Below are 70,645 nucleotides of genomic sequence, written 5' to 3'. Positions count from 1 at the left end.
GGCCGGCTGCCTGCTGAAATTCCGCATGGATCAGGATGCCTCCCAGATGAAAAATGCCCCCACAGGTAACTGTGGCAGGTTTGACAGTGCCAAGTGCCTCCTGCAAACTGACATCAGGAACCTAGCCTGGTGACTTTTATTTCTCTGGGTAAAGGCCCTCATTCGTGTCCAGTGCCCCGCGGCCTGGAGTGGCCGGCTGCCTGCTGAAATTCCTCACGGTTGAGGATACCTCCCAGATGAAAGGTGCCCCCACTGGTAACTGTGGCTGGTTTGACACTGCCAAGTGCCTCCTGCAAACTGACATCAGGAACCTGGCCTGGTGACTTTTGTTTCTCTGGGGAAAGGCCATGGTTCATGTCCATGGCCTGGGGGCCCGGAGTGGCCGGCTGCCTGCTGAAATTCTGCATGGATCCGGATGCCGCTGAGATGGAAGGTGCCACCACAGGCAACTGTGGCTAGTTTGACACTGCCAAGTGCCTCCTGCAAACTGACATCAGGAACCTGGCCTGGTGACTTTTGTTTCTCAGGGGAAAGGCCATGGTTCATGTCCAGGGCCTGGTAGCCCGGAGTGGCCGGCTGCCTGCTGAAATTCCACATGGATCTGGATGCCTCCCAGATGAAAAATGCCCCCAGAGGAAACTGAGTCAGGTTTGACAGTACCAAGTGCCTCCTGCAAACTGACATCAGGGACCTGACCTGGTGACTTTTGTTTCTCTGGGGAAAGGCCATGGTTCATGTCCAGGGCCTGGGGGCTCGGAGTGGCCGGCTGCCTGCTGAAATTCCGCATGGATCAGGATGCCTCCCACATGAAAAATGCCCCCACAGGCACCTGTGGCTGGTTTGACAGTGCCAAGTGCCTCCTGCCAACTGACATCTGGAACCTGGCCTGGTGACTTTTGTTTCTCTGGGGAAAGGCCATGGTTCATATCCTGAGCCTGGTGTCCTGGAGTGGCCGGCTGCCTGCTGAAATTCTGCACGGACCAGGATGCCGCCCAGATGAAAGGCACCACCAGAGGCAACTGCGGCTGGTTTGACAGTGCCAAGTGCCTCCTGCAAACTGACATCAGGAACCTGGCCTGGTGACTTTTGTTTCTCTGGGGAAAGGCCATGATTCTTTTCCGGGGTACGGTGGCCCTGAGTGGCCGGCTGCCTGCTGAAATTCCAAAAGGATCAGGATGCCTCCCAGACCGAAAGTACCACCCAAGGCAACTGTGGCTGGTTTGACAGTGCCAAGTGCCTCCTGCAAACAGACATCAGCGACCTGGCCTGCTGAGTTCTGTTTCTCTGGGGAAAGGCCATCGTTCCTCTCCAGGGCCCGGTGGCTCGAGTGGCAGGCTGCCTGCTGAAATTCCACATGGATCAGGAGGCCTCCCAGATGAAAGGTGCCCCCACAGGCAACTGTGGCTGGTTTGACAGTGCCAAGTGCCTCCTGCAAACTGACATCAGGAACCTGGCCTGGTGACTTTTATTTCTCTGGGTAAAGGCCATCATTCGTGTCCAGTGCCCCGCGGCCTGGAGTGGCCGGCTGCCCGCTGAAATTCCTCACGGTTGAGGATACCTCCCAGATGAAAGGTGCCCCCACAGGTAACTGTGGCTGGTTTGACACTGCCAAGTGCCTCCTGCAAACTGACATCAGGAACCTGGCCTGGTGACTTTTGTTTCTCTGGGGAAAGGCCATGGTTCATGTCCAGGGCCTTGTGGCCAGGAGTGGCAGGCTGCCTGCTGAAATTCCACATGGATCAGGAGGCCTCCCAGATGAAAGGTGCCCCCACAGGCAACTGTGGCTGGTTTGACAGTGCCAAGTGCCTCCTGCAAACTGACATCAGGAACCTGGCCTGGTGACTTTTGTTTCTCTGGGGAAAGGCCATCATTCATGTCCAGGGCCTTGTGGCCCGGAGTGGCCAGCTGCCTGCTGAAATTCCGCACGGATCAGGATGCCTCCCAGATGAAAAATGCCCCCAGAGGAAACTGCGTCAGGTTTGACAGTGCCAAGTGCCTCCTGCAAACTGACATCAGGAACCTGGCCTGGTGACTTTTGTTTCTCTGGGGAAAGGCCATGGTTCATGTCCAGGGCCTGGGGGCTCGGAGTGGCCGGCTGCCTGCTGAAATTCCGCATGGATCAGGATGCCTCCCAGATGAAAAATGCCCCCACAGGTAACTGTGGCAGGTTTGACAGTGCCAAGTGCCTCCTGCAAACTGACATCAGGAACCTAGCCTGGTGACTTTTATTTCTCTGGGTAAAGGCCCTCATTCGTGTCCAGTGCCCCGCGGCCTGGAGTGGCCGGCTGCCTGCTGAAATTCCTCACGGTTGAGGATACCTCCCAGATGAAAGGTGCCCCCACTGGTAACTGTGGCTGGTTTGACACTGCCAAGTGCCTCCTGCAAACTGACATCAGGAACCTGGCCTGGTGACTTTTGTTTCTCTGGGGAAAGGCCATGGTTCATGTCCATGGCCTGGGGGCCCGGAGTGGCCGGCTGCCTGCTGAAATTCTGCATGGATCCGGATGCCGCTGAGATGGAAGGTGCCACCACAGGCAACTGTGGCTAGTTTGACACTGCCAAGTGCCTCCTGCAAACTGACATCAGGAACCTGGCCTGGTGACTTTTGTTTCTCAGGGGAAAGGCCATGGTTCATGTCCAGGGCCTGGTAGCCCGGAGTGGCCGGCTGCCTGCTGAAATTCCACATGGATCTGGATGCCTCCCAGATGAAAAATGCCCCCAGAGGAAACTGAGTCAGGTTTGACAGTACCAAGTGCCTCCTGCAAACTGACATCAGGAACCTGACCTGGTGACTTTTGTTTCTCTGGGGAAAGGCCATGGTTCATGTCCAGGGCCTGGGGGCTCGGAGTGGCCGGCTGCCTGCTGAAATTCCACATGGATCAGGATGCCTCCCACATGAAAAATGCCCCCACAGGCACCTGTGGCTGGTTTGACAGTGCCAAGTGCCTCCTGCCAACTGACATCTGGAACCTGGCCTGGTGACTTTTGTTTCTCTGGGGAAAGGCCATGGTTCATATCCTGAGCCTGGTGTCCTGGAGTGGCCGGCTGCCTGCTGAAATTCTGCACGGACCAGGATGCCGCCCAGATGAAAGGCACCACCAGAGGCAACTGCGGCTGGTTTGACAGTGCCAAGTGCCTCCTGCAAACTGACATCAGGAACCTGGCCTGGTGACTTTTGTTTCTCTGGGGAAAGGCCATGATTCTTTTCCGGGGTACGGTGGCCCTGAGTGGCCGGCTGCCTGCTGAAATTCCAAAAGGATCAGGATGCCTCCCATACCGAAAGTACCACCCAAGGCAACTGTGGCTGGTTTGACAGTGCCAAGTGCCTCCTGCAAACAGACATCAGCGACCTGGCCTGCTGAGTTCTGTTTCTCTGGGGAAAGGCCATCGTTCCTCTCCAGGGCCCGGTGGCTCGAGTGGCAGGCTGCCTGCTGAAATTCCACATGGATCAGGAGGCCTCCCAGATGCAAGGTGCCCCCACAGGCAACTGTGGCTGGTTTGACAGTGCCAAGTGCCTCCTGCAAACTGACATCAGGAACCTGGCCTGGTGACTTTTATTTCTCTGGGTAAAGGCCATCATTCGTGTCCAGTGCCCCGCGGCCTGGAGTGGCCGGCTGCCTGCTGAAATTCCTCACGGTTGAGGATACCTCCCAGATGAAAGGTGCCCCCACAGGTAACTGTGGCTGGTTTGACACTGCCAAGTGCCTCCTGAAAACTGACATCAGGAACCTGGCCTGGTGACTTTTGTTTCTCTGGGGAAAGGCCATGGTTCATGTCCAGGGCCTTGTGGCCAGGAGTGGCAGGCTGCCTGCTGAAATTCCACATGGATCAGGAGGCCTCCCAGATGAAAGGTGCCCCCACAGGCAACTGTGGCTGGTTTGACAGTGCCAAGTGCCTCCTGCAAACTGACATCAGGAACCTGGCCTGGTGACTTTTGTTTCTCTGGGGAAAGGCCATCATTCATGTCCAGGGCCTTGTGGCCCGGAGTGGCCAGCTGCCTGCTGAAATTCCGCACGGATGAGGATACCTCCCAGTTGCAAGGTGCCCCCACAGGCAACTGCGTCTGGTTTGACAGTGCCAAGTGCCACCTGCAAACTGACATCAGGAACCTGGCCTGGTGACTTTTCTTTGTCTGGGGAAAGGCCATTATTCTTGTCCGGGTCCCGGTGGCCTGGAGTGGCAGGCTGCCTGCTGAAATTCCTCACGGATCAGGATACCTCCCAGATGCAAGGTGCCCCCACAGGCAACTGCGGCTGGTTTGACAGTGCCAAGTGCCTCCTGCAAACTGACATCAGGAACCTGGCCTGGTGACTTTTGTTTCTCTGGGGAAAGGCCATGGTTCATGTCCAGGGCCTTGTGGCCAGGAGTGGCCGGCTGCCTGCTAAAATTCCGCACGGATGAGGATACAACCCAGTTGCAAGGTGCCCCCACAGGCAACTGCGTCTGGTTTGACAGTGCCAAGTGCCACCTGCAAACTGACATCAGGAACCTGGCCTGGTGACTTTTGTTTCTCTGGGGAAAGGCCAACATTCTTTTCAGGGTACCGGTGGACGGAGTGGCCGACTGCCTGCTGAAATTCCGCACGGATCAGGATGCCTCCCAGGCCGAAAGTACCACCCAAGGCAACTGTGGCTGGTTTGACAGTGCCAAGTGCCTCCTGCAAACAGACATCAGCGACCTGGCCTGCTGAGTTCTGTTTCTCTGGGGAAAGGCCATCGTTCCTCTCCAGGGCCCGGTGGCTCGAGTGGCAGGCTGCCTGCTGAAATTCCACATGGATCAGGATGCCTCCCAGATGAAAGGTGCCCCCACAGGCAACTGTGGCTGGTTTGACAGTGCCAAGTGCCTCCTGCCAACTGATATCAGGAACCTGGCCTGGTGACTTTTATTTCTCTGGGTAAAGGCCATCATTCGTGTCCAGTGCCCCGCGGCCTGGAGTGGCCGGCTGCCTGCTGAAATTCCTCACGGTTGAGGATACCTCCCAGATGAAAGGTGCCCCCACAGGTAACTGTGGCTGGTTTGACAGTGCCAAGTGCCTCCTGCAAACTGACATCAGGAATCTGGCCTGGTGACTTTTGTTTCTCTGGGGAAAGGCCATGGTTCATGTCCAGGGCCTTGTGGCCAGGAGTGGCAGGCTGCCTGCTGAAATTCCACATGGATCAGGAGGCCTCCCAGATGAAAGGTGCCCCCACAGGCAACTGTGGCTGGTTTGACAGTGCCAAGTGCCTCCTGCAAACTGACATCAGGAACCTGGCCTGGTGACTTTTGTTTCTCTGGGGAAAGGCCATCATTCATGTCCAGGGCCTTGTGGCCCGGAGTGGCCAGCTGCCTGCTGAAATTCCGCACGGATGAGGATACATCCCAGTTGCAAGGTGCCCCCACAGGCAACTGCGTCTGGTTTGACAGTGCCAAGTGCCACCTGCAAACTGACATCAGGAACCTGGCCTGGTGACTTTTGTTTCTCTGGGGAAAGGCCATTATTCTTGTCCGGGTCCCGGTGGCCTGGAGTGGCAGGCTGCCTGCTGAAATTCCTCACGGATCAGGATACCTCCCAGATGCAAGGTGCCCCCACAGGCAACTGCGGCTGGTTTGACAGTGCCATGTGCCTCCTGTAAACTGACATCAGGAACCTGGCCTGGTGACTTTTGTTTCTCTGGGGAAAGGCCATGGTTCATGTCCAGGGCCTTGTGGCCAGGAGTGGCCGGCTGCCTGCTGAAATTCCGCACGGATGAGGATACATCCCAGTTGCAAGGTGCCCCTCAGGCAACTGCATCTGGTTTGACAGTGCCAAGTGCCACCTGCAAACTGACATCAGGAACCTGGCCTGGTGACTTTTGTTTCTCTGGGGAAAGGCCATGGTTCATGTCCAGGGCCTTGTGGCCAGGAGTGTCCGGCTGCCTGCTGAAATTCCGCACGGATGAGGATACATCCCAGTTGCAAGGTGCCCCCACAGGCAACTGCGTCTGGTTTGACAGTGCCAAGTGCCACCTGCAAACTGACATCAGGAACCTGGCCTGGTGACTTTTGTTTCTCTGGGGAAAGGCCAACATTCTTTTCCGGGTACCGGTGGACGGAGTGGCCGACTGCCTGCTGAAATTCTGCACGGATCAGGATGCCTCCCAGACCGAAAGTACCACCCAAGGCAACTGCGGCTGGTTTGACAGTGCCAAGTGCCTCCTGCAAACTGACATCAGGAACCTGGCCTGGTGACTTTTGTTTCTCTGGGTAAAGGCCATGGTTCAGGTCCAGGGCCTTGTGGCCAGGAGTGGCCGGCTGCCTGCTGAAATTCCGCACGGATGAGGATACATGCCAGTTGCAAGGTGCCCCCACAGGCAACTGTGGCTGGTTTGACAGTGCCAAGTGCCTCCTGCAAACTGACATCAGGAACCTGGCCTGGTGACTTTTGTTTCTCTGGGGAAAGGCCATGGTTCATGTCCAGGGCCTTGTGGCCAGGAGTGGCCGGCTGCCTGCTGAAATTCCGCACGGATGAGGATACATCCCAGTTGCAAGGTGCCCCCACAGGCAACTGCGTCTGGTTTGACAGTGCCAAGTGCCTCCTGCAAACTGACATCAGGAACCTGGCCTGGTGTTTTTTGCTTCTCTGGGGAAAGGCCATGGTTCATGTCCAGGGCCTTGTGGCCAGGAGTGGCCGGCTGCCTGCTGAAATTCCGCACGGATGAGGATACATCCCAGTTGCAAGGTGCCCCCACAGGCAACTGCGTCTGGTTTGACAGTGCCAAGTGCCACCTGCAAACTGACATCAGGAACCTGGCCTGGTGACTTTTGTTTCTCTGGGGAAAGGCCAACATTCTTTTCCGGGTACCGGTGGACGGAGTGGCCGGCTGCCTGCTGAAATTCCGCACGGATCAGGATGCCTCCCAGACCGAAAGTACCACCCAAGGCAACTGTGGCTGGTTTGACAGTGCCAAGTGCCTCCTGCAAACAGACATCAGCGACCTGGCCTGCTATGTTCTGTTTCTCTGGGGAAAGGCCATCGTTCCTCTCCAGGGCCCGGTGGCTCGAGTGGCAGGCTGCCTGCTGAAATTCCACACGGATCAGGAGGCCTCCCAGATGAAAAATGCCCCCACAGGCAACTGCGTCTGGTTTGACAGTGCCAAGTGCCTCCTGCAAACTGACATCAGGAACCTGGCCTGGTGACTTTTATTTCTCTGGGGAAAGGCCATGGTTCATGTCCAGTGCCCCGCGGCCTGGAGTGGCCGGCTGCCTGCTGAAATTCCTCACGGTTGAGGATACCTCCCAGTTGCAATGTGCCCCCACAGGTAACTGTGGCTGGTTTGACACTGCCAAGTGCCTCCTGCAAACTGACATCAGGAACCTGGCCTGGTGACTTTTGTTTCTCTGGGGAAAGGCCAACATTCTTTTCCGGGTACCGGTGGACGGAGTGGCCGACTGCCTGCTGAAATTCTGCACGGATCAGGATGCCTCCCAGACCGAAAGTACCACCCAAGGCAACTGCGGCTGGTTTGACAGTGCCAAGTGCCTCCTGCAAACTGACATCAGGAACCTGGCCTGGTGACTTTTGTTTCTCTGGGTAAAGGCCATGGTTCAGGTCCAGGGCCTTGTGGCCAGGAGTGGCCGGCTGCCTGCTGAAATTCCGCACGGATGAGGATACATGCCAGTTGCAAGGTGCCCCCACAGGCAACTGTGGCTGGTTTGACAGTGCCAAGTGCCTCCTGCAAACTGACATCAGGAACCTGGCCTGGTGACTTTTGTTTCTCTGGGGAAAGGCCATGGTTCATGTCCAGGGCCTTGTGGCCAGGAGTGGCCGGCTGCCTGCTGAAATTCCGCACGGATGAGGATACATCCCAGTTGCAAGGTGCCCCCACAGGCAACTGCGTCTGGTTTGACAGTGCCAAGTGCCTCCTGCAAACTGACATCAGGAACCTGGCCTGGTGTTTTTTGTTTCTCTGGGGAAAGGCCATGGTTCATGTCCAGGGCCTTGTGGCCAGGAGTGGCCGGCTGCCTGCTGAAATTCCGCACGGATGAGGATACATCCCAGTTGCAAGGTGCCCCCACAGGCAACTGCGTCTGGTTTGACAGTGCCAAGTGCCACCTGCAAACTGACATCAGGAACCTGGCCTGGTGACTTTTGTTTCTCTGGGGAAAGGCCAACATTCTTTTCCGGGTACCGGTGGACGGAGTGGCCGGCTGCCTGCTGAAATTCCAAAAGGATCAGGATGCCTCCCAGACCGAAAGTACCACCCAAGGCAACTGTGGCTGGTTTGACAGTGCCAAGTGCCTCCTGCAAACAGACATCAGCGACCTGGCCTGCTATGTTCTGTTTCTCTGGGGAAAGGCCATCGTTCCTCTCCAGGGCCCGGTGGCTCGAGTGGCAGGCTGCCTGCTGAAATTCCACATGGATCAGGAGGCCTCCCAGATGAAAGGTGCCCCCACAGGCAACTGTGGCTGGTTTGACAGTGCCAAGTGCCTCCTGCAAACTGACATCAGGAACCTGGCCTGGTGACTTTTATTTCTCTGGGTAAAGGCCATCATTCGTGTCCAGTGCCCCGCGGCCTGGAGTGGCCGGCTGCCTGCTGAAATTCCTCACGGTTGAGGATACCTCCCAGATGAAAGGTGCCCCCACAGGTAACTGTGGCTGGTTTGACAGTGCCAAGTGCCTCCTGCAAACTGACATCAGGAACCTGGCCTGGTGACTTTTGTTTCTCTGGGGAAAGTCCATGGTTCATGTCCATGGCCTGGGGGCCCGGAGTGGCCGGCTGCCTGCTGAAATTCTGCATGGATCAGGATGCCGCCGAGATGGAAGGTGCCACCACAGGCAACTGTGGCTGGTTTGACACTGCCAAGTGCCTCCTGCAAACTGACATCAGGAACCTGGCCTGGTGACTTTTGTTTCTCAGGGGAAAGGCCATCGTTCCTCTCCAGGGCCCGCTGGCCCGGAGTGGCCGGCTGCCTGCTGAAATTCCACACGGATCAGGATGCCTCCCAGATGAAAAATGCCCCCAGAGGAAACTGCGTCAGGTTTGACAGTGCCAAGTGCCTCCTGCAAACTGACATCAGGAACCTGGCCTGGTGACTTTTGTTTCTCTGGGTAAAGGCCATGGTTCAGGTCCAGGGCCTTGTGGCCCGGAGTGGCCGGCTGCCTGCTGAAATTCCGCACGGATGAGGATACATGCCAGTTGCAAGGTGCCCCCACAGGCAACTGTGGCTGGTTTGACAGTGCCAAGTGCCTCCTGCAAACTGACATCAGGAACCTGGCCTGGTGACTTTTGTTTCTCTGGGGAAAGGCCATGGTTCATGTCCAGGGCCTTGTGGCCAGGAGTGGCCGGCTGCCTGCTGAAATTCCGCACGGATGAGGATACATCCCAGTTGCAAGGTGCCCCCACAGGCAACTGCGTCTGGTTTGACAGTGCCAAGTGCCTCCTGCAAACTGACATCAGGAACCTGGCCTGGTGTTTTTTGTTTCTCTGGGGAAAGGCCATGGTTCATGTCCAGGGCCTTGTGGCCAGGAGTGGCCGGCTGCCTGCTGAAATTCCGCACGGATGAGGATACATCCCAGTTGCAAGGTGCCCCCACAGGCAACTGCGTCTGGTTTGACAGTGCCAAGTGCCACCTGCAAACTGACATCAGGAACCTGGCCTGGTGACTTTTGTTTCTCTGGGGAAAGGCCAACATTCTTTTCCGGGTACCGGTGGACGGAGTGGCCGGCTGCCTGCTGAAATTCCAAAAGGATCAGGATGCCTCCCAGACCGAAAGTACCACCCAAGGCAACTGTGGCTGGTTTGACAGTGCCAAGTGCCTCCTGCAAACAGACATCAGCGACCTGGCCTGCTATGTTCTGTTTCTCTGGGGAAAGGCCATCGTTCCTCTCCAGGGCCCGGTGGCTCGAGTGGCAGGCTGCCTGCTGAAATTCCACATGGATCAGGAGGCCTCCCAGATGAAAGGTGCCCCCACAGGCAACTGTGGCTGGTTTGACAGTGCCAAGTGCCTCCTGCAAACTGACATCAGGAATCTGGCCTGGTGACTTTTGTTTCTCTGGGGAAAGGCCATGGTTCATGTCCAGGGCCTTGTGGCCAGGAGTGGCAGGCTGCCTGCTGAAATTCCACATGGATCAGGAGGCCTCCCAGATGAAAGGTGCCCCCACAGGCAACTGTGGCTGGTTTGACAGTGCCAAGTGCCTCCTGCAAACTGACATCAGGAACCTGGCCTGGTGACTTTTGTTTCTCTGGGGAAAGGCCATCATTCATGTCCAGGGCCTTGTGGCCCGGAGTGGCCAGCTGCCTGCTGAAATTCCGCACGGATGAGGATACATCCCAGTTGCAAGGTGCCCCCACAGGCAACTGCGTCTGGTTTGACAGTGCCAAGTGCCACCTGCAAACTGACATCAGGAACCTGGCCTGGTGACTTTTGTTTCTCTGGGGAAAGGCCATTATTCTTGTCCGGGTCCCGGTGGCCTGGAGTGGCAGGCTGCCTGCTGAAATTCCTCACGGATCAGGATACCTCCCAGATGCAAGGTGCCCCCACAGGCAACTGCGGCTGGTTTGACAGTGCCATGTGCCTCCTGTAAACTGACATCAGGAACCTGGCCTGGTGACTTTTGTTTCTCTGGGGAAAGGCCATGGTTCATGTCCAGGGCCTTGTGGCCAGGAGTGGCCGGCTGCCTGCTGAAATTCCGCACGGATGAGGATACATCCCAGTTGCAAGGTGCCCCTCAGGCAACTGCGTCTGGTTTGACAGTGCCAAGTGCCACCTGCAAACTGACATCAGGAACCTGGCCTGGTGACTTTTGTTTCTCTGGGGAAAGGCCATGGTTCATGTCCAGGGCCTTGTGGCCAGGAGTGGCCGGCTGCCTGCTGAAATTCCGCACGGATGAGGATACATCCCAGTTGCAAGGTGCCCCCACAGGCAACTGCGTCTGGTTTGACAGTGCCAAGTGCCACCTGCAAACTGACATCAGGAACCTGGCCTGGTGACTTTTGTTTCTCTGGGGAAAGGCCAACATTCTTTTCCGGGTACCGGTGGACGGAGTGGCAGGCTGCCTGCTGAAATTCTGCACGGATCAGGATGCCTCCCAGACCGAAAGTACCACCCAAGGCAACTGCGGCTGGTTTGACAGTGCCAAGTGCCTCCTGCAAACTGACATCAGGAACCTGGCCTGGTGACTTTTGTTTCTCTGGGTAAAGGCCATGGTTCAGGTCCAGGGCCTTGTGGCCAGGAGTGGCCGGCTGCCTGCTGAAATTCCGCACGGATGAGGATACATGCCAGTTGCAAGGTGCCCCCACAGGCAACTGTGGCTGGTTTGACAGTGCCAAGTGCCTCCTGCAAACTGACATCAGGAACCTGGCCTGGTGACTTTTGTTTCTCTGGGGAAAGGCCATGGTTCATGTCCAGGGCCTTGTGGCCAGGAGTGGCCGGCTGCCTGCTGAAATTCCGCACGGATGAGGATACATCCCAGTTGCAAGGTGCCCCCACAGGCAACTGCGTCTGGTTTGACAGTGCCAAGTGCCTCCTGCAAACTGACATCAGGAACCTGGCCTGGTGTTTTTTGCTTCTCTGGGGAAAGGCCATGGTTCATGTCCAGGGCCTTGTGGCCAGGAGTGGCCGGCTGCCTGCTGAAATTCCGCACGGATGAGGATACATCCCAGTTGCAAGGTGCCCCCACAGGCAACTGCGTCTGGTTTGACAGTGCCAAGTGCCACCTGCAAACTGACATCAGGAACCTGGCCTGGTGACTTTTGTTTCTCTGGGGAAAGGCCAACATTCTTTTCCGGGTACCGGTGGACGGAGTGGCCGGCTGCCTGCTGAAATTCCGCACGGATCAGGATGCCTCCCAGACCGAAAGTACCACCCAAGGCAACTGTGGCTGGTTTGACAGTGCCAAGTGCCTCCTGCAAACAGACATCAGCGACCTGGCCTGCTATGTTCTGTTTCTCTGGGGAAAGGCCATCGTTCCTCTCCAGGGCCCGGTGGCCCGAGTGGCAGGCTGCCTGCTGAAATTCCACACGGATCAGGAGGCCTCCCAGATGAAAAATGCCCCCACAGGCAACTGCGTCTGGTTTGACAGTGCCAAGTGCCTCCTGCAAACTGACATCAGGAACCTGGCCTGGTGACTTTTATTTCTCTGGGGAAAGGCCATGGTTCATGTCCAGTGCCCCGCGGCCTGGAGTGGCCGGCTGCCTGCTGAAATTCCTCACGGTTGAGGATACCTCCCAGTTGCAATGTGCCCCCACAGGTAACTGTGGCTGGTTTGACACTGCCAAGTGCCTCCTGCAAACTGACATCAGGAACCTGGCCTGGTGACTTTTGTTTCTCTGGGGAAAGGCCAACATTCTTTTCCGGGTACCGGTGGACGGAGTGGCCGACTGCCTGCTGAAATTCTGCACGGATCAGGATGCCTCCCAGACCGAAAGTACCACCCAAGGCAACTGCGGCTGGTTTGACAGTGCCAAGTGCCTCCTGCAAACTGACATCAGGAACCTGGCCTGGTGACTTTTGTTTCTCTGGGGAAAGGCCATGGTTCAGGTCCAGGGCCTTGTGGCCAGGAGTGGCCGGCTGCCTGCTGAAATTCCGCACGGATGAGGATACATGCCAGTTGCAAGGTGCCCCCACAGGCAACTGTGGCTGGTTTGACAGTGCCAAGTGCCTCCTGCAAACTGACATCAGGAACCTGGCCTGGTGACTTTTGTTTCTCTGGGGAAAGGCCATGGTTCATGTCCAGGGCCTTGTGGCCAGGAGTGGCCGGCTGCCTGCTGAAATTCCGCACGGATGAGGATACATGCCAGTTGCAAGGTGCCCCCACAGGCAACTGCGTCTGGTTTGACAGTGCCAAGTGCCTCCTGCAAACTGACATCAGGAACCTGGCCTGGTGTTTTTTGTTTCTCTGGGGAAAGGCCATGGTTCATGTCCAGGGCCTTGTGGCCAGGAGTGGCCGGCTGCCTGCTGAAATTCCGCACGGATGAGGATACATCCCAGTTGCAAGGTGCCCCCACAGGCAACTGCGTCTGGTTTGACAGTGCCAAGTGCCACCTGCAAACTGACATCAGGAACCTGGCCTGGTGACTTTTGTTTCTCTGGGGAAAGGCCAACATTCTTTTCCGGGTACCGGTGGACGGAGTGGCCGGCTGCCTGCTGAAATTCCAAAAGGATCAGGATGCCTCCCAGACCGAAAGTACCACCCAAGGCAACTGTGGCTGGTTTGACAGTGCCAAGTGCCTCCTGCAAACAGACATCAGCGACCTGGCCTGCTATGTTCTGTTTCTCTGGGGAAAGGCCATCGTTCCTCTCCAGGGCCCGGTGGCTCGAGTGGCAGGCTGCCTGCTGAAATTCCACATGGATCAGGAGGCCTCCCAGATGAAAGGTGCCCCCACAGGCAACTGTGGCTGGTTTGACAGTGCCAAGTGCCTCCTGCAAACTGACATCAGGAACCTGGCCTGGTGACTTTTATTTCTCTGGGTAAAGGCCATCATTCGTGTCCAGTGCCCCGCGGCCTGGAGTGGCCGGCTGCCTGCTGAAATTCCTCACGGTTGAGGATACCTCCCAGATGAAAGGTGCCCCCACAGGTAACTGTGGCTGGTTTGACAGTGCCAAGTGCCTCCTGCAAACTGACATCAGGAACCTGGCCTGGTGACTTTTGTTTCTCTGGGGAAAGTCCATGGTTCATGTCCATGGCCTGGGGGCCCGGAGTGGCCGGCTGCCTGCTGAAATTCTGCATGGATCAGGATGCCGCCGAGATGGAAGGTGCCACCACAGGCAACTGTGGCTGGTTTGACACTGCCAAGTGCCTCCTGCAAACTGACATCAGGAACCTGGCCTGGTGACTTTTGTTTCTCAGGGGAAAGGCCATCGTTCCTCTCCAGGGCCCGCTGGCCCGGAGTGGCCGGCTGCCTGCTGAAATTCCACACGGATCAGGATGCCTCCCAGATGAAAAATGCCCCCAGAGGAAACTGCGTCAGGTTTGACAGTGCCAAGTGCCTCCTGCAAACTGACATCAGGAACCTGGCCTGGTGACTTTTGTTTCTCTGGGTAAAGGCCATGGTTCAGGTCCAGGGCCTTGTGGCCAGGAGTGGCCGGCTGCCTGCTGAAATTCCGCACGGATGAGGATACATGCCAGTTGCAAGGTGCCCCCACAGGCAACTGTGGCTGGTTTGACAGTGCCAAGTGCCTCCTGCAAACTGACATCAGGAACCTGGCCTGGTGACTTTTGTTTCTCTGGGGAAAGGCCATGGTTCATGTCCAGGGCCTTGTGGCCAGGAGTGGCCGGCTGCCTGCTGAAATTCCGCACGGATGAGGATACATCCCAGTTGCAAGGTGCCCCCACAGGCAACTGCGTCTGGTTTGACAGTGCCAAGTGCCTCCTGCAAACTGACATCAGGAACCTGGCCTGGTGTTTTTTGTTTCTCTGGGGAAAGGCCATGGTTCATGTCCAGGGCCTTGTGGCCAGGAGTGGCCGGCTGCCTGCTGAAATTCCGCACGGATGAGGATACATCCCAGTTGCAAGGTGCCCCCACAGGCAACTGCGTCTGGTTTGACAGTGCCAAGTGCCACCTGCAAACTGACATCAGGAACCTGGCCTGGTGACTTTTGTTTCTCTGGGGAAAGGCCAACATTCTTTTCCGGGTACCGGTGGACGGAGTGGCCGGCTGCCTGCTGAAATTCCAAAAGGATCAGGATGCCTCCCAGACCGAAAGTACCACCCAAGGCAACTGTGGCTGGTTTGACAGTGCCAAGTGCCTCCTGCAAACAGACATCAGCGACCTGGCCTGCTATGTTCTGTTTCTCTGGGGAAAGGCCATCGTTCCTCTCCAGGGCCCGGTGGCTCGAGTGGCAGGCTGCCTGCTGAAATTCCACATGGATCAGGAGGCCTCCCAGATGAAAGGTGCCCCCACAGGCAACTGTGGCTGGTTTGACAGTGCCAAGTGCCTCCTGCAAACTGACATCAGGAACCTGGCCTGGTGACTTTTGTTTCTCTGGGGAAAGGCCATGGTTCATGTCCAGGGCCTGGTAGCCCGGAGTGGCCGGCTGCCTGCTGAAATTCCACATGGATCAGGATGCCTCCCAGATGAAAAATGCCGCCAGAGGAAACTGAGTCAGGTTTCACAGTGCCAAGTGCCTCCTGCAAACTGACATCAGGAACCTGACCTGGTGACTTTTGTTTCTCTGGGGAAAGGCCATGATTCATGTCCAGGGCCTGGTGGCTCGGAGTGGCCGGCTGCCTGCTGAAATTCCGCATGGATCAGGATGCCTCCCAAATGAAAAATGCCCCCACAGGCACCTGTGGCTGGTTTGACAGTGCCAAGTGCCTCCTGCCAACTGACGTCTAGAACCTGGCCTGGTGACTTTTGTTTCTCTGGGGAAAGGCCATGGTTTATATCCTGAGCCTGGTGTCCTGGAGTGGCCGGCAGCCTGCTGAAATTCTGGACGGACCAGGATGCCGCCCAGATGAAAGGTACCACCAGAGGCAACTGCGTCTGGTTTGACAGTGCCAAGTGCCTCCTGCAAACTGACATCAGGAACCTGGCCTGGTGACTTTTGTTTCTCTGGGGAAAGGCCATGATTCTTTTCCGGGGTACGGTGGCCCGGAGTGGCCGGCTGCCTGCTGAAATTCCAAAAGGATCAGGATGCCTCCCAGACCGAAAGTACCACCCAAGGCAACTGTGGCTGGTTTGACAGTGCCAAGTGCCTCCTGCAAACAGACATCAGCGACCTGGCCTGCTGAGTTCTGTTTCTCTGGGGAAAGGCTATGGTTCCTCTCCAGGGCCCGGTGGCTCGAGTGGCAGGCTGCCTGCTGAAATTCCACATGGATCAGGATGCCTCCCAGATGAAAGGTGCCCCCACAGGCAACTGCGGCTGGTTTGACAGTGCCAAGTGCCTCCTGCAAACTGACATCAGGAACCTGGCCTGGTGACTTTTATTTCTCTGGGTAAAGGCCATCATTCGTGTCCAGTGCCCGCGGCCTGGAGTGGCCGGCTGCCTGCTGAAATTCCTCACGGTTGAGGATACCTCCCAGATGAAAGGTGCCCCCACAGGTAACTGTGGCTGGTTTGACAGTGCCAAGTGCCTCCTGCAAACTGACATCAGGAACCTGGCCTGGTGACTTTTGTTTCTCTGGGGAAAGTCCATGGTTCATGTCCATGGCCTGGGGGCCCGGAGTGGCCGGCTGCCTGCTGAAATTCTGCATGGATCAGGATGCCGCCGACATGGAAGGTGCCACCACAGGCAACTGTGGTTGGTTTGACACTGCCAAGTGCCTCCTGCAAACTGACATCAGGAACCTGGCCTGCTGACTTTTGTTTCTCTGGGGAAAGGCCATGGTTCATGTCCAGGGCCTGGTAGCCCGGAGTGGCCGGCTGCCTGCTGAAATTCCACACGGATCAGGACGCCTCCCAGATGAAAAATGCCCCCAGAGGAAACTGCGTCAGGTTTGACAGTGCCAAGTGCCTCCTGCAAACTGACATCAGGAACCTGGCCTGGTGACTTTTGTTTCTCTGGGGAAAGGCCATGGTTCATGTCCAGGGCCTGGGGGCTCGGAGTGGCCGGCTGCCTGCTGAAATTCCGCATGGATCAGGATGCCTCCCAGATGAAAAATGCCCCCACAGGCAACTGCGGCTGGTTTGACAGTGCCAAGTGACTCCTGCAAACTGACATCAGGAACCTGGCCTGGTGACTTTTGTTTCTCTGGGGAAAGGCCATGATTCTTTTCCGGGGTACGGTGGCCCGGAGTGGCGGGCTGCCTGCTGAAATTCCGCACGGATCAGGATGCCTCCCAGACCGAAAGTACCACCCAAGGCAAATGTGGCTGGTTTGACAGTGCCAAGTGCCTCCTGCAAACAGACATCAGCGACCTGGCCTGCTGAGTTCTGTTTCTCTGGGGAAAGGCCATCGTTCCTCTCCAGGGCCTGGGGGCTCGGAGTGGCCGGCTGCCTGCTGAAATTCCGCATGGATCAGGATGCCTCCCACATGAAAAATGCCCCCACAGGCACCTGTGGCTGGTTTGACAGTGCCAAGTGCCTCCTGCCAACTGACATCTGGAACCTGGCCTGGTGACTTTTGTTTCTCTGGGGAAAGGCCATGGTTCATATCCTGAGCCTGGTGTCCTGGAGTGGCCAACTGCCTGCTGAAATTCCGAACGGACCAGGATGCCGCCCAGATGAAAGGTACCACCCGAGGCAACTGCGTCAGGTTTGACAGTGCCAAGTGCCTCCTGCAAACTGACATCAGGAACCTGGCCTGGTGACTTTTGTTTCTCTGGGGAAAGGCCATGATTCTTTTCCGGAGTACGGTGGCCCGGAGTGGCCGGCTGCCTGCTGAAATTCCAAAAGGATCAGGATGCCTCCCAGACCGAAAGTACCACCCAAGGCAACTGTGGCTGGTTTGACAGTGCCAAGTGCCTCCTGCAAACAGACATCAGCGACCTGGCCTGCTGAGTTCTGTTTCTCTGGGGAAAGGCCATGGTTCATGTCCAGGGCCCGCTGGCTCGAGTGAGAGGCTGCCTGCTGAAATTCCAAACGGATCAGGATGCCTCCCAGATCGAAAGTACCACCACAGGCAACTGTGGCTGGTTTGACAGTGCCAAGTGCCTCCTGCAAACTGACATCAGGAACCTGGCCTGGTGACTTTTGTTTCTCTGGGGAAAAGCCATGGTTCATGTCCAGGGCCTGGTGGCCCGGAGTGGCCGGCTGCCTGCTGAAATTCTGCATGGATCAGGATGCCGCCGAGATGGAAGGTGCCACCACAGGCAACTGTGGCTGGTTTGACACTGCCAAGTGCCTCCTGCAAACTGACATCAGGAACCTGGCCTGGTGACTTTTGTTTCTCAGGGGAAAGGCCATCGTTCCTCTCCAGGGCCCGCTGGCCCGGAGTGGCCGGCTGCCTGCTGAAATTCCACACGGATCAGGATGCCTCCCAGATGAAAAATGCCCCCAGAGGAAACTGCGTCAGGTTTGACAGTGCCAAGTGCCTCCTGCAAACTGACATCAGGAACCTGGCCTGGTGACTTTTGTTTCTCTGGGGAAAGGCCATGGTTCATGTCCAGGGCCTGGGGGCTCGGAGTGGCCGGCTGCCTGCTGAAATTCCGCATGGATCAGGATGCCTCCCAGATGAAAAATGTCCCACAGGCAACTGCGTCTGGTTTGACAGTGCCAAGTGACTCCTGCAAACTGACATCAGGAACCTGGCCTGGTGACTTTTGTTTCTCTGGGGAAAGGCCATCATTCTTTTCCAGGGTACGGTGGCCCGGAGTGGCCGGCTGCCTGCTGAAATTCCGCACGGATCAGGATGCCTCCCAGACCGAAAGTACCACCCAAGGCAAATGTGGCTGGTTTGACAGTGCCAAGTGCCTCCTGCAAACAGACATCAGCGACCTGGCCTGCTGAGTTCTGTTTCTCTGGGGAAAGGCCATCATTCCTCTCCAGGGCCCGCTGGCTCGAGTGGCAGGCTGCCTGCTGAAATTCCACATGGATCAGGATGCCTCCCATATGAAAGGTGCCACCACAGGCAACTGTGGCTGGTTTGACAGTGCCAAGTGCCTCCTGCAAACTGACATCAGGAACCTGGACTGGTGACTTTTATTTCTCTGGGTAAAGGCCCTCATTCGTGTCCAGTGCCCCGCGGCCTGGAGTGGCCGGCTGCCTGCTGAAATTCCTCACGGTTGAGGATACCTCCCAGATGAAAGGTGCCCCCACAGGTAACTGTGGCTGGTTTGACAGTGCCAAGTGCCTCCTGCAAACTGACATCAGGAACCTGGCCTGCTGACTTTTGTTTCTCTGGGGAAAGGCCATGGTTCATGTCCAGGGCCTGGGGGCTCGGAGTGGCCGGCTGCCTGCTGAAATTCTGCATGGATCCGGATGCCGCCGAGATGGAAGGTGCCACCACAGGCAACTGTGGCTGGTTTGACACTGCCAAGTGCCTCCTGCAAACTGACATCAGGAACCTGGCCTGGTGACTTTTGTTTCTCTGGGGAAAGGCCATGGTTCTTGTCCAGGGCCTGGTAGCCCGGAGTGGCCGGCTGCCTGCTGAAATTCCACATGGATCAGGAGGCCTCCCAGATGAAAGGTGCCCCCACAGGCAACTGTGGCTGGTTTGACAGTGCCAAGTGCCTCCTGCAAACTGACATCAGGAACCTGGCCTGGTGACTTTTATTTCTCTGGGGAAAGGCCATCATTCGTGTCCAGTGCCCCGCAGCCTGGAGTGGCCGGCTGCCTGCTGAAATTCCTCACGGTTGAGGATGCCTCCCACATGAAAAATGCCCCCACAGGCACCTGTGGCTGGTTTGACAGTGCCAAGTGCCTCCTGCCAACTGACATCTAGAACCTGGCCTGGTGACTTTTGTTTCTCTGGGGAAAGGCCATGGTTTATATCCTGAGCCTGGTGTCCTGGAGTGGCCGGCAGCCTGCTGAAATTCTGGACGGACCAGGATGCCGCCCAGATGAAAGGTACCACCAGAGGCAACTGCGTCTGGTTTGACAGTGCCAAGTGCCTCCTGCAAACTGACATCAGGAACCTGGCCTGGTGACTTTTGTTTCTCTGGGGAAAGGCCATGATTCTTTTCCGGGGTACGGTGGCCCGGAGTGGCCGGCTGCCTGCTGAAATTCCAAAAGGATCAGGATGCCTCCCAGACCGAAAGTACCACCCAAGGCAACTGTGGCTGGTTTGACAGTGCCAAGTGCCTCCTGCAAACAGACATCAGCGACCTGGCCTGCTGAGTTCTGTTTCTCTGGGGAAAGGCCATCGTTCCTCTCCAGGGCCCGGTGGCTCGAGTGGCAGGCTGCCTGCTGAAATTCCACATGGATCAGGAGGCCTCCCAGATGAAAGGTGCCCCCACAGGCAACTGCGGCTGGTTTGACAGTGCCAAGTGCCTCCTGCAAACTGACATCAGGAACCTGGCCTGGTGACTTTTATTTCTCTGGGTAAAGGCCATCATTCGTGTCCAGTGCCCCGCGGCCTGGAGTGGCCGGCTGCCTGCTGAAATTCCTCACGGTTGAGGATACTTCCCAGATGAAAGGTGCCCCCACAGGTAACTGTGGCTGGTTTGACACTGCCAAGTGCCTCCTGCAAACTGACATCAGGAACCTGGCCTGGTGACTTTTGTTTCTCTGGGGAAAGTCCATGGTTCATGTCCATGGCCTGGGGGCCCCAGAGTGGCCGGCTGCCTGCTGAAATTCTGCATGGATCAGGATGCCGCCGACATGGAAGGTGCCACCACAGGCAACTGTGGTTGGTTTGACACTGCCAAGTGCCTCCTGCAAACTGACATCAGGAACCTGGCCTGCTGACTTTTGTTTCTCTGGGGAAAGGCCATGGTTCATGTCCAGGGCCTGGTAGCCCGGAGTGGCCGGCTGCCTGCTGAAATTCCACACGGATCAGGACGCCTCCCAGATGAAAAATGCCCCCAGAGGAAACTGCGTCAGGTTTGACAGTGCCAAGTGCCTCCTGCAAACTGACATCAGGAACCTGGCCTGGTGACTTTTGTTTCTCTGGGGAAAGGCCATGGTTCATGTCCAGGGCCTGGGGGCTCGGAGTGGCCGGCTGCCTGCTGAAATTCCGCATGGATCAGGATGCCTCCCAGATGAAAAATGCCCCCACAGGCAACTGCGTCTGGTTTGACAGTGCCAAGTGACTCCTGCAAACTGACATCAGGAACCTGGCCTGGTGACTTTTGTTTCTCTGGGGAAAGGCCATCATTCTTTTCCAGGGTACGGTGGCCCGGAGTGGCCGGCTGCCTGCTGAAATTCCGCACGGATCAGGATGCCTCCCAGACCGAAAGTACCACCCAAGGCAAATGTGGCTGGTTTGACAGTGCCAAGTGCCTCCTGCAAACAGACATCAGCGACCTGGCCTGCTGAGTTCTGTTTCTCTGGGGAAAGGCCATCATTCCTCTCCAGGGCCCGCTGGCTCGAGTGGCAGGCTGCCTGCTGATATTCCACATGGATCAGGATGCCTCCCAGATGAAAGGTGCCACCACAGGCAACTGTGGCTGGTTTGACAGTGCCAAGTGCCTCCTGCAAACTGACATCAGGAACCTGGACTGGTGACTTTTATTTCTCTGGGTAAAGGCCCTCATTCGTGTCCAGTGCCCCGCGGCCTGGAGTGGCCGGCTGCCTGCTGAAATTCCTCACGGTTGAGGATACCTCCCAGATGAAAGGTGCCCCCACAGGTAACTGTGGCTGGTTTGACAGTGCCAAGTGCCTCCTGCAAACTGACATCAGGAACCTGGCCTGCTGACTTTTGTTTCTCTGGGGAAAGGCCATGGTTCATGTCCAGGGCCTGGGGGCTCGGAGTGGCCGGCTGCCTGCTGAAATTCTGCATGGATCCGGATGCCGCCGAGATGGAAGGTGCCACCACAGGCAACTGTGGCTGGTTTGACACTGCCAAGTGCCTCCTGCAAACTGACATCAGGAACCTGGCCTGGTGACTTTTGTTTCTCTGGGGAAAGGCCATGGTTCTTGTCCAGGGCCTGGTAGCCCGGAGTGGCCGGCTGCCTGCTGAAATTCCACATGGATCAGGAGGCCTCCCAGATGAAAGGTGCCCCCACAGGCAACTGTGGCTGGTTTGACAGTGCCAAGTGCCTCCTGCAAACTGACATCAGGAACCTGGCCTGGTGACTTTTATTTCTCTGGGGAAAGGCCATCATTCGTGTCCAGTGCCCCGCAGCCTGGAGTGGCCGGCTGCCTGCTGAAATTCCTCACGGTTGAGGATGCCTCCCACATGAAAAATGCCCCCACAGGCACCTGTGGCTGGTTTGACAGTGCCAAGTGCCTCCTGCCAACTGACATCTAGAACCTGGCCTGGTGACTTTTGTTTCTCTGGGGAAAGGCCATGGTTTATATCCTGAGCCTGGTGTCCTGGAGTGGCCGGCAGCCTGCTGAAATTCTGGACGGACCAGGATGCCGCCCAGATGAAAGGTACCACCAGAGGCAACTGCGTCTGGTTTGACAGTGCCAAGTGCCTCCTGCAAACTGACATCAGGAACCTGGCCTGGTGACTTTTGTTTCTCTGGGGAAAGGCCATGATTCTTTTCCGGGGTACGGTGGCCCGGAGTGGCCGGCTGCCTGCTGAAATTCCACACGGATCAGGATGCCTCCCAGACCGAAAGTACCACCCAAGGCAACTGTGGCTGGTTTGACAGTGCCAAGTGCCTCCTGCAAACAGACATCAGCGACCTGGCCTGCTGAGTTCTGTTTCTCTGGGGAAAGGCCATCGTTCCTCTCCAGGGCCCGGTGGCTCGAGTGGCAGGCTGCCTGCTGAAATTCCACATGGATCAGGAGGCCTCCCAGATGAAAGGTGCCCCCACAGGCAACTGCGGCTGGTTTGACAGTGCCAAGTGCCTCCTGCAAACTGACATCAGGAACCTGGCCTGGTGACTTTTATTTCTCTGGGTAAAGGCCATCATTCGTGTCCAGTGCCCCGCGGCCTGGAGTGGCCGGCTGCCTGCTGAAATTCCTCACGGTTGAGGATACTTCCCAGATGAAAGGTGCCCCCACAGGTAACTGTGGCTGGTTTGACAGTGCCAAGTGCCTCCTGCAAACTGACATCAGGAACCTGGCCTGGTGACTTTTGTTTCTCTGGGGAAAGTCCATGGTTCATGTCCATGGCCTGGGGGCCCCAGAGTGGCCGGCTGCCTGCTGAAATTCTGCATGGATCAGGATGCCGCCGACATGGAAGGTGCCACCACAGGCAACTGTGGTTGGTTTGACACTGCCAAGTGCCTCCTGCAAACTGACATCAGGAACCTGGCCTGCTGACTTTTGTTTCTCTGGGGAAAGGCCATGGTTCATGTCCAGGGCCTGGTAGCCCGGAGTGGCCGGCTGCCTGCTGAAATTCCACACGGATCAGGACGCCTCCCAGATGAAAAATGCCCCCAGAGGAAACTGCGTCAGGTTTGACAGTGCCAAGTGCCTCCTGCAAACTGACATCAGGAACCTGGCCTGGTGACTTTTGTTTCTCTGGGGAAAGGCCATGGTTCATGTCCAGGGCCTGGGGGCTCGGAGTGGCCGGCTGCCTGCTGAAATTCCGCATGGATCAGGATGCCTCCCAGATGAAAAATGCCCCCACAGGCAACTGCGGCTGGTTTGACAGTGCCAAGTGACTCCTGCAAACTGACATCAGGAACCTGGCCTGGTGACTTTTGTTTCTGTGTGTAAAGGCCATGATTCTTTTCCGGGGTACGGTGGCCCGGAGTGGCGGGCTGCCTGCTGAAATTCCGCACGGATCAGGATGCCTCCCAGACCGAAAGTACCACCCAAGGCAAATGTGGCTGGTTTGACAGTGCCAAGTGCCTCCTGCAAACAGACATCAGCGACCTGGCCTGCTGAGTTCTGTTTCTCTGGGGAAAGGCCATCGTTCCTCTCCAGGGCCTGGGGGCTCGGAGTGGCCGGCTGCCTGCTGAAATTCCGCATGGATCAGGATGCCTCCCACATGAAAAATGCCCCCACAGGCACCTGTGGCTGGTTTGACAGTGCCAAGTGCCTCCTGCCAACTGACATCTGGAACCTGGCCTGGTGACTTTTGTTTCTCTGGGGAAAGGCCATGGTTCATATCCTGAGCCTGGTGTCCTGGAGTGGCCGGCTGCCTGCTGAAATTCCGAACGGACCAGGATGCCGCCCAGATGAAAGGTACCACCAGAGGCAACTGCGTCAGGTTTGACAGTGCCAAGTGCCTCCTGCAAACTGACATCAGGAACCTGGCCTGGTGACTTTTGTTTCTCTGGGGAAAGGCCATGATTCTTTTCCGGAGTACGGTGGCCCGGAGTGGCCGGCTGCCTGCTGAAATTCCAAAAGGATCAGGATGCCTCCCAGACCGAAAGTACCACCCAAGGCAACTGTGGCTGGTTTGACAGTGCCAAGTGCCTCCTGCAAACAGACATGAGCGACCTGGCCTGCTGAGTTCTGTTTCTCTGGGGAAAGGCCATGGTTCATGTCCAGGGCCCGGTGGCTCGAGTGAGAGGCTGCCTGCTGAAATTCCAAACGGATCAGGATGCCTCCCAGATCGAAAGTACCACCACAGGCAACTGTGGCTGGTTTGACAGTGCCAAGTGCCTCCTGCAAACTGACATCAGGAACCTGGCCTGGTGACTTTTGTTTCTCTGGGGAAAAGCCATGGTTCATGTCCAGGGCCTGGTGGCCCGGAGTGGCCGGCTGCCTGCTGAAATTCCGCACGGATCAGGATGCCTCCCAGACCGAAAGTACCACCCAAGGCAACTGTGGCTGGTTTGACAGTGCCAAGTGCCTCCTGCAAACTGACATCAGGAACCTGGCCTGGTGACTTTTGTTTCTCTGGGGAAAGGCCATGGTTCATGTCCAGGGCCTTGTGGCCAGGAGTGGCCAGCTGCCTGCTGAAATTCCGCACGGATGAGGATACATCCCAGTTGCAAGGTGCCCCCACAGGCAACTGCGTCTGGTTTGACAGTGCCAAGTGCCACCTGCAAACTGACATCAGGAACCTGGCCTGGTGACTTTTGTTTGTCTGGGGAAAGGCCATTATTCTTGTCCGGGTCCCGGTGGCCCGGACTGGCAGGCTGCCTGCTGAAATTCCAAAAGGATCAGGATACCTCCCAGATGCAAGGTGCCCCCACAGGCAACTGCGGCTGGTTTGACAGTGCCAAGTGCCTCCTGCAAACAGACATCAGGAACCTGGACTGGTGACTTTTGTTTCTCTGGGGAAAGGCCATGGTTCATGTCCAGGGCTTGGTGGCCCGGAGTGGCCGGCTGCCTGCTGAAATTCCAAATGGATCAGGATACCTCCCAGACCGAAAGTACCACCAGAGGCAACTGTGGCTGGTTTGACAGTGCCAAGTGCCTCCTGCAAACTGACATCAGGAACCTGGCCTGGTGACTTTTGTTTCTCTGGGGAAAGGCCATCATTCTTGTCCGGGGCCCAGAGTGGCCGGAGTGTCCGGCTGCCTGCTGAAATTCCACATGGATCAGGATGCCTCCCAGATGAAAAATGCCCCCACAGGCAACTGCGTCTGGTTTGACAGTGCCAAGTGCCTCCTGCAAACTGACATCAGGAACCTGGCCTGGTGACTTTTGTTTCTCTGGGGAAAGGCCATGGTTCATGTCCAGGGCCTTGTGGCCAGGAGTGGCCGGCTGCCTGCTGAAATTCCGCACGGATGAGGATACATCCCAGTTGCAAGGTGCCCCCACAGGCAACTGCGTCTGGTTTGACAGTGCCAAGTGCCACCTGCAAACTGACATCAGGAACCTGGCCTGGTGACTTTTGTTTCTCTGGGGAAAGGCCAACATTCTTTTCCGGGTACCGGTGGACGGAGTGGCCGACTGCCTGCTGAAATTCCGCACGGATCAGGATGCCTCCCAGACCGAAAGTACCACCCAAGGCAACTGTGGCTGGTTTGACAGTGCCAAGTGCCTCCTGCAAACTGACATCAGGAACCTGGCCTGGTGACTTTTATTTCTCTGGGGAAAGGCCATCATTCGTGTCCAGTGCCCCGCGGCCTGGAGTGGCCGGCTGCCTGCTGAAATACCTCACGGTTGAGGATACCTCCCAGATGAAAGGTGCCCCCACAAGTAACTGTGGCTGGTTTGACAGTGCCAAGTGCCTCCTGCAAACTGACATCAGGAACCTGGCCTGGTGACTTTTGTTTCTCTGGGGAAAGTCCATGGTTCATGTCCATGGCCTGGGGGCCCCAGAGTGGCAGGCTGCCGGCTGAAATTCTGCATGGATCAGGATGCCGCCGAGATGGAAGGTGCCCCCAGAGGCAACTGTGGCTGGTTTGACAGTGCCAAGTGCCTCCTGCAAACTGACATCAGGAACCTGGCCTGGTGACTTTTGTTTCTCAGGGGAAAGGCCATGGTTCATGTCCACGGCCTGGTAGCCCGGAGTGGCCGGCTGCCTGCTGAAATTCCATATGGATCAGGATGCCTCCCAGATGAAAAATGCCCCCAGAGGAAACTGCGTCAGGTTTGACAGTGCCAAGTGCCTCCTGCAAACTGACATCAGGAACCTGGCCTGGTGACTTTTGTTTGTCTGGGGAAAGGCCATGTTTCATGTCCAGGGCCTCGGGGCTCGGAGTGGCCGGCTGCCTGCTGAAATTCCGCATGGATCAGGATGCCTCCCAGATGAAAAATGCCCCCACAGGCAACTGCGTCTGGTTTGACAGTGCCAAGTGCCTCCTGCAAACTGACATCAGGAACCTGGCCTGGTGACTTTTGTTTCTGTGTGTAAAGGCCATCATTCTTTTCCAGGGTACGGTGGCCCGGAGTGGCCGGCTGCCTGCTGAAATTCCGCACGGATCAGGATGACTCCCAGACCGAAAGTACCACCCAAGGCAAATGTGGCTGGTTTGACAGTGCCAAGTGCCTCCTGCAAACAGACATCAGCGACCTGGCCTGCTGAGTTCTGTTTCTCTGGGGAAAGGCCATCGTTCCTCTCCAGGGCCCAGTGGCTCGAGTGGCAGGCTGCCTGCTGAAATTCCACATGGATCAGGATGCCTCCCAGATGAAAGGTGCCCCCACAGGCAACTGTGGCTGGTTTGACAGTGCCAAGTGCCACCTGCAAACTGACATCAGGAACCTGGCCTGGTGACTTTTGTTTCTCTGGGGAAAGGCCAACATTCTTTTCCGGGTACCGGTGGACGGAGTGGCCGACTGCCTGCTGAAATTCTGCACGGATCAGGATGCCTCCCAGACCGAAAGTACCACCCAAGGCAACTGCGGCTGGTTTGACAGTGCCAAGTGCCTCCTGCAAACTGACATCAGGAACCTGGCCTGGTGACTTTTGTTTCTCTGGGGAAAGGCCATGATTCTTTTCCGGGGTACGGTGGCCCGGAGTGGCGGGCTGCCTGCTGAAATTCCGCACGGATCAGGATGCCTCCCAGACCGAAAGTACCACCCAAGGCAAATGTGGCTGGTTTGACAGTGCCAAGTGCCTCCTGCAAACAGACATCAGCGACCTGGCCTGCTGAGTTCTGTTTCTCTGGGGAAAGGCCATCGTTCCTCTCCAGGGCCTGGGGGCTCGGAGTGGCCGGCTGCCTGCTGAAATTCCGCATGGATCAGGATGCCTCCCACATGAAAAATGCCCCCACAGGCACCTGTGGCTGGTTTGACAGTGCCAAGTGCCTCCTGCCAACTGACATCTGGAACCTGGCCTGGTGACTTTTGTTTCTCTGGGGAAAGGCCATGGTTCATATCCTGAGCCTGGTGTCCTGCAGTGGCCGGCTGCCTGCTGAAATTCCGAACGGACCAGGATGCCGGCCAGATGAAAGGTACCACCAGAGGCAACTGTGTCAGGTTTGACAGTGCCAAGTGCCTCCTGCAAACTGACATCAGGAACCTGGCCTGGTGACTTTTGTTTCTCTGGGGAAAGGCCATGATTCTTTTCCGGAGTACGGTGGCCCGAAGTGGCCGGCTGCCTGCTGAAATTCCAAAAGGATCAGGATGCCTCCCAGACCGAAAGTACCACCCAAGGCAACTGTGGCTGGTTTGACAGTGCCAAGTGCCTCCTGCAAACAGACATCAGCGACCTGGCCTGCTGAGTTCTGTTTCTCTGGGGAAAGGCCATGGTTCATGTCCAGGGCCCGGTGGCTCGAGTGAGAGGCTGCCTGCTGAAATTCCAAACGGATCAGGATACCTCCCAGATCGAAAGTACCACCACAGGCAACTGTGGCTGGTTTGACAGTGCCAAGTGCCTCCTGCAAACTGACATCAGGAACCTGGCCTGGTGACTTTTGTTTCTCTGGGGAAAGGCCATGGTTCATGTCCAGGGCCTTGTGGCCAGGAGTGGCCGGCTGCCTGCTGAAATTCCGCACGGATGAGGATACATCCCAGTTGCAAGGTGCCCCCACAGGCAACTGCGTCTGGTTTGACAGTGCCAAGTGCCACCTGCAAACTGACATCAGGAACCTGGCCTGGTGACTTTTGTTTGTCTGGGGAAAGGCCATTATTCTTGTCCGGGTCCCGGTGCCCCGGACTGGCAGGCTGCCTGGTGAAATTCCAAAAGGATCAGGATACCTCCCAGATGCAAGGTGCCCCCACAGGCAACTGCGGCTGGTTTGACAGTGCCAAGTGCCTCCTGCAAACTGACATCAGGAACCTGGACTGGTGACTTTTGTTTCTCTGGGGAAAGGCCATGGTTCATGTCCAGGGCTTGGTGGCCCGGAGTGGCCGGCTGCCTTCTGAAATTCCAAATGGATCAGGATACCTCCCAGACCGAAAGTACCACCAGAGGCAACTGTGGCTGGTTTGACAGTGCCAAGTGCCTCCTGCAAACTGACATCAGGAACCTGGCCTGGTGACTTTTGTTTCTCTGGGGAAAGGCCATCATTCTTGTCCGGGGCCCAGAGTGGCCGGAGTGTCCGGCTGCCTGCTGAAATTCCACATGGATCAGGATGCCTCCCAGATGAAAAATGCCCCCACAGGCAACTGCGTCTGGTTTGACAGTGCCAAGTGCCTCCTGCAAACTGACATCAGGAACCTGGCCTGGTGACTTTTGTTTCTCTGGGGAAAGGCCATGATTCTTTTCCGGAGTACGGTGGCCCGGAGTGGCCGGCTGCCTGCTGAAATTCCAAAAGGATCAGGATGCCTCCCAGACCGAAAGTACCACCCAAGGCAACTGTGGCTGGTTTGACAGTGCCAAGTGCCTCCTGCAAACAGACATCAGCGACCTGGCCTGCTGAGTTCTGTTTCTCTGGGGAAAGGCCATGGTTCATGTCCAGGGCCCGGTGGCTCGAGTGAGAGGCTGCCTGCTGAAATTCCAAACGGATCAGGATGCCTCCCAGATCGAAAGTACCACCACAGGCAACTGTGGCTGGTTTGACAGTGCCAAGTGCCTCCTGCAAACTGACATCAGGAACCTGGCCTGGTGACTTTTGTTTCTCTGGGGAAAAGCCATGGTTCATGTCCAGGGCCTGGTGGCCCGGAGTGGCCGGCTGCCTGCTGAAATTCTGCATGGATCAGGATGCCGCCGAGATGGAAGGTGCCACCACAGGCAACTGTGGCTGGTTTGACACTGCCAAGTGCCTCCTGCAAACTGACATCAGGAACCTGGCCTGGTGACTTTTGTTTCTCTGGGGAAAGGCCATCGTTCCTCTCCAGGGCCCGCTGGCCCGGAGTGGCCGGCTGCCTGCTGAAATTCCACACGGATCAGGATGCCTCCCAGATGAAAAATGCCCCCAGAGGAAACTGCGTCAGGTTTGACAGTGCCAAGTGCCTCCTGCAAACTGACATCAGGAACCTGGCCTGGTGACTTTTGTTTCTCTGGGGAAAGGCCATGGTTCATGTCCAGGGCCTGGGGGCTCGGAGTGGCCGGCTGCCTGCTGAAATTCCGCATGGATCAGGATGCCTCCCAGATGAAAAATGCCCCACAGGCAACTGCGTCTGGTTTGACAGTGCCAAGTGACTCCTGCAAACTGACATCAGGAACCTGGCCTGGTGACTTTTGTTTCTCTGGGGAAAGGCCATCATTCTTTTCCAGGGTACGGTGGCCCGGAGTGGCCGGCTGCCTGCTGAAATTCCGCACGGATCAGGATGCCTCCCAGACCGAAAGTACCACCCAAGGCAAATGTGGCTGGTTTGACAGTGCCAAGTGCCTCCTGCAAACAGACATCAGCGACCTGGCCTGCTGAGTTCTGTTTCTCTGGGGAAAGGCCATCGTTCCTCTCCAGGGCCCGGTGGCTCGAGTGGCAGGCTGCCTGCTGAAATTCCACATGGATCAGGATGCCTCCCAGATGAAAGGTGCCACCACAGGCAACTGTGGCTGGTTTGACAGTGCCAAGTGCCTCCTGCAAACTGACATCAGGAACCTGGCCTGGTGACTTTTATTTCTCTGGGTAAAGGCCCTCATTCGTGTCCAGTGCCCCGCGACCTGGAGTGGCCGGCTGCCTGCTGAAATTCCTCACGGTTGAGGATACCTCCCAGATGAAAGGTGCCCCCACAGGTAACTGTGGCTGGTTTGACAGTGCCAAGTGCCTCCTGCAAACTGACATCAGGAACCTGGCCTGCTGACTTTCGTTTCTCTGGGGAAAGGCCATGGTTCATGTCCAGGGCCTGGGGGCTCGGAGTGGCCGGCTGCCTGCTGAAATTCTGCATGGATCCGGATGCCGCCGAGATGGAAGGTGCCACCACAGGCAACTGTGGCTGGTTTGACACTGCCAAGTGCCTCCTGCAAACTGACATCAGGAACCTGGCCTGGTGACTTTTGTTTCTCTGGGGAAAGGCCATGGTTCATGTCCAGGGCCTGGTAGCCCGGAGTGGCCGGCTGCCTGCTGAAATTCCACATGGATCAGGATGCCTCCCAGATGAAAAATGCCCCCAGAGGAAACTGAGTCAGGTTTGACAGTGCCAAGTGCCTCCTGCAAACTGACATCAGGAACCTGACCTGGTGACTTTTGTTTCTCTGGGGAAAGGCCATGGTTCATGTCCAGGGCCTGGTGGCTCGGAGTGGCCGGCTGCCTGCTGAAATTCCGCATGGATCAGGATGCCTCCCACATGAAATATGCCCCCACAGGCACCTGTGGCTGGTTTGACAGTGCCAAGTGCCTCCTGCCAACTGACATCTAGAACCTGGCCTGGTGACTTTTGTTTCTCTGGGGAAAGGCCATGGTTTATATCCTGAGCCTGGTGTCCTGGAGTGGCCGGCAGCCTGCTGAAATTCTGGACGGACCAGGATGCCGGCCAGATGAAAGGTACCACCAGAGGCAACTGCGTCTGGTTTGACAGTGCCAAGTGCCTCCTGCAAACTGACATCAGGAACCTGGCCTGGTGACTTTTGTTTCTCTGGGGAAAGGCCATGATTCTTTTCCGGGGTACGGTGGCCCGGAGTGGCCGGCTGCCTGCTGAAATTCCAAAAGGATCAGGATGCCTCCCAGACCGAAAGTACCACCCAAGGCAACTGTGGCTGGTTTGACAGTGCCAAGTGCCTCCTGCAAACAGACATCAGCGACCTGGCCTGCTGAGTTCTGTTTCTCTGGGGAAAGGCCATGGTTCCTCTCCAGGGCCCGGTGGCTCGAGTGGCAGGCTGCCTGCTGAAATTCCACATGGATCAGGAGGCCTCCCAGATGAAAGGTGCCCCCACAGGCAACTGCGTCTGGTTTGACAGTGCCAAGTGCCTCCTGCAAACTGACATCAGGAACCTGGCCTGGTGACTTTTATTTCTCTGGGTAAAGGCCATCATTCGTGTCCAGTGCCCCGCGGCCTGGAGTGGCCGGCTGCCTGCTGAAATTCCTCACGGTTGAGGATACCTCCCAGATGAAAGGTGCCCCCACAGGTAACTGTGGCTGGTTTGACAGTGCCAAGTGCCTCCTGCAAACTGACATCAGGAACCTGGCCTGGTGACTTTTGTTTCTCTGGGGAAAGTCCATGGTTCATGTCCATGGCCTGGGGGCCCCAGAGTGGCCGGCTGCCTGCTGAAATTCTGCATGGATCAGGATGCCGCCGACATGGAAGGTGCCACCACAGGCAACTGTGGTTGGTTTGACACTGCCAAGTGCCTCCTGCAAACTGACATCAGGAACCTGGCCTGCTGACTTTTGTTTCTCTGGGGAAAGGCCATGGTTCATGTCCAGGGCCTGGGGGCTCGGAGTGGCCGGCTGCCTGCTGAAATTCCGCATGGATCAGGATGCCTCCCAGATGAAAAATGCCCCCACAGGCAACTGCGTCTGGTTTGACAGTGCCAAGTGACTCCTGCAAACTGACATCAGGAACCTGGCCTGGTGACTTTTGTTTCTGTGTGTAAAGGCCATGATTCTTTTCCGGGGTACGGTGGCCCGGAGTGGCGGGCTGCCTGCTGAAATTCCGCACGGATCAGGATGCCTCCCAGACCGAAAGTACCACCCAAGGCAAATGTGGCTGGTTTGACAGTGCCAAGTGCCTCCTGCAAACAGACATCAGCGACCTGGCCTGCTGAGTTCTGTTTCTCTGGGGAAAGGCCATCGTTCCTCTCCAGGGCCTGGGGGCTCGGAGTGGCCGGCTGCCTGCTGAAATTCCGCATGGATCAGGATGCCTCCCACATGAAAAATGCCCCCACAGGCACCTGTGGCTGGTTTGACAGTGCCAAGTGCCTCCTGCCAACTGACATCTGGAACCTGGCCTGGTGACTTTTGTTTCTCTGGGGAAAGGCCATGGTTCATATCCTGAGCCTGGTGTCCTGGAGTGGCCGGCTGCCTGCTGAAATTCCGAACGGACCAGGATGCCGCCCAGATGAAAGGTACCACCAGAGGCAACTGCGTCAGGTTTGACAGTGCCAAGTGCCTCCTGCAAACTGACATCAGGAACCTGGCCTGGTGACTTTTGTTTCTCTGGGGAAAGGCCATGATTCTTTTCCGGAGTACGGTGGCCCGGAGTGGCCGGCTGCCTGCTGAAATTCCAAAAGGATCAGGATGCCTCCCAGACCGAAAGTACCACCCAAGGCAACTGTGCCTGGTTTGACAGTGCCAAGTGCCTCCTGCAAACAGACATCAGCGACCTGGCCTGCTGAGTTCTGTTTCTCTGGGGAAAGGCCATGGTTCATGTCCAGGGCCCGGTGGCTCGAGTGAGAGGCTGCCTGCTGAAATTCCAAACGGATCAGGATGCCTCCCAGATCGAAAGTACCACCACAGGCAACTGTGGCTGGTTTGACAGTGCCAAGTGCCTCCTGCAAACTGACATCAGGAACCTGGCCTGGTGACTTTTGTTTCTCTGGGGAAAAGCCATGGTTCATGTCCAGGGCCTGGTGGCCCGGAGTGGCCGGCTGCCTGCTGAAATTCCGCACGGATCAGGATGCCTCCCAGACCGAAAGTACCACCCAAGGCAACTGTGGCTGGTTTGACAGTGCCAAGTGCCTCCTGCAAACTGACATCAGGAACCTGGCCTGGTGACTTTTGTTTCTCTGGGGAAAGGCCATGGTTCATGTCCAGGGCCTTGTGGCCAGGAGTGGCCAGCTGCCTGCTGAAATTCCGCACGGATGAGGATACATCCCAGTTGCAAGGTGCCCCCACAGGCAACTGCGTCTGGTTTGACAGTGCCAAGTGCCACCTGCAAACTGACATCAGGAACCTGGCCTGGTGACTTTTGTTTCTCTGGGGAAAGGCCATTATTCTTGTCCGGGTCCCGGTGGCCCGGACTGGCAGGCTGCCTGCTGAAATTCCAAAAGGATCAGGATACCTCCCAGATGCAAGGTGCCCCCACAGGCAACTGCGGCTGGTTTGACAGTGCCAAGTGCCTCCTGCAAACTGACATCAGGAACCTGGACTGGTGACTTTTGTTTCTCTGGGGAAAGGCCATGGTTCATGTCCAGGGCTTGGTGGCCCGGAGTGGCCGGCTGCCTGCTGAAATTCCAAATGGATCAGGATACCTCCCAGACCGAAAGTACCACCAGAGGCAACTGTGGCTGGTTTGACAGTGCCAAGTGCCTCCTGCAAACTGACATCAGGAACCTGGCCTGGTGACTTTTGTTTCTCTGGGGAAAGGCCATCATTCTTGTCCGGGGCCCAGAGTGGCCGGAGTGTCCGGCTGCCTGCTGAAATTCCACATGGATCAGGATGCCTCCCAGATGAAAAATGCCCCCACAGGCAACTGCGTCTGGTTTGACAGTGCCAAGTGCCTCCTGCAAACTGACATCAGGAACCTGGCCTGGTGACTTTTGTTTCTCTGGGGAAAGGCCATGGTTCATGTCCAGGGCCTTGTGGCCAGGAGTGGCCGGCTGCCTGCTGAAATTCCGCACGGATGAGGATACATCCCAGTTGCAAGGTGCCCCCACAGGCAACTGCGTCTGGTTTGACAGTGCCAAGTGCCACCTGCAAACTGACATCAGGAACCTGGCCTGGTGACTTTTGTTTCTCTGGGGAAAGGCCAACATTCTTTTCAGGGTACCGGTGGACGGAGTGGCCGACTGCCTGCTGAAATTCCGCACGGATCAGGATGCCTCCCAGACCGAAAGTACCACCCAAGGCAACTGTGGCTGGTTTGACAGTGCCAAGTGCCTCCTGCAAACTGACATCAGGAACCTGGCCTGGTGACTTTTATTTCTCTGGGGAAAGGCCATCATTCGTGTCCAGTGCCCCGCGGCCTGGAGTGGCCGGCTGCCTGCTGAAATTCCTCACGGTTGAGGATACCTCCCAGATGAAAGGTGCCCCCACAAGTAACTGTGGCTGGTTTGACAGTGCCAAGTGCCTCCTGCAAACTGACATCAGGAACCTGGCCTGGTGACTTTTGTTTCTCTGGGGAAAGGCCATGGTTCATGTCCAGGGCCTTGTGGCCAGGAGTGGCCGGCTGCCTGCTGAAATTCCGCACGGATGAGGATACATCCCAGTTGCAAGGTGCCCCCACAGGCAACTGCGTCTGGTTTGACAGTGCCAAGTGCCACCTGCAAACTGACATCAGGAACCTGGCCTGGTGACTTTTGTTTCTCTGGGGAAAGGCCAACATTCTTTTCCGGGTACCGGTGGACGGAGTGGCCGACTGCCTGCTGAAATTCTGCACGGATCAGGATGCCTCCCAGACCGAAAGTACCACCCAAGGCAACTGCGGCTGGTTTGACAGTGCCAAGTGCCTCCTGCAAACTGACATCAGGAACCTGGCCTGGTGACTTTTGTTTCTCTGGGGAAAGGCCATGGTTCAGGTCCAGGGCCTTGTGGCCAGGAGTGGCCGGCTGCCTGCTGAAATTCCGCACGGATGAGGATACATGCCAGTTGCAAGGTGCCCCCACAGGCAACTGTGGCTGGTTTGACAGTGCCAAGTGCCTCCTGCAAACTGACATCAGGAACCTGGCCTGGTGACTTTTGTTTCTCTGGGGAAAGGCCCTGGTTCATGTCCAGGGCCTTGTGGCCAGGAGTGGCCGGCTGCCTGCTGAAATTCCGCACGGATGAGGATACATCCCAGTTGCAAGGTGCCCCCACAGGCAACTGCGTCTGGTTTGACAGTGCCAAGTGCCTCCTGCAAACTGACATCAGGAACCTGGCCTGGTGTTTTTTGTTTCTCTGGGGAAAGGCCATGGTTCATGTCCAGGGCCTTGTGGCCAGGAGTGGCCGGCTGCCTGCTGAAATTCCGCACGGATGAGGATACATCCCAGTTGCAAGGTGCCCCCACAGGCAACTGCGTCTGGTTTGACAGTGCCAAGTGCCACCTGCAAACTGACATCAGGAACCTGGCCTGGTGACTTTTGTTTCTCTGGGGAAAAGCCATGATTCTTTTCCGGGTACCGGTGGACGGAGTGGCCGGCTGCCTGCTGAAATTCCAAAAGGATCAGGATGCCTCCCAGACCGAAAGTACCACCCAAGGCAACTGTGGCTGGTTTGACAGTGCCAAGTGCCTCCTGCAAACAGACATCAGCGACCTGGCCTGCTAAGTTCTGTTTCTCTTCGGAAAGGCCATCGTTCCTCTCCAGGGCCCGGTGGCTCGAGTGGCAGGCTGCCTGCTGAAATTCCACATGGATCAGGAGGCCTCCCAGATGAAAGGTGCCCCCACAGGCAACTGTGGCTGGTTTGACAGTGCCAAGTGCCTCCTGCAAACTGACATCAGGAACCTGGCCTGGTGACTTTTGTTTCTCTGGGGAAAGGCCATTATTCTTGTCCGGGTCCCGGTGGCCCGGACTGGCAGGCTGCCTGCTGAAATTCCAAAAGGATCAGGATACCTCCCAGATGCAAGGTGCCCCCACAGGCAACTGCGGCTGGTTTGACAGTGCCAAGTGCCTCCTGCAAACTGACATCAGGAACCTGGACTGGTGACTTTTGTTTCTCTGGGGAAAGGCCATGGTTCATGTCCAGGGCTTGGTGGCCCGGAGTGGCCGGCTGCCTGCTGAAATTCCAAATGGATCAGGATACCTCCCAGACCGAAAGTACCACCAGAGGCAACTGTGGCTGGTTTGACAGTGCCAAGTGCCTCCTGCAAACTGACATCAGGAACCTGGCCTGGTGACTTTTGTTTCTCTGGGGAAAGGCCATGGTTCATGTCCAGGGCCTGGGGGCTCGGAGTGGCCGGCTGCCTGCTGAAATTCCGCATGGATCAGGATGCCTCCCAGATGAAAAATGCCCCCACAGGCAACTGCGGCTGGTTTGACAGTGCCAAGTGACTCCTGCAAACTGACATCAGGAACCTGGCCTGGTGACTTTTGTTTCTCTGGGGAAAGGCCATGATTCTTTTCCGGGGTACGGTGGCCCGGAGTGGCGGGCTGCCTGCTGAAATTCCGCACGGATCAGGATGCCTCCCAGACCGAAAGTACCACCCAAGGCAAATGTGGCTGGTTTGACAGTGCCAAGTGCCTCCTGCAAACAGACATCAGCGAACTGGCCTGCTGAGTTCTGTTTCTCTGGGGAAAGGCCATCGTTCCTCTCCAGGGCCTGGGGGCTCGGAGTGGCCGGCTGCCTGCTGAAATTCCGCATGGATCAGGATGCCTCCCACATGAAAAATGCCCCCACAGGCACCTGTGGCTGGTTTGACGTGCCAAGTGCCTCCTGCCAACTGACATCTGGAACCTGGCCTGGTGACTTTTGTTTCTCTGGGGAAAGGCCATGGTTCATATCCTGAGCCTGGTGTCCTGGAGTGGCCGGCTGCCTGCTGAAATTCCGAACGGACCAGGATGCCGCCCAGATGAAAGGTACCACCAGAGGCAACTGCGTCAGGTTTGACAGTGCCAAGTGCCTCCTGCAAACTGACATCAGGAACCTGGCCTGGTGACTTTTGTTTCTCTGGGGAAAGGCCATGATTCTTTTCCGGAGTACGGTGGCCCGGAGTGGCCGGCTGCCTGCTGAAATTCCAAAAGGATCAGGATGCCTCCCAGACCGAAAGTACCACCCAAGGCAACTGTGGCTGGTTTGACAGTGCCAAGTGCCTCCTGCAAACAGACATCAGCGACCTGGCCTGCTGAGTTCTGTTTCTCTGGGGAAAGGCCATGGTTCATGTCCAGGGCCCGGTGGCTCGAGTGAGAGGCTGCCTGCTGAAATTCCAAACGGATCAGGATGCCTCCCAGATCGAAAGTACCACCACAGGCAACTGTGGCTGGTTTGACAGTGCCAAGTGCCTCCTGCAAACTGACATCAGGAACCTGGCCTGGTGACTTTTGTTTCTCTGGGGAAAAGCCATGGTTCATGTCCAGGGCCTGGTGGCCCGGAGTGGCCGGCTGCCTGCTGAAATTCTGCATGGATCAGGATGCCGCCGAGATGGAAGGTGCCACCACAGGCAACTGTGGCTGGTTTGACACTGCCAAGTGCCTCCTGCAAACTGACATCAGGAACCTGGCCTGGTGACTTTTGTTTCTCAGGGGAAAGGCCATCGTTCCTCTCCAGGGCCCGCTGGCCCGGAGTGGCCGGCTGCCTGCTGAAATTCCACACGGATCAGGATGCCTCCCAGATGAAAAATGCCCCCAGAGGAAACTGCGTCAGGTTTGACAGTGCCAAGTGCCTCCTGCAAACTGACATCAGGAACCTGGCCTGGTGACTTTTGTTTCTCTGGGGAAAGGCCATGGTTCATGTCCAGGGCCTGGGGGCTCGGAGTGGCCGGCTGCCTGCTGAAATTCCGCATGGATCAGGATGCCTCCCAGATGAAAAATGCCCCACAGGCAACTGCGTCTGGTTTGACAGTGCCAAGTGACTCCTGCAAACTGACATCAGGAACCTGGCCTGGTGACTTTTGTTTCTCTGGGGAAAGGCCATCATTCTTTTCCAGGGTACGGTGGCCCGGAGTGGCCGGCTGCCTGCTGAAATTCCGCACGGATCAGGATGCCTCCCAGACCGAAAGTACCACCCAAGGCAAATGTGGCTGGTTTGACAGTGCCAAGTGCCTCCTGCAAACAGACATCAGCGACCTGGCCTGCTGAGTTCTGTTTCTCTGGGGAAAGGCCATCGTTCCTCTCCAGGGCCCGGTGGCTCGAGTGGCAGGCTGCCTGCTGAAATTCCACATGGATCAGGATGCCTCCCAGATGAAAGGTGCCACCACAGGCAACTGTGGCTGGTTTGACAGTGCCAAGTGCCTCCTGCAAACTGACATCAGGAACCTGGCCTGGTGACTTTTATTTCTCTGGGTAAAGGCCCTCATTCGTGTCCAGTGCCCCGCGACCTGGAGTGGCCGGCTGCCTGCTGAAATTCCTCACGGTTGAGGATACCTCCCAGATGAAAGGTGCCCCCACAGGTAACTGTGGCTGGTTTGACAGTGCCAAGTGCCTCCTGCAAACTGACATCAGGAACCTGGCCTGCTGACTTTCGTTTCTCTGGGGAAAGGCCATGGTTCATGTCCAGGGCCTGGGGGCTCGGAGTGGCCGGCTGCCTGCTGAAATTCTGCATGGATCCGGATGCCGCCGAGATGGAAGGTGCCACCACAGGCAACTGTGGCTGGTTTGACACTGCCAAGTGCCTCCTGCAAACTGACATCAGGAACCTGGCCTGGTGACTTTTGTTTCTCTGGGGAAAGGCCATGGTTCATGTCCAGGGCCTGGTAGCCCGGAGTGGCCGGCTGCCTGCTGAAATTCCACATGGATCAGGATGCCTCCCAGATGAAAAATGCCCCCAGAGGAAACTGAGTCAGGTTTGACAGTGCCAAGTGCCTCCTGCAAACTGACATCAGGAACCTGACCTGGTGACTTTTGTTTCTCTGGGGAAAGGCCATGGTTCATGTCCAGGGCCTGGTGGCTCGGAGTGGCCGGCTGCCTGCTGAAATTCCGCATGGATCAGGATGCCTCCCACATGAAATATGCCCCCACAGGCACCTGTGGCTGGTTTGACAGTGCCAAGTGCCTCCTGCCAACTGACATCTAGAACCTGGCCTGGTGACTTTTGTTTCTCTGGGGAAAGGCCATGGTTTATATCCTGAGCCTGGTGTCCTGGAGTGGCCGGCAGCCTGCTGAAATTCTGGACGGACCAGGATGCCGCCCAGATGAAAGGTACCACCAGAGGCAACTGCGTCTGGTTTGACAGTGCCAAGTGCCTCCTGCAAACTGACATCAGGAACCTGGCCTGGTGACTTTTGTTTCTCTGGGGAAAGGCCATGATTCTTTTCCGGGGTACGGTGGCCCGGAGTGGCCGGCTGCCTGCTGAAATTCCAAAAGGATCAGGATGCCTCCCAGACCGAAAGTACCACCCAAGGCAACTGTGGCTGGTTTGACAGTGCCAAGTGCCTCCTGCAAACAGACATCAGCGACCTGGCCTGCTGAGTTCTGTTTCTCTGGGGAAAGGCCATGGTTCCTCTCCAGGGCCCGGTGGCTCGAGTGGCAGGCTGCCTGCTGAAATTCCACATGGATCAGGAGGCCTCCCAGATGAAAGGTGCCCCCACAGGCAACTGCGGCTGGTTTGACAGTGCCAAGTGCCTCCTGCAAACTGACATCAGGAACCTGGCCTGGTGACTTTTATTTCTCTGGGTAAAGGCCATCATTCGTGTCCAGTGCCCCGCGGCCTGGAGTGGCCGGCTGCCTGCTGAAATTCCTCACGGTTGAGGATACCTCCCAGATGAAAGGTGCCCCCACAGGTAACTGCGGCTGGTTTGACAGTGCCAAGTGCCTCCTGCAAACTGACATCAGGAACCTGGCCTGGTGACTTTTGTTTCTCTGGGGAAAGTCCATGGTTCATGTCCATGGCCTGGGGGCCCCAGAGTGGCCGGCTGCCTGCTGAAATTCTGCATGGATCAGGATGCCGCCGACATGGAAGGTGCCACCACAGGCAACTGTGGTTGGTTTGACACTGCCAAGTGCCTCCTGCAAACTGACATCAGGAACCTGGCCTGCTGACTTTTGTTTCTCTGGGGAAAGGCCATGGTTCATGTCCAGGGCCTGGGGGCTCGGAGTGGCCGGCTGCCTGCTGAAATTCCGCATGGATCAGGATGCCTCCCAGATGAAAAATGCCCCCACAGGCAACTGCGTCTGGTTTGACAGTGCCAAGTGACTCCTGCAAACTGACATCAGGAACCTGGCCTGGTGACTTTTGTTTCTGTGTGTAAAGGCCATGATTCTTTTCCGGGGTACGGTGGCCCGGAGTGGCGGGCTGCCTGCTGAAATTCCGCACGGATCAGGATGCCTCCCAGACCGAAAGTACCACCCAAGGCAAATGTGGCTGGTTTGACAGTGCCAAGTGCCTCCTGCAAACAGACATCAGCGACCTGGCCTGCTGAGTTCTGTTTCTCTGGGGAAAGGCCATCGTTCCTCTCCAGGGCCTGGGGGCTCGGAGTGGCCGGCTGCCTGCTGAAATTCCGCATGGATCAGGATGCCTCCCACATGAAAAATGCCCCCACAGGCACCTGTGGCTGGTTTGACAGTGCCAAGTGCCTCCTGCCAACTGACATCTGGAACCTGGCCTGGTGACTTTTGTTTCTCTGGGGAAAGGCCATGGTTCATATCCTGAGCCTGGTGTCCTGGAGTGGCCGGCTGCCTGCTGAAATTCCGAACGGACCAGGATGCCGCCCAGATGAAAGGTACCACCAGAGGCAACTGCGTCAGGTTTGACAGTGCCAAGTGCCTCCTGCAAACTGACATCAGGAACCTGGCCTGGTGACTTTTGTTTCTCTGGGGAAAGGCCATGATTCTTTTCCGGAGTACGGTGGCCCGGAGTGGCCGGCTGCCTGCTGAAATTCCAAAAGGATCAGGATGCCTCCCAGACCGAAAGTACCACCCAAGGCAACTGTGGCTGGTTTGACAGTGCCAAGTGCCTCCTGCAAACAGACATCAGCGACCTGGCCTGCTGAGTTCTGTTTCTCTGGGGAAAGGCCATGGTTCATGTCCAGGGCCCGGTGGCTCGAGTGAGAGGCTGCCTGCTGAAATTCCAAACGGATCAGGATGCCTCCCAGATCGAAAGTACCACCACAGGCAACTGTGGCTGGTTTGACAGTGCCAAGTGCCTCCTGCAAACTGACATCAGGAACCTGGCCTGGTGACTTTTGTTTCTCTGGGGAAAAGCCATGGTTCATGTCCAGGGCCTGGTGGCCCGGAGTGGCCGGCTGCCTGCTGAAATTCCGCACGGATCAGGATGCCTCCCAGACCGAAAGTACCACCCAAGGCAACTGTGGCTGGTTTGACAGTGCCAAGTGCCTCCTGCAAACTGACATCAGGAACCTGGCCTGGTGACTTTTGTTTCTCTGGGGAAAGGCCATGGTTCATGTCCAGGGCCTTGTGGCCAGGAGTGGCCAGCTGCCTGCTGAAATTCCGCACGGATGAGGATACATCCCAGTTGCAAGGTGCCCCCACAGGCAACTGCGTCTGGTTTGACAGTGCCAAGTGCCACCTGCAAACTGACATCAGGAACCTGGCCTGGTGACTTTTGTTTCTCTGGGGAAAGGCCATTATTCTTGTCCGGGTCCCGGTGGCCCGGACTGGCAGGCTGCCTGCTGAAATTCCAAAAGGATCAGGATACCTCCCAGATGCAAGGTGCCCCCACAGGCAACTGCGGCTGGTTTGACAGTGCCAAGTGCCTCCTGCAAACTGACATCAGGAACCTGGACTGGTGACTTTTGTTTCTCTGGGGAAAGGCCATGGTTCATGTCCAGGGCTTGGTGGCCCGGAGTGGCCGGCTGCCTGCTGAAATTCCAAATGGATCAGGATACCTCCCAGACCGAAAGTACCACCAGAGGCAACTGTGGCTGGTTTGACAGTGCCAAGTGCCTCCTGCAAACTGACATCAGGAACCTGGCCTGGTGACTTTTGTTTCTCTGGGGAAAGGCCATCATTCTTGTCCGGGGCCCAGAGTGGCCGGAGTGTCCGGCTGCCTGCTGAAATTCCACATGGATCAGGATGCCTCCCAGATGAAAAATGCCCCCACAGGCAACTGTGGCTGGTTTGACAGTGCCAAGTGCCTCCTGCAAACTGACATCAGGAACCTGGCCTGGTGACTTTTGTTTCTCTGGGGAAAGGCCATGGTTCATGTCCAGGGCCTTGTGGCCAGGAGTGGCCGGCTGCCTGCTGAAATTCCGCACGGATGAGGATACATCCCAGTTGCAAGGTGCCCCCACAGGCAACTGCGTCTGGTTTGACAGTGCCAAGTGCCACCTGCAAACTGACATCAGGAACCTGGCCTGGTGACTTTTGTTTCTCTGGGGAAAGGCCAACATTCTTTTCAGGGTACCGGTGGACGGAGTGGCCGACTGCCTGCTGAAATTCCGCACGGATCAGGATGCCTCCCAGACCGAAAGTACCACCCAAGGCAACTGTGGCTGGTTTGACAGTGCCAAGTGCCTCCTGCAAACTGACATCAGGAACCTGGCCTGGTGACTTTTATTTCTCTGGGGAAAGGCCATCATTCGTGTCCAGTGCCCCGCGGCCTGGAGTGGCCGGCTGCCTGCTGAAATTCCTCACGGTTGAGGATACCTCCCAGATGAAAGGTGCCCTCACAAGTAACTGTGGCTGGTTTGACAGTGCCAAGTGCCTCCTGCAAACTGACATCAGGAACCTGGCCTGGTGACTTTTGTTTCTCTGGGGAAAGTCCATGGTTCATGTCCATGGCCTGGGGGCCCCAGAGTGGCAGGCTGCCGGCTGAAATTCTGCATGGATCAGGATGCCGCCGAGATGGAAGGTGCCCCCAGAGGCAACTGTGGCTGGTTTGACAGTGCCAAGTGCCTCCTGCAAACTGACATCAGGAACCTGGCCTGGTGACTTTTGTTTCTCAGGGGAAAGGCCATGGTTCATGTCCAGGGCCTGGTAGCCCGGAGTGGCCGGCTGCCTGCTGAAATTCCATATGGATCAGGATGCCTCCCAGATGAAAAATGCCCCCAGAGGAAACTGCGTCAGGTTTGACAGTGCCAAGTGCCTCCTGCAAACTGACATCAGGAACCTGGCCTGGTGACTTTTGTTTGTCTGGGGAAAGGCCATGTTTCATGTCCAGGGCCTCGGGGCTCGGAGTGGCCGGCTGCCTGCTGAAATTCCGCATGGATCAGGATGCCTCCCAGATGAAAAATGCCCCCACAGGCAACTGCGTCTGGTTTGACAGTGCCAAGTGCCTCCTGCAAACTGACATCAGGAACCTGGCCTGGTGACTTTTGTTTCTGTGTGTAAAGGCCATCATTCTTTTCCAGGGTACGGTGGCCCGGAGTGGCCGGCTGCCTGCTGAAATTCCGCACGGATCAGGATGACTCCCAGACCGAAAGTACCACCCAAGGCAAATGTGGCTGGTTTGACAGTGCCAAGTGCCTCCTGCAAACAGACATCAGCGACCTGGCCTGCTGAGTTCTGTTTCTCTGGGGAAAGGCCATCGTTCCTCTCCAGGGCCCGGTGGCTCGAGTGGCAGGCTGCCTGCTGAAATTCCACATGGATCAGGATGCCTCCCAGATGAAAGGTGCCCCCACAGGCAACTGTGGCTGGTTTGACAGTGCCAAGTGCCACCTGCAAACTGACATCAGGAACCTGGCCTGGTGACTTTTGTTTCTCTGGGGAAAGGCCAACATTCTTTTCCGGGTACCGGTGGACGGAGTGGCCGACTGCCTGCTGAAATTCTGCACGGATCAGGATGCCTCCCAGACCGAAAGTACCACCCAAGGCAAATGTGGCTGGTTTGACAGTGCCAAGTGCCTCCTGCAAACAGACATCAGCGACCTGGCCTGCTGAGTTCTGTTTCTCTGGGGAAAGGCCATCGTTCCTCTCCAGGGCCTGGGGGCTCGGAGTGGCCGGCTGCCTGCTGAAATTCCGCATGGATCAGGATGCCTCCCACATGAAAAATGCCCCCACAGGCACCTGTGGCTGGTTTGACAGTGCCAAGTGCCTCCTGCCAACTGACATCTGGAACCTGGCCTGGTGACTTTTGTTTCTCTGGGGAAAGGCCATGGTTCATATCCTGAGCCTGGTGTCCTGCAGTGGCCGGCTGCCTGCTGAAATTCCGAACGGACCAGGATGCCGCCCAGATGAAAGGTACCACCAGAGGCAACTGTGTCAGGTTTGACAGTGCCAAGTGCCTCCTGCAAACTGACATCAGGAACCTGGCCTGGTGACTTTTGTTTCTCTGGGGAAAGGCCATGATTCTTTTCCGGAGTACGGTGGCCCGGAGTGGCCGGCTGCCTGCTGAAATTCCAAAAGGATCAGGATGCCTCCCAGACCGAAAGTACCACCCAAGGCAACTGTGCCTGGTTTGACAGTGCCAAGTGCCTCCTGCAAACAGACATCAGCGACCTGGCCTGCTGAGTTCTGTTTCTCTGGGGAAAGGCCATGGTTCATGTCCAGGGCCCGGTGGCTCGAGTGAGAGGCTGCCTGCTGAAATTCCAAACGGATCAGGATACCTCCCAGATCGAAAGTACCACCACAGGCAACTGTGGCTGGTTTGACAGTGCCAAGTGCCTCCTGCAAACTGACATCAGGAACCTGGCCTGGTGACTTTTGTTTCTCTGGGGAAAGGCCATGGTTCATGTCCAGGGCCTTGTGGCCAGGAGTGGCCGGCTGCCTGCTGAAATTCCGCACGGATGAGGATACATCCCAGTTGCAAGGTGCCCCCACAGGAAACTGCGTCTGGTTTGACAGTGCCAAGTGCCACCTGCAAACTGACATCAGGAACCTGGCCTGGTGACTTTTGTTTGTCTGGGGAAAGGCCATTATTCTTGTCCGGGTCCCGGTGGCCCGGACTGGCAGGCTGCCTGCTGAAATTCCAAAAGGATCAGGATACCTCCCAGATGCAAGGTGCCCCCACAGGCAACTGCGGCTGGTTTGACAGTGCCAAGTGCCTCCTGCAAACTGACATCAGGAACCTGGACTGGTGACTTTTGTTTCTCTGGGGAAAGGCCATGGTTCATGTCCAGGGCTTGGTGGCCCGGAGTGGCCGGCTGCCTGCTGAAATTCCAAATGGATCAGGATACCTCCCAGACCGAAAGTACCACCAGAGGCAACTGTGGCTGGTTTGACAGTGCCAAGTGCCTCCTGCAAACTGACATCAGGAACCTGGCCTGGTGACTTTTGTTTCTCTGGGGAAAGGCCATGGTTCATGTCCAGGGCCTTGTGGCCAGGAGTGGCCGGCTGCCTGCTGAAATTCCGCACGGATGAGGATACATCCCAGTTGCAAGGTGCCCCCACAGGCAACTGCGTCTGGTTTGACAGTGCCAAGTGCCACCTGCAAACTGACATCAGGAACCTGGCCTGGTGACTTTTGTTTCTCTGGGGAAAGGCCAACATTCTTTTCAGGGTACCGGTGGACGGAGTGGCCGACTGCCTGCTGAAATTCCGCACGGATCAGGATGCCTCCCAGACCGAAAGTACCACCCAAGGCAACTGTGGCTGGTTTGACAGTGCCAAGTGCCTCCTGCAAACTGACATCAGGAACCTGGCCTGGTGACTTTTATTTCTCTGGGGAAAGGCCATCATTCGTGTCCAGTGCCCCGCGGCCTGGAGTGGCCGGCTGCCTGCTGAAATTCCTCACGGTTGAGGATACCTCCCAGATGAAAGGTGCCCCCACAAGTAACTGTGGCTGGTTTGACAGTGCCAAGTGCCTCCTGCAAACTGACATCAGGAACCTGGCCTGGTGACTTTTGTTTCTCTGGGGAAAGTCCATGGTTCATGTCCATGGCCTGGGGGCCCCAGAGTGGCAGGCTGCCGGCTGAAATTCTGCATGGATCAGGATGCCGCCGAGATGGAAGGTGCCCCCAGAGGCAACTGTGGCTGGTTTGACAGTGCCAAGTGCCTCCTGCAAACTGACATCAGGAACCTGGCCTGGTGACTTTTGTTTCTCAGGGGAAAGGCCATGGTTCATGTCCAGGGCCTGGTAGCCCGGAGTGGCCGGCTGCCTGCTGAAATTCCATATGGATCAGGATGCCTCCCAGATGAAAAATGCCCCCAGAGGAAACTGCGTCAGGTTTGACAGTGCCAAGTGCCTCCTGCAAACTGACATCAGGAACCTGGCCTGGTGACTTTTGTTTGTCTGGGGAAAGGCCATGTTTCATGTCCAGGGCCTCGGGGCTCGGAGTGGCCGGCTGCCTGCTGAAATTCCGCATGGATCAGGATGCCTCCCAGATGAAAAATGCCCCCACAGGCAACTGCGTCTGGTTTGACAGTGCCAAGTGCCTCCTGCAAACTGACATCAGGAACTTGGCCTGGTGACTTTTGTTTCTGTGTGTAAAGGCCATCATTCTTTTCCAGGGTACGGTGGCCCGGAGTGGCCGGCTGCCTGCTGAAATTCCGCACGGATCAGGATGACTCCCAGACCGAAAGTACCACCCAAGGCAAATGTGGCTGGTTTGACAGTGCCAAGTGCCTCCTGCAAACAGACATCAGCGACCTGGCCTGCTGAGTTCTGTTTCTCTGGGGAAAGGCCATCGTTCCTCTCCAGGGCCCGGTGGCTCGAGTGGCAGGCTGCCTGCTGAAATTCCACATGGATCAGGATGCCTCCCAGATGAAAGGTGCCCCCACAGGCAACTGTGGCTGGTTTGACAGTGCCAAGTGCCACCTGCAAACTGACATCAGGAACCTGGCCTGGTGACTTTTGTTTCTCTGGGGAAAGGCCAACATTCTTTTCCGGGTACCGGTGGACGGAGTGGCCGACTGCCTGCTGAAATTCTGCACGGATCAGGATGCCTCCCAGACCGAAAGTACCACCCAAGGCAACTGCGGCTGGTTTGACAGTGCCAAGTGCCTCCTGCAAACTGACATCAGGAACCTGGCCTGGTGACTTTTGTTTCTGTGTGTAAAGGCCATGATTCTTTTCCGGGGTACGGTGGCCCGGAGTGGCGGGCTGCCTGCTGAAATTCCGCACGGATCAGGATGCCTCCCAGACCGAAAGTACCACCCAAGGCAAATGTGGCTGGTTTGACAGTGCCAAGTGCCTCCTGCAAACAGACATCAGCGACCTGGCCTGCTGAGTTCTGTTTCTCTGGGGAAAGGCCATCGTTCCTCTCCAGGGCCTGGGGGCTCGGAGTGGCCGGCTGCCTGCTGAAATTCCGCATGGATCAGGATGCCTCCCACATGAAAAATGCCCCCACAGGCACCTGTGGCTGGTTTGACAGTGCCAAGTGCCTCCTGCCAACTGACATCTGGAACCTGGCCTGGTGACTTTTGTTTCTCTGGGGAAAGGCCATGGTTCATATCCTGAGCCTGGTGTCCTGCAGTGGCCGGCTGCCTGCTGAAATTCCGAACGGACCAGGATGCCGCCCAGATGAAAGGTACCACCAGAGGCAACTGTGTCAGGTTTGACAGTGCCAAGTGCCTCCTGCAAACTGACATCAGGAACCTGACCTGGTGACTTTTGTTTCTCTGGGGAAAGGCCATGATTCTTTTCCGGAGTACGGTGGCCCGGAGTGGCCGGCTGCCTGCTGAAATTCCAAAAGGATCAGGATGCCTCCCAGACCGAAAGTACCACCCAAGGCAACTGTGGCTGGTTTGACAGTGCCAAGTGCCTCCTGCAAACAGACATCAGCGACCTGGCCTGCTGAGTTCTGTTTCTCTGGGGAAAGGCCATGGTTCATGTCCAGGGCCCGGTGGCTCGAGTGAGAGGCTGCCTGCTGAAATTCCAAACGGATCAGGATACCTCCCAGATCGAAAGTACCACCACAGGCAACTGTGGCTGGTTTGACAGTGCCAAGTGCCTCCTGCAAACTGACATCAGGAACCTGGCCTGGTGACTTTTTTTTCTCTGGGGAAAGGCCATGGTTCATGTCCAGGGCCTTGTGGCCAGGAGTGGCCGGCTGCCTGCTGAAATTCCGCACGGATGAGGATACATACCAGTTGCAAGGTGCCCCCACAGGCAACTGCGTCTGGTTTGACAGTGCCAAGTGCCACCTGCAAACTGACATCAGGAACCTGGCCTGGTGACTTTTGTTTGTCTGGGGAAAGGCCATTATTCTTGTCCGGGTCCCGGTGGCCCGGACTGGCAGGCTGCCTGCTGAAATTCCAAAAGGATCAGGATACCTCCCAGATGCAAGGTGCCCCCACAGGCAACTGCGGCTGGTTTGACAGTGCCAAGTGCCTCCTGCAAACTGACATCAGGAACCTGGACTGGTGACTTTTGTTTCTCTGGGGAAAGGCCATGGTTCATGTCCAGGGCTTGGTGGCCCGGAGTGGCCGGCTGCCTGCTGAAATTCCAAATGGATCAGGATACCTCCCAGACCGAAAGTACCACCAGAGGCAACTGTGGCTGGTTTGACAGTGCCAAGTGCCTCCTGCAAACTGACATCAGGAACCTGGCCTGGTGACTTTTGTTTCTCTGGGGAAAGGCCATCATTCTTGTCCGGGGCCCAGAGTGGCCGGAGTGTCCGGCTGCCTGCTGAAATTCCACATGGATCAGGATGCCTCCCAGATGAAAAATGCCCCCACAGGCAACTGCGTCTGGTTTGACAGTGCCAAGTGCCTCCTGCAAACTGACATCAGGAACCTGGCCTGGTGACTTTTGTTTCTCTGGGGAAAGGCCATGGTTCATGTCCAGGGCCTTGTGGCCAGGAGTGGCCGGCTGCCTGCTGAAATTCCGCACGGATGAGGATACATCCCAGTTGCAAGGTGCCCCCACAGGCAACTGCGTCTGGTTTGACAGTGCCAAGTGCCACCTGCAAACTGACATCAGGAACCTGGCCTGGTGACTTTTGTTTCTCTGGGGAAAGGCCAACATTCTTTTCAGGGTACCGGTGGACGGAGTGGCCGACTGCCTGCTGAAATTCCGCACGGATCAGGATGCCTCCCAGACCGAAAGTACCACCCAAGGCAACTGTGGCTGGTTTGACAGTGCCAAGTGCCTCCTGCAAACTGACATCAGGAACCTGGCCTGGTGACTTTTATTTCTCTGGGGAAAGGCCATCATTCGTGTCCAGTGCCCCGCGGCCTGGAGTGGCCGGCTGCCTGCTGAAATTCCTCACGGTTGAGGATACCTCCCAGATGAAAGGTGCCCCCACAAGTAACTGTGGCTGGTTTGACAGTGCCAAGTGCCTCCTGCAAACTGACATCAGGAACCTGGCCTGGTGACTTTTGTTTCTCTGGGGAAAGTCCATGGTTCATGTCCATGGCCTGGGGGCCCCAGAGTGGCAGGCTGCCGGCTGAAATTCTGCATGGATCAGGATGCCGCCGAGATGGAAGGTGCCCCCAGAGGCAACTGTGGCTGGTTTGACAGTGCCAAGTGCCTCCTGCAAACTGACATCAGGAACCTGGCCTGGTGACTTTTGTTTCTCAGGGGAAAGGCCATGGTTCATGTCCAGGGCCTGGTAGCCCGGAGTGTCCGGCTGCCTGCTGAAATTCCATATGGATCAGGATGCCTCCCAGATGAAAAATGCCCCCAGAGGAAACTGCGTCAGGTTTGACAGTGCCAAGTGCCTCCTGCAAACTGACATCAGGAACCTGGCCTGGTGACTTTTGTTTGTCTGGGGAAAGGCCATGTTTCATGTCCAGGGCCTCGGGGCTCGGAGTGGCCGGCTGCCTGCTGAAATTCCGCATGGATCAGGATGCCTCCCAGATGAAAAATGCCCCCACAGGCAACTGCGTCTGGTTTGACAGTGCCAAGTGCCTCCTGCAAACTGACATCAGGAACCTGGCCTGGTGACTTTTGTTTCTGTGTGTAAAGGCCATCATTCTTTTCCAGGGTACGGTGGCCCGGAGTGGCCGGCTGCCTGCTGAAATTCCGCACGGATCAGGATGACTCCCAGACCGAAAGTACCACCCAAGGCAAATGTGGCTGGTTTGACAGTGCCAAGTGCCTCCTGCAAACAGACATCAGCGACCTGGCCTGCTGAGTTCTGTTTCTCTGGGGAAAGGCCATCGTTCCTCTCCAGGGCCCGGTGGCTCGAGTGGCAGGCTGCCTGCTGAAATTCCACATGGATCAGGATGCCTCCCAGATGAAAGGTGCCCCCACAGGCAACTGTGGCTGGTTTGACAGTGCCAAGTGCCACCTGCAAACTGACATCAGGAACCTGGCCTGGTGACTTTTGTTTCTCTGGGGAAAGGCCAACATTCTTTTCCGGGTACCGGTGGATGGAGTGGCCGACTGCCTGCTGAAATTCTGCACGGATCAGGATGCCTCCCAGACCGAAAGTACCACCCAAGGCAACTGTGGCTGGTTTGACAGTGCCAAGTGCCTCCTGCAAACTGACATCAGGAACCTGGCCTGGTGACTTTTGTTTCTGTGTGTAAAGGCCATGATTCTTTTCCGGGGTACGGTGGCCCGGAGTGGCGGGCTGCCTGCTGAAATTCCGCACGGATCAGGATGCCTCCCAGACCGAAAGTACCACCCAAGGCAAATGTGGCTGGTTTGACAGTGCCAAGTGCCTCCTGCAAACAGACATCAGCGACCTGGCCTGCTGAGTTCTGTTTCTCTGGGGAAAGGCCATCGTTCCTCTCCAGGGCCTGGGGGCTCGGAGTGGCCGGCTGCCTGCTGAAATTCCGCATGGATCAGGATGCCTCCCACATGAAAAATGCCCCCACAGGCACCTGTGGCTGGTTTGACAGTGCCAAGTGCCTCCTGCCAACTGACATCTGGAACCTGGCCTGGTGACTTTTGTTTCTCTGGGGAAAGGCCATGGTTCATATCCTGAGCCTGGTGTCCTGCAGTGGCCGGCTGCCTGCTGAAATTCCGAACGGACCAGGATGCCGCCCAGATGAAAGGTACCACCAGAGGCAACTGTGTCAGGTTTGACAGTGCCAAGTGCCTCCTGCAAACTGACATCAGGAACCTGGCCTGGTGACTTTTGTTTCTCTGGGGAAAGGCCATGATTCTTTTCCGGAGTACGGTGGCCCGGAGTGGCCGGCTGCCTGCTGAAATTCCAAAAGGATCAGGATGCCTCCCAGACCGAAAGTACCACCCAAGGCAACTGTGGCTGGTTTGACAGTGCCAAGTGCCTCCTGCAAACAGACATCAGCGACCTGGCCTGCTGAGTTCTGTTTCTCTGGGGAAAGGCCATGGTTCATGTCCAGGGCCCGGTGGCTCGAGTGAGAGGCTGCCTGCTGAAATTCCAAACGGATCAGGATACCTCCCAGATCGAAAGTACCACCACAGGCAACTGTGGCTGGTTTGACAGTGCCAAGTGCCTCCTGCAAACTGACATCAGGAACCTGGCCTGGTGACTTTTGTTTCTCTGGGGAAAGGCCATGGTTCATGTCCAGGGCCTTGTGGCCAGGAGTTGCCGGCTGCCTGCTGAAATTCCGCACGGATGAGGATACATCCCAGTTGCAAGGTGCCCCCACAGGCAACTGCGTCTGGTTTGACAGTGCCAAGTGCCACCTGCAAACTGACATCAGGAACCTGGCCTGGTGACTTTTGTTTGTCTGGGGAAAGGCCATTATTCTTGTCCGGGTCCCGGTGGCCCGGACTGGCAGGCTGCCTGCTGAAATTCCAAAAGGATCAGGATACCTCCCAGATGCAAGGTGCCCCCACAGGCAACTGCGGCTGGTTTGACAGTGCCAAGTGCCTCCTGCAAACTGACATCAGGAACCTGGACTGGTGACTTTTGTTTCTCTGGGGAAAGGCCATGGTTCATGTCCAGGGCTTGGTGGCCCGGAGTGGCCGGCTGCCTGCTGAAATTCCAAATGGATCAGGATACCTCCCAGACCGAAAGTACCACCAGAGGCAACTGTGGCTGGTTTGACAGTGCCAAGTGCCTCCTGCAAACTGACATCAGGAACCTGGCCTGGTGACTTTTGTTTCTCTGGGGAAAGGCCATCATTCTTGTCCGGGGCCCAGAGTGGCCGGAGTGTCCGGCTGCCTGCTGAAATTCCACATGGATCAGGATGCCTCCCAGATGAAAAATGCCCCCACAGGCAACTGCGTCTGGTTTGACAGTGCCAAGTGCCTCCTGCAAACTGACATCAGGAACCTGGCCTGGTGACTTTTGTTTCTCTGGGGAAAGGCCATGGTTCATGTCCAGGGCCTTGTGGCCAGGAGTGGCCGGCTGCCTGCTGAAATTCCGCACGGATGAGGATACATCCCAGTTGCAAGGTGCCCCCACAGGCAACTGCGTCTGGTTTGACAGTGCCAAGTGCCACCTGCAAACTGACATCAGGAACCTGGCCTGGTGACTTTTGCTTCTCTGGGGAAAGGCCAACATTCTTTTCAGGGTACCGGTGGACGGAGTGGCCGACTGCCTGCTGAAATTCCGCACGGATCAGGATGCCTCCCAGACCGAAAGTACCACCCACGGCAACTGTGGCTGGTTTGACAGTGCCAAGTGCCTCCTGCAAACTGACATCAGGAACCTGGCCTGGTGACTTTTATTTCTCTGGGGAAAGGCCATCATTCGTGTCCAGTGCCCCGCGGCCTGGAGTGGCCGGCTGCCTGCTGAAATTCCTCACGGTTGAGGATACCTCCCAGATGAAAGGTGCCCCCACAAGTAACTGTGGCTGGTTTGACAGTGCCAAGTGCCTCCTGCAAACTGACATCAGGAACCTGGCCTGGTGACTTTTGTTTCTCTGGGGAAAGGCCATGGTTCATGTCCAGGGCCTTGTGGCCAGGAGTGGCCGGCTGCCTGCTGAAATTCCGCACGGATGAGGATACATCCCAGTTGCAAGGTGCCCCCACAGGCAACTGCGTCTGGTTTGACAGTGCCAAGTGCCACCTGCAAACTGACATCAGGAACCTGGCCTGGTGACTTTTGTTTCTCTGGGGAAAGGCCAACATTCTTTTCCGGGTACCGGTGGACGGAGTGGCCGACTGCCTGCTGAAATTCTGCACGGATCAGGATGCCTCCCAGACCGAAAGTACCACCCAAGGCAACTGCGGCTGGTTTGACAGTGCCAAGTGCCTCCTGCAAACTGACATCAGGAACCTGGCCTGGTGACTTTTGTTTCTCTGGGGAAAGGCCATGGTTCAGGTCCAGGGCCTTGTGGCCAGGAGTGGCCGGCTGCCTGCTGAAATTCCGCACAGATGAGGATACATGCCAGTTGCAAGGTGCCCCCACAGGCAACTGTGGCTGGTTTGACAGTGCCAAGTGCCTCCTGCAAACTGACATCAGGAACCTGGCCTGGTGACTTTTGTTTCTCTGGGGAAAGGCCATGGTTCATGTCCAGGGCCTTGTGGCCAGGAGTGGCCGGCTGCCTGCTGAAATTCCGCACGGATGAGGATACATCCCAGTTGCAAGGTGCCCCCACAGGCAACTGCGTCTGGTTTGACAGTGCCAAGTGCCTCCTGCAAACTGACATCAGGAACCTGGCCTGGTGTTTTTTGTTTCTCTGGGGAAAGGCCATGGTTCATGTCCAGGGCCTTGTGGCCAGGAGAGGCCGGCTGCCTGCTGAAATTCCGCACGGATGAGGATACATCCCAGTTGCAAGGTGCCCCCACAGGCAACTGCGTCTGGTTTGACAGTGCCAAGTGCCACCTGCAAACTGACATCAGGAACCTGGCCTGGTGACTTTTGTTTCTCTGGGGAAAGGCCAACATTCTTTTCCGGGTACCGGTGGACGGAGTGGCCGGCTGCCTGCTGAAATTCCAAAAGGATCAGGATGCCTCCCAGACCGAAAGTACCACCCAAGGCAACTGTGGCTGGTTTGACAGTGCCAAGTGCCTCCTGCAAACAGACATCAGCGACCTGGCCTGCTAAGTTCTGTTTCTCTGGGGAAAGGCCATCGTTCCTCTCCAGGGCCCGGTGGCTCGAGTGGCAGGCTGCCTGCTGAAATTCCACATGGATCAGGAGGCCTCCCAGATGAAAGGTGCCCCCACAGGCAACTGTGGCTGGTTTGACAGTGCCAAGTGCCTCCTGCAAACTGACATCAGGAACCTGGCCTGGTGATTTTTATTTCTCTGGGTAAAGGCCATCATTCGTGTCCAGTGCCCCGCGGCCTGGAGTGGCCGGCTGCCTGCTGAAATTCCTCACGGTTGAGGATACCTCCCAGATGAAAGGTGCCCCCACAGGTAACTGTGGCTGGTTTGACAGTGCCAAGTGCCTCCTGCAAACTGACATCAGGAACCTGGCCTGGTGACTTTTGTTTCTCTGGGGAAAGTCCATGGTTCATGTCCATGGCCTGGGGGCCCGGAGTGGCCGGCTGCCTGCTGAAATTCTGCATGGATCAGGATGCCGCCGACATGGAAGGTGCCCCCAGAGGCAACTGTGGCTGGTTTGACACTGCCAAGTGCCTCCTGCAAACTGACATCAGGAACCTGGCCTGCTGACTTTTGTTTCTCAGGGGAAAGGCCATCGTTCCTCTCCAGGGCCCGCTGGCCCGGAGTGGCCGGCTGCCTGCTGAAATTCCATATGGATCAGGATGCCTCCCAGATGAAAAATGCCCCCAGAGGAAACTGCGTCAGGTTTGACAGTGCCAAGTGCCTCCTGCAAACTGACATCAGGAACCTGGCCTGGTGACTTTTGTTTCTCTGGGGAAAGGCCATGGTTCATGTCCAGGGCCTGGGGGCTCGGAGTGGCCGGCTGCCTGCTGAAATTCCGCATGGATCAGGATGCCTCCCAGATGAAAAATGCCCCCACAGGCAACTGCGTCTGGTTTGACAGTGCCAAGTGACTCCTGCAAACTGACATCAGGAACCTGGCCTGGTGACTTTTGTTTCTGTGTGTAAAGGCCATCATTCTTTTCCAGGGTACGGTGGCCCGGAGTGGCAGGCTGCCTGCTGAAATTCCAAAAGGATCAGGATGCCTCCCAGACCGAAAGTACCACCCAAGGCAACTGTGGCTGGTTTGACAGTGCCAAGTGCCTCCTGCAAACAGACATCAGCGACCTGGCCTGCTGAGTTCTGTTTCTCTGGGGAAAGGCCATGGTTCATGTCCAGGGCCCGGTGGCTCGAGTGAGAGGCTGCCTGCTGAAATTCCAAACGGATCAGGATACCTCCCAGATCGAAAGTACCACCACAGGCAACTGTGGCTGGTTTGACAGTGCCAAGTGCCTCCTGCAAACTGACATCAGGAACCTGGCCTGGTGACTTTTGTTTCTCTGGGGAAAGGCCATGGTTCATGTCCAGGGCCTTGTGGCCAGGAGTGGCCGGCTGCCTGCTGAAATTCCGCACGGATGAGGATACATCCCAGTTGCAAGGTGCCCCCACAGGCAACTGCGTCTGGTTTGACAGTGCCAAGTGCCACCTGCAAACTGACATCAGGAACCTGGCCTGGTGACTTTTGTTTGTCTGGGGAAAGGCCATTATTCTTGTCCGGGTCCCGGTGGCCCGGACTGGCAGGCTGCCTGCTGAAATTCCAAAAGGATCAGGATACCTCCCAGATGCAAGGTGCCCCCACAGGCAACTGCGGCTGGTTTGACAGTGCCAAGTGCCTCCTGCAAACTGACATCAGGAACCTGGACTGGTGACTTTTGTTTCTCTGGGGAAAGGCCATGGTTCATGTCCAGGGCTTGGTGGCCCGGAGTGGCCGGCTGCCTGCTGAAATTCCAAATGGATCAGGATACCTCCCAGACCGAAAGTACCACCAGAGGCAACTGTGGCTGGTTTGACAGTGCCAAGTGCCTCCTGCAAACTGACATCAGGAACCTGGCCTGGTGACTTTTGTTTCTCTGGGGAAAGGCCATCATTCTTGTCCGGGGCCCAGAGTGGCCGGAGTGTCCGGCTGCCTGCTGAAATTCCACATGGATCAGGATGCCTCCCAGATGAAAAATGCCCCCACAGGCAACTGCGTCTGGTTTGACAGTGCCAAGTGCCTCCTGCAAACTGACATCAGGAACCTGGCCTGGTGACTTTTGTTTCTCTGGGGAAAGGCCATGGTTCATGTCCAGGGCCTTGTGGCCAGGAGTGGCCGGCTGCCTGCTGAAATTCCGCACGGATGAGGATACATCCCAGTTGCAAGGTGCCCCCACAGGCAACTGCGTCTGGTTTGACAGTGCCAAGTGCCACCTGCAAACTGACATCAGGAACCTGGCCTGGTGACTTTTGCTTCTCTGGGGAAAGGCCAACATTCTTTTCAGGGTACCGGTGGACGGAGTGGCCGACTGCCTGCTGAAATTCCGCACGGATCAGGATGCCTCCCAGACCGAAAGTACCACCCAAGGCAACTGTGGCTGGTTTGACAGTGCCAAGTGCCTCCTGCAAACTGACATCAGGAACCTGGCCTGGTGACTTTTATTTCTCTGGGGAAAGGCCATCATTCGTGTCCAGTGCCCCGCGGCCTGGAGTGGCCGGCTGCCTGCTGAAATTCCTCACGGTTGAGGATACCTCCCAGATGAAAGGTGCCCCCACAAGTAACTGTGGCTGGTTTGACAGTGCCAAGTGCCTCCTGCAAACTGACATCAGGAACCTGGCCTGGTGACTTTTGTTTCTCTGGGGAAAGGCCATGGTTCATGTCCAGGGCCTTGTGGCCAGGAGTGGCCGGCTGCCTGCTGAAATTCCGCACGGATGAGGATACATCCCAGTTGCAAGGTGCCCCCACAGGCAACTGCGTCTGGTTTGACAGTGCCAAGTGCCACCTGCAAACTGACATCAGGAACCTGGCCTGGTGACTTTTGTTTCTCTGGGGAAAGGCCAACATTCTTTTCCGGGTACCGGTGGACGGAGTGGCCGACTGCCTGCTGAAATTCTGCACGGATCAGGATGCCTCCCAGACCGAAAGTACCACCCAAGGCAACTGCGGCTGGTTTGACAGTGCCAAGTGCCTCCTGCAAACTGACATCAGGAACCTGGCCTGGTGACTTTTGTTTCTCTGGGGAAAGGCCATGGTTCAGGTCCAGGGCCTTGTGGCCAGGAGTGGCCGGCTGCCTGCTGAAATTCCGCACAGATGAGGATACATGCCAGTTGCAAGGTGCCCCCACAGGCAACTGTGGCTGGTTTGACAGTGCCAAGTGCCTCCTGCAAACTGACATCAGGAACCTGGCCTGGTGACTTTTGTTTCTCTGGGGAAAGGCCATGGTTCATGTCCAGGGCCTTGTGGCCAGGAGTGGCCGGCTGCCTGCTGAAATTCCGCACGGATGAGGATACATCCCAGTTGCAAGGTGCCCCCACAGGCAACTGCGTCTGGTTTGACAGTGCCAAGTGCCTCCTGCAAACTGACATCAGGAACCTGGCCTGGTGTTTTTTGTTTCTCTGGGGAAAGGCCATGGTTCATGTCCAGGGCCTTGTGGCCAGGAGAGGCCGGCTGCCTGCTGAAATTCCGCACGGATGAGGATACATCCCAGTTGCAAGGTGCCCCCACAGGCAACTGCGTCTGGTTTGACAGTGCCAAGTGCCACCTGCAAACTGACATCAGGAACCTGGCCTGGTGACTTTTGTTTCTCTGGGGAAAGGCCAACATTCTTTTCCGGGTACCGGTGGACGGAGTGGCCGGCTGCCTGCTGAAATTCCAAAAGGATCAGGATGCCTCCCAGACCGAAAGTACCACCCAAGGCAACTGTGGCTGGTTTGACAGTGCCAAGTGCCTCCTGCAAACAGACATCAGCGACCTGGCCTGCTAAGTTCTGTTTCTCTGGGGAAAGGCCATCGTTCCTCTCCAGGGCCCGGTGGCTCGAGTGGCAGGCTGCCTGCTGAAATTCCACATGGATCAGGAGGCCTCCCAGATGAAAGGTGCCCCCACAGGCAACTGTGGCTGGTTTGACAGTGCCAAGTGCCTCCTGCAAACTGACATCAGGAACCTGGCCTGGTGATTTTTATTTCTCTGGGTAAAGGCCATCATTCGTGTCCAGTGCCCCGCGGCCTGGAGTGGCCGGCTGCCTGCTGAAATTCCTCACGGTTGAGGATACCTCCCAGATGAAAGGTGCCCCCACAGGTAACTGTGGCTGGTTTGACAGTGCCAAGTGCCTCCTGCAAACTGACATCAGGAACCTGGCCTGGTGACTTTTGTTTCTCTGGGGAAAGTCCATGGTTCATGTCCATGGCCTGGGGGCCCGGAGTGGCCGGCTGCCTGCTGAAATTCTGCATGGATCAGGATGCCGCCGACATGGAAGGTGCCCCCAGAGGCAACTGTGGCTGGTTTGACACTGCCAAGTGCCTCCTGCAAACTGACATCAGGAACCTGGCCTGCTGACTTTTGTTTCTCAGGGGAAAGGCCATCGTTCCTCTCCAGGGCCCGCTGGCCCGGAGTGGCCGGCTGCCTGCTGAAATTCCATATGGATCAGGATGCCTCCCAGATGAAAAATGCCCCCAGAGGAAACTGCGTCAGGTTTGACAGTGCCAAGTGCCTCCTGCAAACTGACATCAGGAACCTGGCCTGGTGACTTTTGTTTCTCTGGGGAAAGGCCATGGTTCATGTCCAGGGCCTGGGGGCTCGGAGTGGCCGGCTGCCTGCTGAAATTCCGCATGGATCAGGATGCCTCCCAGATGAAAAATGCCCCCACAGGCAACTGCGTCTGGTTTGACAGTGCCAAGTGACTCCTGCAAACTGACATCAGGAACCTGGCCTGGTGACTTTTGTTTCTGTGTGTAAAGGCCATCGTTCCTCTCCAGGGCCCGGTGGCTCGAGTGGCAGGCTGCCTGCTGAAATTCCACATGGATCAGGATGCCTCCCAGATGAAAGGTGCCACCACAGGCAACTGTGGCTGGTTTGACAGTGCCAAGTGCCTCCTGCAAACTGACATCAGGAACCTGGCCTGGTGACTTTTATTTCTCTGGGGAAAGGCCATCATTCGTGTCCAGTGCCCCGCGGCCTGGAGTGGCCGGCTGCCTGCTGAAATTCCTCACGGTTGAGGATACCTCCCAGATGAAAGGTGCCCCCACAGGTAACTGTGGCTGGTTTGACAGTGCCAAGTGCCTCCTGCAAACTGACATCAGGAACCTGGCCTGCTGACTTTTGTTTCTCTGGGGAAAGGCCATGGTTCATGTCCATGGCCTGGGGGCCCGGAGTGGCAGGCTGCCTGCTGAAATTCTGCATGGATCCGGATGCCGCCGAGATGGAAGGTGCCACCACAGGCAACTGTGGCTGCTTTGACACTGCCAAGTGCCTCCTGCAAACTGACATCAGGAACCTGGCCTGGTGACTTTTGTTTCTCTGGGGAAAGGCCATGGTTCATGTCCAGGGCCTGGTAGCCCGGAGTGGCCGGCTGCCTGCTGAAATTCCACATGGATCAGGATGCCTCCCAGATGAAAAATGCCCCCAGAGGAAACTGAGTCAGGTTTGACAGTGCCAAGTGCCTCCTGCAAACTGACATCAGGAACCTGACCTGGTGACTTTTGTTTCTCTGGGGAAAGGCCATGGTTCATGTCCAGGGCCTGGTGGCTCGGAGTGGCCGGCTGCCTGCTGAAATTCCGCATGGATCAGGATGCCTCCCACATGAAAAATGCCCCCACAGGCACCTGTGGCTGGTTTGACAGTGCCAAGTGCCTCCTGCCAACTGACATCTGGAACCTGGCCTGGTGACTTTTGTTTCTCTGGGGAAAGGCCATGGTTTATATCCTGAGCCTGGTGTCCTGGAGTGGCCGGCAGCCTGCTGAAATTCTGGACGGACCAGGATGCCGCCCAGATGAAAGGTACCACCAGAGGCAACTGCGTCTGGTTTGACAGTGCCAAGTGCCTCCTGCAAACTGACATCAGGAACCTGGCCTGGTGACTTTTGTTTCTCTGGGGAAAGGCCATGATTCTTTTCCGGGGTACGGTGGCCCGGAGTGGCCGGCTGCCTGCTGAAATTCCAAAAGGATCAGGATGCCTCCCAGACCGAAAGTACCACCCAAGGCAACTGTGGCTGGTTTGACAGTGCCAAGTGCCTCCTGCAAACAGACATCAGCGACCTGGCCTGCTGAGTTCTGTTTCTCTGGGGAAAGGCCATGGTTCCTCTCCAGGGCCCGGTGGCTCGGAGTGGCCGGCTGCCTGCTGAAATTCCGCATGGATCAGGATGCCTCCCACATGAAAAATGCCCCCACAGGCACCTGTGGCTGGTTTGACAGTGCCAAGTGCCTCCTGCAAACTGACATCAGGAACCTGGCCTGGTGACTTTTGTTTCTCTGGGGAAAGTCCATGGTTCATGTCCATGGCCTGGGGGCCCAGAGTGGCCGGCTGCCTGCTGAAATTCTGCATGGATCAGGATGCCGCCGAGATGGAAGGTGCCACCACAGGCAACTGTGGTTGGTTTGACACTGCCAAGTGCCTCCTGCAAACTGACATCAGGAACCTGGCCTGCTGACTTTTGTTTCTCTGGGGAAAGGCCATGGTTCATGTCCAGGGCCTGGTAGCCCGGAGTGGCCGGCTGCCTGCTGAAATTCCACACGGATCAGGACGCCTCCCAGATGAAAAATGCCCCCAGAGGAAACTGCGTCAGGTTTGACAGTGCCAAGTGCCTCCTGCAAACTGACATCAGGAACCTGGCCTGGTGACTTTTGTTTCTCTGGGGAAAGGCCATGGTTCATGTCCAGGGCCTGGGGGCTCGGAGTGGCCGGCTGCCTGCTGAAATTCCGCATGGATCAGGATGCCTCCCAGATGAAAAATGCCCCCACAGGCAACTGCGTCTGGTTTGACAGTGCCAAGTGACTCCTGCAAACTGACATCAGGAACCTGGCCTGGTGACTTTTGTTTCTGTGTGTGAAGGCCATGATTCTTTTCCGGGGTACGGTGGCCCGGAGTGGCGGGCTGCCTGCTGAAATTCCGCACGGATCAGGATGCCTCCCAGACCGAAAGTACCACCCAAGGCAAATGTGGCTGGTTTGACAGTGCCAAGTGCCTCCTGCAAACAGACATCAGCGAACTGGCCTGCTGAGTTCTGTTTCTCTGGGGAAAGGCCATCGTTCCTCTCCAGGGCCTGGTGTCCTGGAGTGGCCGGCTGCCTGCTGAAATTCCGCATGGATCAGGATGCCTCCCACATGAAAAATGCCCCCACAGGCACCTGTGGCTGGTTTGACAGTGCCAAGTGCCTCCTGCCAACTGACATCTGGAACCTGGCCTGGTGACTTTTGTTTCTCTGGGGAAAGGCCATGGTTCATATCCTGAGCCTGGTGTCCTGGAGTGGCCGGCTGCCTGCTGAAATTCCGAACGGACCAGGATGCCGCCCAGATGAAAGGTACCACCAGAGGCAACTGCGTCAGGTTTGACAGTGCCAAGTGCCTCCTGCAAACTGACATCAGGAACCTGGCCTGGTGACTTTTGTTTCTCTGGGGAAAGGCCATGATTCTTTTCCGGAGTACGGTGGCCAGGAGTGGCCGGCTGCCTGCTGAAATTCCAAAAGGATCAGGATGCCTCCCAGACCGAAAGTACCACCCAAGGCAACTGTGGCTGGTTTGACAGTGCCAAGTGCCTCCTGCAAACAGACATCAGCGACCTGGCCTGGTGAGTTCTGTTTCTCTGGGGAAAGGCCATGGTTCATGTCCAGGGCCCGGTGGCTCGAGTGAGAGGCTGCCTGCTGAAATTCCAAATGGATCAGGATACCTCCCAGATGAAAGGTGCCCCCACAGGCAACTGTGGCTGGTTTGACAGTGCCAAGTGCCTCCTGCAAACTGACATCAGGAACCTGGCCTGGTGACTTTTGTTTCTCTGGGGAAAAGCCATGGTTCATGTCCAGGACCTTGTGGCCCGGAGTGGCCGGCTGCCTGCTGAAATTCCGCACGGATCAGGATGCCTCCCAGACCGAAAGTACCACCCAAGGCAACTGTGGCTGGTTTGACAGTGCCAAGTGCCTCCTGCAAACTGACATCAGGAACCTGGCCTGGTGACTTTTGTTTCTCTGGGGAAAGGCCATGGTTCATGTCCAGGGCCTTGTGGCCAGGAGTGGCCGGCTGCCTGCTGAAATTCCGCACGGATGAGGATACATCCCAGTTGCAAGGTGCCCCCACAGGCAACTGCGTCTGGTTTGACAGTGCCAAGTGCCACCTGCAAACTGACATCAGGAACCTGGCCTGGTGACTTTTGTTTCTCTGGGGAAAGGCCATTATTCTTGTCCGGGTCCCGGTGGCCCGGACTGGCAGGCTGCCTGCTGAAATTCCAAAAGGATCAGGATACCTCCCAGATGCAAGGTGCCCCCACAGGCAACTGCGGCTGGTTTGACAGTGCCAAGTGCCTCCTGCAAACTGACATCAGGAACCTGGACTGGTGACTTTTGTTTCTCTGGGGAAAGGCCATGGTTCATGTCCAGGGCTTGGTGGCCCGGAGTGGCCGGCTGCCTGCTGAAATTCCAAATGGATCAGGATACCTCCCAGACCGAAAGTACCACCAGAGGCAACTGTGGCTGGTTTGACAGTGCCAAGTGCCTCCTGCAAACTGACATCAGGAACCTGGCCTGGTGACTTTTGTTTCTCTGGGGAAAGGCCATCATTCTTGTCCGGGGCCCAGAGTGGCCGGAGTGTCCGGCTGCCTGCTGAAATTCCAAATGGATCAGGATGCCTCCCAGATGAAAAATGCCCCCACAGGCAACTGCATCTGGTTTGACAGTGCCAAGTGCCTCCTGCAAACTGACATCAGGAACCTGGCCTGGTGACTTTTGTTTCTCTGGGGAAAGGCCATGGTTCATGTCCAGGGCCTTGTGGCCAGGAGTGGCCGGCTGCCTGCTGAAATTCCGCACGGATGAGGATACATCCCAGTTGCAAGGTGCCCCCACAGGCAACTGCGTCTGGTTTGACAGTGCCAAGTGCCACCTGCAAACTGACATCAGGAACCTGGCCTGGTGACTTTTGTTTCTCTGGGGAAAGGCCAACATTCTTTTCAGGGTACCGGTGGACGGAGTGGCCGACTGCCTGCTGAAATTCCGCACGGATCAGGATGCCTCCCAGACCGAAAGTACCACCCAAGGCAACTGTGGCTGGTTTGACAGTGCCAAGTGCCTCCTGCAAACTGACATCAGGAACCTGGCCTGGTGACTTTTATTTCTCTGGGGAAAGGCCATCATTCGTGTCCAGTGCCCCGCGGCCTGGAGTGGCCGGCTGCCTGCTGAAATTCCTCACGGTTGAGGATACCTCCCAGATGAAAGGTGCCCCCACAAGTAACTGTGGCTGGTTTGACAGTGCCAAGTGCCTCCTGCAAACTGACATCAGGAACCTGGCCTGGTGACTTTTGTTTCTCTGGGGAAAGTCCATGGTTCATGTCCATGGCCTGGGGGCCCCAGAGTGGCAGGCTGCCGGCTGAAATTCTGCATGGATCAGGATGCCGCCGAGATGGAAGGTGCCCCCAGAGGCAACTGTGGCTGGTTTGACAGTTCCAAGTGCCTCCTGCAAACTGACATCAGGAACCTGGCCTGCTGACTTTTGTTTCTCAGGGGAAAGGCCATGGTTCATGTCCAGGGCCTGGTAGCCCGGAGTGGCCGGCTGCCTGCTGAAATTCCATATGGATCAGGATGCCTCCCAGATGAAAAATGCCCCCAGAGGAAACTGCGTCAGGTTTCACAGTGCCAAGTGCCTCCTGCAAACTGACATCAGGAACCTGGCCTGGTGACTTTTGTTTCTCTGGGGAAAGGCCATGTTTCATGGCCAGGGCCTGGGGGCTCGGAGTGGCCGGCTGCCTGCTGAAATTCCGCATGGATCAGGATGCCTCCCACATGAAAAATGCCCCCACAGACAACTGCGTCTGGTTTGACAGTGCCAAGTGCCTCCTGCAAACTGACATCAGGAACCTGGCCTGGTGACTTTTGTTTCTCTGGGGAAAGGCCATCATTCTTTTCCAGGGTACGGTGGCCCGGAGTGGCCGGCTGCCTGCTGAAATTCCGCACGGATCAGGATGACTCCCAGACCGAAAGTACCACCCAAGGCAAATGTGGCTGGTTTGACAGTGCCAAGTGCCTCCTGCAAACAGACATCAGCGAACTGGCCTGCTGAGTTCTGTTTCTCTGGGGAAAGGCCATCGTTCCTCTCCAGGGCCCGGTGGCTCGAGTGGCAGGCTGCCTGCTGAAATTCCACATGGATCAGTATGCCTCCCAGATGAAAGGTACCCCCACAGGCAACTGTGGCTGGTTTGACAGTGCCAAGTGCCACCTGCAAACTGACATCAGGAACCTGGCCTGGTGACTTTTGTTTCTCTGGGGAAAGGCCAACATTCTTTTCCGGGTACCGGTGGACGGAGTGGCCGACTGCCTGCTGAAATTCTGCACGGATCAGGATGCCTCCCAGACCGAAAGTACCACCCAAGGCAACTGCGGCTGCTTTGACAGTGCCAAGTGCCTCCTGCAAACTGACATCAGGAACCTGGCCTGGTGACTTTTGTTTCTCTGGGGAAAGGCCATGGTTCAGGTCCAGGGCCTTGTGGCCAGGAGTGGCCGGCTGCCTGCTGAAATTCCGCACGGATGAGGATACATGCCAGTTGCAAGGTGCCCCCACAGGCAACTGTGGCTGGTTTGACAGTGCCAAGTGCCTCCTGCAAACTGACATCAGGAACCTGGCCTGGTGACTTTTGTTTCTCTGGGGAAAGGCCATGGTTCATGTCCAGGGCCTTGTGGCCAGGAGTGGCCGGCTGCCTGCTGAAATTCCGCACGGATGAGGATACATCCCAGTTGCAAGGTGCCCCCACAGGCAACTGCGTCTGGTTTGACAGTGCCAAGTGCCACCTGCAAACTGACATCAGGAACCTGGCCTGGTGACTTTTGTTTCTCTGGGGAAAGGCCAACATTCTTTTCCGGGTACCGGTGGACGGAGTGGCCGGCTGCCTGCTGAAATTCCAAAAGGATCAGGATGCCTCCCAGACCGAAAGTACCACCCAAGGCAACTGTGGCTGGTTTGACAGTGCCAAGTGCCTCCTGCAAACTGACATCAGGAACCTGGCCAGGTGACTTTTGTTTCTCTGGGGAAAGGCCATCGTTCCTCTCCAGGGCCCGGTGGCTCGAGTGGCAGGCTGCCTGCTGAAATTCCACATGGATCAGGAGGCCTCCCAGATGAAAGGTGCCCCCACAGGCAACTGTGGCTGGTTTGACAGTGCCAAGTGCCTCCTGCAAACTGACATCAGGAACCTGGCCTGGTGACTTTTATTTCTCTGGGTAAAGGCCCTCATTCGTGTCCAGTGCCCCGCGGCCTGGAGTGGCCGGCTGCCTGCTGAAATTCCTCACGGTTGAGGATACCTCCCAGATGAAAGGTGCCCCCACAGGTAACTGTGGCTGGTTTGACAGTGCCAAGTGCCTCCTGCAAACTGACATCAGGAACCTGGCCTGGTGACTTTTGTTTCTCTGGGGAAAGGCCATGGTTCATGTCCAGGGCCTGGTAGCCCGGAGTGGCCGGCTGCCTGCTGAAATTCCACATGGATCAGGATGCCTCCCAGATGAAAAATGCCCCCAGAGGAAACTGAGTCAGGTTTGACAGTGCCAAGTGCCTCCTGCAAACTGACATCAGGAACCTGACCTGGTGACTTTTGTTTCTCTGGGGAAAGGCCATGGTTCATGTCCATGGCCTGGGGGCTCGGAGTGGCCGGCTGCCTGCTGAAATTCCGCATGGATCAGGATGCCTCCCACATGAAAAATGCCCCCACAGGCACCTGTGGCTGGTTTGACAGTGCCAAGTGCCTCCTGCCAACTGACATCTGGAACCTGGCCTGGTGACTTTTGTTTCTCTGGGGAAAGGCCATGGTTTATATCCTGAGCCTGGTGTCCTGGAGTGGCCGGCAGCCTGCTGAAATTCTGGACGGACCAGGATGCCGCCCAGATGAAAGGTACCACCAGAGGCAACTGCGTCTGGTTTGACAGTGCCAAGTGCCTCCTGCAAACTGACATCAGGAACCTGGCCTGGTGACTTTTGTTTCTCTGGGGAAAGGCCATGATTCTTTTCTGGGGTACGGTGGCCCGGAGTGGCCGGCTGCCTGCTGAAATTCCAAAAGGATCAGGATGCCTCCCAGACCGAAAGTACCACCCAAGGCAACTGTGGCTGGTTTGACAGTGCCAAGTGCCTCCTGCAAACTGACATCAGGAACCTGGCCTGCTGACTTTTGTTTCTCAGGGGAAAGGCCATGGTTCATGTCCAGGGCCTGGTAGCCCGGAGTGGCCGGCTGCCTGCTGAAATTCCATATGGATCAGGATGCCTCCCAGATGAAAAATGCCCCCAGAGGAAACTGCGTCAGGTTTGACAGTGCCAAGTGCCTCCTGCAAACTGACATCAGGAACCTGGCCTGGTGACTTTTGTTTCTCTGGGGAAAGGCCATGTTTCATGGCCAGGGCCTGGGGGCTCGGAGTGGCCGGCTGCCTGCTGAAATTCCGCATGGATCAGGATGCCTCCCAGATGAAAAATGCCCCCACAGGCAACTGCGTCTGGTTTGACAGTGCCAAGTGCCTCCTGCAAACTGACATCAGGAACCTGGCCTGGTGACTTTTGTTTCTGTGTGTAAAGGCCATCATTCTTTTCCAGGGTACGGTGGCCCGGAGTGGCCGGCTGCCTGCTGAAATTCCGCACGGATCAGGATGACTCCCAGACCGAAAGTACCACCCAAGGCAAATGTGGCTGGTTTGACAGTGCCAAGTGCCTCCTGCAAACAGACATCAGCGACCTGGCCTGCTGAGTTCTGTTTCTCTGGGGAAAGGCCATCGTTCCTCTCCAGGGCCCGGTGGCTCGAGTGGCAGGCTGCCTGCTGAAATTCCACATGGATCAGGATGCCTCCCAGATGAAAGGTGCCCCCACAGGCAACTGTGGCTGGTTTGACAGTGCCAAGTGCCACCTGCAAACTGACATCAGGAACCTGGCCTGGTGACTTTTGTTTCTCTGGGGAAAGGCCAACATTCTTTTCCGGGTACCGGTGGACGGAGTGGCCGACTGCCTGCTGAAATTCTGCACGGATCAGGATGCCTCCCAGACCGAAAGTACCACCCAAGGCAACTGCGGCTGGTTTGACAGTGCCAAGTGCCTCCTGCAAACTGACATCAGGAACCTGGCCTGGTGACTTTTGTTTCTCTGGGGAAAGGCCATGGTTCAGGTCCAGGGCCTTGTGGCCAGGAGTGGCCGGCTGCCTGCTGAAATTCCGCACGGATGAGGATACATGCCAGTTGCAAGGTGCCCCCACAGGCAACTGTGGCTGGTTTGACAGTGCCAAGTGCCTCCTGCAAACTGACATCAGGAACCTGGCCTGGTGACTTTTGTTTCTCTGGGGAAAGGCCATGGTTCATGTCCAGGGCCTTGTGGCCAGGAGTGGCCGGCTGCCTGCTGAAATTCCGCACGGATGAGGATACATCCCAGTTGCAAGGTGCCCCCACAGGCAACTGCGTCTGGTTTGACAGTGCCAAGTGCCTCCTGCAAACTGACATCAGGAACCTGGCCTGGTGTTTTTTGTTTCTCTGGGGAAAGGCCATGGTTCATGTCCAGAGCCTTGTGGCCAGGAGTGGCCGGCTGCCTGCTGAAATTCCGCACGGATGAGGATACATCCCAGTTGCAAGGTGCCCCCACAGGCAACTGCGGCTGGTTTGACAGTGCCAAGTGCCACCTGCAAACTGACATCAGGAACCTGGCCTGGTGACTTTTGTTTCTCTGGGGAAAGGCCAACATTCTTTTCCGGGTACCGGTGGACGGAGTGGCCGGCTGCCTGCTGAAATTCCAAAAGGATCAGGATGCCTCCCAGACCGAAAGTACCACCCAAGGCAACTGTGGCTGGTTTGACAGTGCCAAGTGCCTCCTGCAAACAGACATCAGCGACCTGGCCTGCTGAGTTCTGTTTCTCTGGGGAAAGGCCATCGTTCCTCTCCAGGGCCCGGTGGCTCGAGTGGCAGGCTGCCTGCTGAAATTCCACATGGATCAGGAGGCCTCCCAGATGAAAAGTGCCCCCACAGGCAACTGTGGCTGGTTTGACAGTGCCAAGTGCCTCCTGCAAACTGACATCAGGAACCTGGCCTGGTGACTTTTATTTCTCTGGGTAAAGGCCCTCATTCGTGTCCAGTGCCCCGCGGCCTGGAGTGGCCGGCTGCCTGCTGAAATTCCTCACGGTTGAGGATACCTCCCAGATGAAAGGTGCCCCCACAGGTAACTGTGCCTGGTTTGACAGTGCCAAGTGCCTCCTGCAAACTGACATCAGGAACCTGGCCTGGTGACTTTTGTTTCTCTGGGGAAAGGCCATGGTTCATGTCCATGGCCTGGGGGCCCGGAGTGGCCGGCTGCCTGCTGAAATTCTGCATGGATCCGGATGCCGCCGAGATGGAAGGTGCCACCACAGGCAACTGTGGCTGGTTTGACACTGCCAAGTGCCTCCTGCAAACTGACATCAGGAACCTGGCCTGGTGACTTTTGTTTCTCTGGGGAAAGGCCATGGTTCATGTCCAGGGCCTGGTAGCCCGGAGTGGCCGGCTGCCTGCTGAAATTCCACATGGATCAGGATGCCTCCCAGATGAAAAATGCCCCCAGAGGAAACTGAGTCAGGTTTGACAGTGCCAAGTGCCTCCTGCAAACTGACATCAGGAACCTGACCTGGTGACTTTTGTTTCTCTGGGGAAAGGCCATGGTTCATGTCCAGGGCCTGGTGGCTCGGAGTGGCCGGCTGCCTGCTGAAATTCCGCATGGATCAGGATGCCTCCCACATGAAAAATGCCCCCACAGGCACCTGTGGCTGGTTTGACAGTGCCAAGTGCCTCCTGCCAACTGACATCTGGAACCTGGCCTGGTGACTTTTGTTTCTCTGGGGAAAGGCCATGGTTTATATCCTGAGCCTGGTGTCCTGGAGTGGCCGGCAGCCTGCTGAAATTCTGGACGGACCAGGATGCCGCCCAGATGAAAGGTACCACCAGAGGCAACTGCGTCTGGTTTGACAGTGCCAAGTGCCTCCTGCAAACTGACATCAGGAACCTGGCCTGGTGACTTTTGTTTCTCTGGGGAAAGGCCATGATTCTTTTCTGGGGTACGGTGGCCCGGAGTGGCAGGCTGCCTGCTGAAATTCCAAAAGGATCAGGATGCCTCCCAGACCGAAAGTACCACCCAAGGCAACTGTGGCTGGTTTGACAGTGCCAAGTGCCTCCTGCAAACTGACATCAGGAACCTGGACTGGTGACTTTTGTTTCTCTGGGGAAAGGCCATGGTTCATGTCCAGGGCTTGGTGGCCCGGAGTGGCCGGCTGCCTGCTGAAATTCCAAATGGATCAGGATACCTCCCAGACCGAAAGTACCACCAGAGGCAACTGTGGCTGGTTTGACAGTGCCAAGTGCCTCCTGCAAACTGACATCAGGAACCTGGCCTGGTGACTTTTGTTTCTCTGGGGAAAGGCCATCATTCTTGTCCGGGGCCCAGAGTGGCCGGAGTGTCCGGCTGCCTGCTGAAATTCCAAAAGGATCAGGATGCCTCCCAGACCGAAAGTACCACCCAAGGCAACTGTGGCTGGTTTGACAGTGCCAAGTGCCTCCTGCAAACTGACATCAGGAACCTGGACTGGTGACTTTTGTTTCTCTGGGGAAAGGCCATGGTTCATGTCCAGGGCCTGGTAGCCCGGAGTGGCCGGCTGCCTGCTGAAATTCCATATGGATCAGGATGCCTCCCAGATGAAAAATGCCCCCAGAGGAAACTGCGTCAGGTTTGACAGTGCCAAGTGCCTCCTGCAAACTGACATCAGGAACCTGGCCTGGTGACTTTTGTTTCTCTGGGGAAAGGCCATGTTTCATGGCCAGGGCCTGGGGGCTCGGAGTGGCCGGCTGCCTGCTGAAATTCCGCATGGATCAGGATGCCTCCCAGATGAAAAATGCCCCCACAGGCAACTGCGTCTGGTTTGACAGTGCCAAGTGCCTCCTGCAAACTGACATCAGGAACCTGGCCTGGTGACTTTTGTTTCTGTGTGTAAAGGCCATCATTCTTTTCCAGGGTACGGTGGCCCGGAGTGGCCGGCTGCCTGCTGAAATTCCGCACGGATCAGGATGACTCCCAGACCGAAAGTACCACCCAAGGCAAATGTGGCTGGTTTGACAGTGCCAAGTGCCTCCTGCAAACAGACATCAGCGACCTGGCCTGCTGAGTTCTGTTTCTCTGGGGAAAGGCCATCGTTCCTCTCCAGGGCCCGGTGGCTCGAGTGGCAGGCTGCCTGCTGAAATTCCACATGGATCAGGATGCCTCCCAGATGAAAGGTGCCCCCACAGGCAACTGTGGCTGGTTTGACAGTGCCAAGTGCCACCTGCAAACTGACATCAGGAACCTGGCCTGGTGACTTTTGTTTCTCTGGGGAAAGGCCAACATTCTTTTCCGGGTACCGGTGGACGGAGTGGCCGACTGCCTGCTGAAATTCTGCACGGATCAGGATGCCTCCCAGACCGAAAGTACCACCCAAGGCAACTGCGGCTGGTTTGACAGTGCCAAGTGCCTCCTGCAAACTGACATCAGGAACCTGGCCTGGTGACTTTTGTTTCTCTGGGGAAAGGCCATGGTTCAGGTCCAGGGCCTTGTGGCCAGGAGTGGCCGGCTGCCTGCTGAAATTCCGCACGGATGAGGATACATGCCAGTTGCAAGGTGCCCCCACAGGCAACTGTGGCTGGTTTGACAGTGCCAAGTGCCTCCTGCAAACTGACATCAGGAACCTGGCCTGGTGACTTTTGTTTCTCTGGGGAAAGGCCATGGTTCATGTCCAGGGCCTTGTGGCCAGGAGTGGCCGGCTGCCTGCTGAAATTCCGCACGGATGAGGATACATCCCAGTTGCAAGGTGCCCCCACAGGCAACTGCGTCTGGTTTGACAGTGCCAAGTGCCTCCTGCAAACTGACATCAGGAACCTGGCCTGGTGTTTTTTGTTTCTCTGGGGAAAGGCCATGGTTCATGTCCAGAGCCTTGTGGCCAGGAGTGGCCGGCTGCCTGCTGAAATTCCGCACGGATGAGGATACATCCCAGTTGCAAGGTGCCCCCACAGGCAACTGCGGCTGGTTTGACAGTGCCAAGTGCCACCTGCAAACTGACATCAGGAACCTGGCCTGGTGACTTTTGTTTCTCTGGGGAAAGGCCAACATTCTTTTCCGGGTACCGGTGGACGGAGTGGCCGGCTGCCTGCTGAAATTCCAAAAGGATCAGGATGCCTCCCAGACCGAAAGTACCACCCAAGGCAACTGTGGCTGGTTTGACAGTGCCAAGTGCCTCCTGCAAACAGACATCAGCGACCTGGCCTGCTGAGTTCTGTTTCTCTGGGGAAAGGCCATCGTTCCTCTCCAGGGCCCGGTGGCTCGAGTGGCAGGCTGCCTGCTGAAATTCCACATGGATCA

Source organism: Passer domesticus, chromosome 9 (assembly GCF_036417665.1).
Source record: "Passer domesticus isolate bPasDom1 chromosome 9, bPasDom1.hap1, whole genome shotgun sequence".
Classification (NCBI taxonomy): domain Eukaryota; kingdom Metazoa; phylum Chordata; class Aves; order Passeriformes; family Passeridae; genus Passer; species Passer domesticus.
The sequence above is the reverse complement of the archived record's forward strand: the minus strand, read 5'-3'. Positions refer to the sequence as shown.